At 30.6% G+C, this 72,089-nt stretch overlaps 5 protein-coding genes and 6 non-coding genes across 11 annotated transcripts; 6 read left to right on the top strand and 5 right to left on the bottom strand.

Moving 5' to 3' along the window:
* Nucleotides 1-19,758: 19,758 nt before the first annotated feature.
* On the top strand, nt 19,759-20,710 carry LOC101887430 (uncharacterized). The gene is made up of 3 exons (XM_005191744.3): nt 19,759-20,025; nt 20,091-20,405; nt 20,477-20,710. Exons 1-3 carry the CDS (start codon nt 19,954-19,956, stop codon nt 20,630-20,632), a joined length of 543 nt encoding a protein of 180 aa, XP_005191801.2. The 5' UTR covers nt 19,759-19,953; the 3' UTR covers nt 20,633-20,710.
* Nucleotides 20,711-25,743: 5,033 nt separating this feature from the next.
* LOC101888745 (uncharacterized) lies at nt 25,744-26,359 on the bottom strand. Its single transcript, XM_005175936.2, has 3 exons — nt 26,333-26,359; nt 25,966-26,274; nt 25,744-25,899 (listed from the first exon to the last, which is right to left on the bottom strand). The coding sequence occupies exons 1-3, from the start codon at nt 26,357-26,359 to the stop codon at nt 25,744-25,746; spliced, it is 492 nt and encodes a 163-aa protein (XP_005175993.2).
* Nucleotides 26,360-30,215: 3,856 nt separating this feature from the next.
* On the top strand, nt 30,216-30,679 carry LOC101888921 (uncharacterized). Its single transcript, XM_005175937.1, has 2 exons — nt 30,216-30,458; nt 30,524-30,679. Exons 1-2 carry the CDS (start codon nt 30,216-30,218, stop codon nt 30,677-30,679), a joined length of 399 nt encoding a protein of 132 aa, XP_005175994.1.
* A 4,383-nt stretch (nt 30,680-35,062) lies between these two features.
* LOC131805829 (U2 spliceosomal RNA) lies at nt 35,063-35,261 on the top strand. Its single transcript, XR_009343848.1, has one exon. It is a non-coding gene; the product is annotated as a U2 spliceosomal RNA (small nuclear RNA).
* A 2,630-nt stretch (nt 35,262-37,891) lies between these two features.
* On the top strand, nt 37,892-38,430 carry LOC101889103 (uncharacterized). The gene is made up of 2 exons (XM_005175938.2): nt 37,892-38,212; nt 38,275-38,430. Exons 1-2 carry the CDS (start codon nt 37,892-37,894, stop codon nt 38,428-38,430), a joined length of 477 nt encoding a protein of 158 aa, XP_005175995.2.
* A 136-nt stretch (nt 38,431-38,566) lies between these two features.
* LOC131805825 (U2 spliceosomal RNA) lies at nt 38,567-38,765 on the bottom strand. Its single transcript, XR_009343844.1, has one exon. It is a non-coding gene; the product is annotated as a U2 spliceosomal RNA (small nuclear RNA).
* Nucleotides 38,766-42,228: 3,463 nt separating this feature from the next.
* Nucleotides 42,229-42,897, bottom strand: LOC109613619 (uncharacterized). Its single transcript, XM_020038673.2, has 3 exons — nt 42,835-42,897; nt 42,449-42,772; nt 42,229-42,387 (listed from the first exon to the last, which is right to left on the bottom strand). The coding sequence occupies exons 1-3, from the start codon at nt 42,895-42,897 to the stop codon at nt 42,229-42,231; spliced, it is 546 nt and encodes a 181-aa protein (XP_019894232.1).
* A 10,061-nt stretch (nt 42,898-52,958) lies between these two features.
* On the bottom strand, nt 52,959-53,155 carry LOC131805826 (U2 spliceosomal RNA). The gene has a single exon (XR_009343845.1). It is a non-coding gene; the product is annotated as a U2 spliceosomal RNA (small nuclear RNA).
* Nucleotides 53,156-62,076: 8,921 nt separating this feature from the next.
* LOC131805823 (U2 spliceosomal RNA) lies at nt 62,077-62,273 on the top strand. Its single transcript, XR_009343843.1, has one exon. It is a non-coding gene; the product is annotated as a U2 spliceosomal RNA (small nuclear RNA).
* A 1,467-nt stretch (nt 62,274-63,740) lies between these two features.
* Nucleotides 63,741-63,937, top strand: LOC131805831 (U2 spliceosomal RNA). The gene has a single exon (XR_009343850.1). It is a non-coding gene; the product is annotated as a U2 spliceosomal RNA (small nuclear RNA).
* Nucleotides 63,938-71,016: 7,079 nt separating this feature from the next.
* Nucleotides 71,017-71,139, bottom strand: LOC131805827 (U5 spliceosomal RNA). Its single transcript, XR_009343846.1, has one exon. It is a non-coding gene; the product is annotated as a U5 spliceosomal RNA (small nuclear RNA).
* Nucleotides 71,140-72,089: the final 950 nt, after the last annotated feature.

Genomic DNA, 72,089 nt, shown 5'->3' with positions numbered 1-72,089 from the left:
CCATATAACGGTACCTCCCGATATTCGGTATTTTGATGATTTATGCCACGTTTTTTCACGGATTTGTCTTAAAATTGGTATTTGTAGGTCATAGCAGGTCCCTGAGCGTGTGGCAAAACATTGCATGTATGGGTCCAAAATTTGGTATAGCCCCCATATAACGGTACCTCCAGATATTCGGTAATTTGATGATTTTTGCAACATTTTTTCACGGATTTGTCTGAAAATCGGTATTTGTTGGTCATAATGGGTTCCAGCTCCGGTGGCGAAACATTGCATGTATGGGTCCATGATTTGGTATAGCCCTCATATAACGGTACCTCCCGACATTCGGTATTTTGATGGTTTTTGCCACATGTTTTCACTGATTTGCCTAAAAATTGGTATTTGTGGGTCATAATGGGTCCTAGTTCGTGTGGCGAAACATTGTAATTATAGGTCTACGTTTTGGTATAGCCCCCATATAACGGGACCTCCCCATAATCGGCATTGTAATGGTTTTTGCCACATTTCTTCTAATGTTTATTTTACCCTAAGGTGGAGGGTATTAAAAGTTTGGCCCGGCCGAACTTAATGTTTTTTTACTTGTTCCTCTTTAAGAAACAGCAATTTAAAACACGCTAACAAGCCCGAAATGTCAATATTTAAGGAGTTATGGCCATTTTGAAATACCCTATTTTCCTCTTTAAGAAACTGCAATTTAAAACACACTAAAAAGCCCGAAATGTCAATATTTAAGGAGTTATGGCCATTTTAAAATACCCTATTTTTCCTCTTTAAGAAACTGCAATTTAAAACACGCTTGAAATCCCGAAATGTCAATATTTAAGGAGTTATGGCCATTTTAAAATACCCTATTTTTCCTCTTTAAGAAACTGCAATTTAAAACACGCTAAAAAGCCCGAAGTGTCAATATTTAAGGAGTTATGGCCATTTTAAAATACCCTATTTTTCCTCCTATAGAAACTGCAATTTAAAACACGCTAAAAGCCCGAAATGTCAATATTTAAGGAGTTATGGCCATTTTAAAATACCCTATTTTTCCTCCTGAAGAAACTGCAATTTAAAACACGCTAAAAAGCCCGAAATGTCAATATTTAAGGAGCTATGGCCATTTTAAAATACCCTATTTTTCCTCCTGAGGAAACTGCAATTTAAAACACGCTAAAAAGCCCGAAATGTCAATATTTAAGGAGTTATGGCCATTTTAAAATACCCTATTTTTCCTCTTTAAGAAACCGCAATTTAAAACACGCTAAAAAGCCCGAAATGTCAATATTTAAGGAGTTATGGCCATTTTAAAATACCCTATTTTTTCTCCTTCAGAAACTGCAAACACGCTAAAAAGCCCGAAATGTCAATATTTAAGGAGTTATGGCCATTTTAAAATACCCTATTTTAAAACACGTTAAAAAGCCCGAAATGTCAATATTTAAGGAGTTATGGCCATTTTAAAATACCCTATTTTTCCTCCTGAAGAAACTGCAATTTAAAACACGCTAAAAAGCCCGAAATGTCAATATTTAAGGAGTTATGGCCATTTTAAAATACCCTATTTTTCCTCCTAAAGAAACTGCAATTTAAAACACGCTAAAAAGCCCGAAATGTCAATATTTAAGGAGTTATGGCCATTTTAAAATACCCTATTTTTCCTCCTGAGGAAACTGCAATTTAAAACACGCTAAAAAGCCCGAAATGTCAATATTTAAGGAGTTATGGCCATTTTAAAATACCCTATTTTTCCTCTTTAAGAAACTGCAATTTAAAACACGCTAAAAAGCCCGAAATGTCAATATTTAAGGAGTTATGGCCATTTTAAAATACCCTATTTTTTTTCTCCTGAGGAAACTGCAATTTAAAACACGCTGAAAAGCCCGAAATGTCAATATTTAAGGAGTTATGGCCATTTTAAAATACCCTATTTTTCCTCCTTCAGAAACTGCAATTTAAACAACGCTAAAAAGCCCGAAATGTCAATATTTAAGGAGCTATGGCCATTTTAAAATACCCTATTTTTCCTCCTGAGGAAACTGCAATTTAAAACACGCTAAAAAGCCCGAAATGTCAATATTTAAGGAGTTATGGCCATTTTAAAATACCCTATTTTTCCTCTTTAAGAAACCGCAATTTAAAACACGCTAAAAAGCCCGAAATGTCAATATTTAAGGAGTTATGGCCATTTTAAAATACCCTATTTTTTTTCTCCTGAGGAAACTGCAATTTAAAACACGCTGAAAAGCCCGAAATGTCAATATTTAAGGAGTTATGGCCATTTTAAAATACCCTATTTTTCCTCCTTCAGAAACTGCAATTTAAACAACGCTAAAAAGCCCGAAATGTCAATATTTAAGGAGTTATGGCCATTTTAAAATACCCTATTTTTCCTCTTTAAGAAACTGCAATTTAAAACACGCTAAAAAGCCCGAAATGTCAATATTTAAGGAGTTATGGCCATTTTAAAATACCCTATTTTTTTTCTCCTGAGGAAACTGCAATTTAAAACACGCTGAAAAGCCCGAAATGTCAATATTTAAGGAGTTATGGCCATTTTAAAATACCCTATTTTTCCTCCTGAAGAAACTGCAATTTAAAACACGCTGAAAAAGCCCGAAATGTCAATATTTTAGGAGTTATGGCCATTCTAAAATACCCTATTTTTCCTCCTGAAGAAACTGCAATTTAAAACACGCTAAAAAGCCCGAAATGTCAATATTTAAGGAGTTATGGCCATTTTAAAATACCCTATTTTTCCTCCTGAAGAAACTGCAATTTAAAACACGCTGGAAAGCCCGAAATGTCAATATTTAAGGAGTTATGGCCATTTTAAAATACCCTATTTTTCCTCCTTCAGAAACTGCAATTTAAACAACGCTAAAAAGCCCGAAATGTCAATATTTAAGGAGCTATGGCCATTTTAAAATACCCTATTTTTCCTCCTGAGGAAACTGCAATTTAAAACACGCTAAAAAGCCCGAAATGTCAATATTTAAGGAGTTATGGCCATTTTAAAATACCCTATTTTTCCTCTTTAAGAAACCGCAATTTAAAACACGCTAAAAAGCCCGAAATGTCAATATTTAAGGAGTTATGGCCATTTTAAAATACCCTATTTTAAAACACGTTAAAAAGCCCGAAATGTCAATATTTAAGGAGTTATGGCCATTTTAAAATACCCTATTTTTCCTCCTGAAGAAACTGCAATTTAAAACACGCTGAAAAGCCCGAAATGTCAATATTTTAGGAGTTATGGCCATTTTAAAATACCCTATTTTTCCTCCTGAAGAAACTGCAATTTAAAACACGCTAAAAAGCCCGAAATGTCAATATTTAAGGAGTTATGGCCATTTTAAAATACCATATTTTTCCTCTTTAAGAAACTGCAATTTAAAACACACTAAAAAGCCCGAAATGTCAATATTTAAGGAGTTATGGCCATTTTAAAATAACCTATTTTAAAACACGCTAAAAAGCCCGAAATTAAAATACCCTACTTTTCCTCCTGAAGAAACTGCAATTTAAAACACGCTAAAAAGCCCGAAATGTCAATATTTAAGGAGTTATGGCCATTTTAAAATACCCTATTTTTTATCCTTCAGAAACTGCAATTTAAAACACGCTAAAAAGCCCGAAATGTCAATATTTAAGGAGTTATGGCCATTTTAAAATACCCTATTTTAAAACACGTTAAAAAGCCCGAAATGTCAATATTTAAGGAGTTATGGCCATTTTAAAATACCCTATATTTCCTTCTGAAGAAACTGCAATTTAAAACACGCTAAAAAGCCCGAAATGTCAATATTTAGGAGTTATGGCCATTTTAAAATACCCTATTTTTCCTCCTGAAGAAACTGCAATTTAAAACACGCTGAAAAGCCCGAAATGTCAATATTTTAGGAGTTATGGCCATTTTAAAATACCCTATTTTTCCTCCTGAAGAAACTGCAATTTAAAACACGCTAAAAAGCCCGAAATGTCAATATTTAAGGAGTTATGGCCATTTTAAAATACCCTATTTTTCATCCTGAAGAAACTGCAATTTAAAACACACTAAAAAGCCCGAAATGTCAATATTTAAGGAGTTATGGCCATTTTAAAATAACCTATTTTAAAACACGCTAAAAAGCCCGAAATTAAAATACCCTACTTTTCCTCCTGAAGAAACTGCAATTTAAAACACGCTAAAAAGCCCGAAATGTCAATATTTAAGGAGTTATGGCCATTTTAAAATACCCTATTTTTCCTCCTGAAGAAACTGCAATTTAAAACACGCTAAAAAGCCCGAAATGTCAATATTTAAGGAGTTATGGCCATTTTAAAATACCCTATTTTTCCTCCTGAAGAAACTGCAATTTAAAACACACTAAAAAGCCCGAAATGTCAATATTTAAGGAGTTATGGCCATTTTAAAATACCCTATTTTTCCTCTTTAAGAAACTGCAATTTAAAATACGCTAAAAAGCCCGAAATGTCAATATTTAAGGAGTTATGGCCATTTTAAAATACCCTATTTTTCCTCCTGAAGAAACTGCAATTTAAAACACGCTAAAAAGCCCGAAATGTCAATATTTAAGGAGTTATGGCCATTTTAAAATACCCTATTTTTCCTCTTTAAGAAACTGCAATTTAAAACACACTAAAAAGCCCGAAATGTCAATATTTAAGGAGTTATGGCCATTTTAAAATACCCTATTTTTCCTCCTGAAGAAACTGCAATTTAAAACACGCTAAAAAGCCCGAAATGTCAATATTTAAGGAGTTATGGCCATTTTAAAATACCCTATTTTTCCTCCTGAAGAAACTGCAATTTAAACACGCTAAAAAGCCTGAAATGTCAATATTTAAGGAGTTATGGCCATTTTAAAATACCCTATTTTTCCTCCTGAAGAAACTGCAATTTAAAACACGCTAAAAAGCCCGAAATGTCAATATTTAAGGAGTTATGGCCATTTTAAAATACCCTATTTTTCCTCCTGAAGAAACTGCAATTTAAAACACGCTAAAAAGCCCGAAATGTCAATATTTAAGGAGTTATGGCCATTTTAAAATACCCTATTTTTCCTCTTTAAGAAACTGCAATTTAAAACACACTAAAAATCCCGAAATGTCAATATTTAAGGAGTTATGGCCATTTTAAAATACCCTATTTTTCCTCCTGAAGAAACTGCAATTTAAAACACGATAAAAAGCCCGAAATGTCAATATTTAAGGAGTTATGGCCATTTCAAAATACCCTATTTTTCCTCTTTAAGAAACTGCAATTTAAAACATACTAAAAATCCCGAAATGTCAATATTTAAGGAGTTATGGCCATTTTAAAATACCCTATTTTAAAACACGCTAAAAGCCCGAAATGTCAATATTTAAGGAGTTATGGCCATTTTAAAATACCCTATTTTTCCTCTTTAAGAAACTGCAATTTAAAACACACTAAAAATCCCGAAATGTCAATATTTAAGGAGTTATGGCCATTTTAAAATACCCTATTTTTCCTCCTGAAGAAACTGCAATTTAAAACACGCTAAAAAGCCCGAAATGTCAATATTTAAGGAGTTATGGCCATTTTAAAATACCCTATTTTTCCTCTTTAAGAAACTGCAATTTAAAACATACTAAAAATCCCGAAATGTCAATATTTAAGGAGTTATGGCCATTTTAAAATACCCTATTTTAATACACGCTAAAAGCCCGAAATGTCAATATTTAAGGAGTTATGGCCATTTTAAAATACCCTATTTTTCCTCCTGAAGAAACTGCAATTTAAAACACACTAAAAAGCCCGAAATGTCAATATTTAAGGAGTTATGGCCATTTTAAAATACCCTATTTTTCCTCCTGAAGAAACTGCAATTTAAAACACACTAAAAAGCCCGAAATGTCAATATTTAAGGAGTTATGGCCATTTTAAAATACCCTATTTTTCCTCTTTAAGAAACTGCAATTTAAAATACGCTAAAAAGCCCGAAATGTCAATATTTAAGGAGTTATGGCCATTTTAAAATACCCTATTTTTCCTCCTGAAGAAACTGCAATTTAAAACACGCTAAAAAGCCCGAAATGTCAATATTTAAGGAGTTATGGCCATTTTAAAATACCCTATTTTTCCTCCTGAAGAAACTGCAATTAAAACACGCTAAAAAGCCCGAAATGTCAATATTTAAGGAGTTATGGCCATTTTAAAATACCCTATTTTTCCTCCTGAAGAAACTGCAATTTAAACACGCTAAAAAGCCCGAAATGTCAATATTTAAGGAGTTATGGCCATTTTAAAATACCCTATTTTTCCTCCTGAAGAAACTGCAATTTAAGACACGCTAAAAAGCCCGAAATGTCAATATTTAAGGAGTTATGGCCATTTTAAAATACCCTATTTTTCCTCCTGAAGAAACTGCAATTTAAAACACGCTAAAAAGCCCGAAATGTCAATATTTAAGGAGTTATGGCCATTTTAAAATACCCTATTTTTCCTCCTGAAGAAACTGCAATTTAAAACACACTAAAAAGCCCGAAATGTCAATATTTAAGGAGTTATGGCCATTTTAAAATACCCTATTTTTCCTCCTGAAGAAACTGCAATTTAAAACACGCTAAAAAGCCCGAAATGTCAATATTTAAGGAGTTATGGCCATTTTAAAATACCCTATTTTTCCTCTTTAAGAAACTGCAATTTAAAACACACTAAAAATCCCGAAATGTCAATATTTAAGGAGTTATGGCCATTTTAAAATACCCTATTTTTCCTCCTGAAGAAACTGCAATTTAAAACACGCTAAAAAGCCCGAAATGTCAATATTTAAGGAGTTATGGCCATTTTAAAATACCCTATTTTTCCTCTTTAAGAAACTGCAATTTAAAACATACTAAAAATCCCGAAATGTCAATATTTAAGGAGTTATGGCCATTTTAAAATACCCTATTTTTCCTCTTTAAGAAACTGCAATTTAAAACACACTAAAAAGCCCGAAATGTCAATATTTAAGGAGTTATGGCCATTTTAAAATACCCTATTTTAATACACGCTAAAAAGCCCGAAATGTCAATATTTAAGGAGTTATGGCCATTTTAAAATACCCTATTTTTCCTCCTGAAGAAACTGCAATTTAAAACACACTAAAAAGCCCGAAATGTCAATATTTAAGGAGTTATGGCCATTTTAAAATACCCTATTTTTCCTCCTGAAGAAACTGCAATTTAAAACACACTAAAAAGCCCGAAATGTCAATATTTAAGGAGTTATGGCCATTTTAAAATACCATATTTTTCCTCTTTAAGAAACTGCAATTTAAAATACGCTAAAAAGCCCGAAATGTCAATATTTAAGGAGTTATGACCACTTTATAAATACCCTATTTTTCCTCCTTCAGAAACTGCTATTTAAAACACGCTAAAAAGACCGAAATGTCAATATTTAAGGACCTATGGCCATTTTAAAATACCCTATTTTTCCTCCTTCAGAAACTGAAATTTAAAACACGCTAAAAGCCCGAAATGTCAATATTTAAGGAGTTATGGCCATTTTAAAATACCCTATTTTTCCTCTTTAAGAAACTGCAATTTAAAACACGCTAAAAAGCCCGAAATGTCAATATTTAAGGAGTTATGGCCATTTTAAAATACCCTATTTTTCCTCCTGAAGAAACTGCAATTTAAAACACGCTAAAAAGCCCGAAATGTCAATATTTAAGGAGTTATAGCCATTTTAAAATACCCTATTTTTCCTCCTGAAGAAACTGCAATTTAAACACGCTAAAAAGCCCGAAATGTCAATATTTAAGGAGTTATGGCCATTTTAAAATACCCTATTTTTCCTCCTGAAGAAACTGCAATTTAAAACACGCTAAAAAGCCCGAAATGTCAATATTTAAGGAGTTATGGCCATTTTAAAATACCCTATTTTTCCTCCTGAAGAAACTGCAATTTAAAACACGCTAAAAAGCCCGAAATGTCAATATTTAAGGAGTTATGGCCATTTTAAAATACCCTATTTTTCCTCTTTAAGAAACTGCAATTTAAAACACACTAAAAATCCCGAAATGTCAATATTTAAGGAGTTATGGCCATTTTAAAATACCCTATTTTTCCTCTTTAAGAAACTGCAATTTAAAACATACTAAAAATCCCGAAATGTCAATATTTAAGGAGTTATGGCCATTTTAAAATACCCTATTTTAAAACACGCTAAAAAGCCCGAAATGTCAATATTTAAGGAGTTATGGCCATTTTAAAATACCCTATTTTAAAACACGCTAAAAAGCCCGAAATGTCAATATTTAAGGAGTTATGGCCATTTTAAAATACCCTATTTTTCTTCTTTAAGAAACTGCAATTTAAAACACGCTAAAAAGCCCGAAATATCAATATTTAAGGAGTTATGGCCATTTTAAAATACCCTATTTTTCCTCCTGAAGAAACTGCAATTTAAAACACACTAAAAAGCCCGAAATGTCAATATTTAAGGAGTTATGGCCATTTTAAAATACCCTATTTTTCCTCTTTAAGAAACTGCAATTTAAAACACGCTAAAAGGCCCGAAATGTCAATATTTAAGGAGTTATGGCCATTTTAAAATACCCTATTTCCCCTCCTGAAGAAACTGCAATTTAAAACACACCAAAAAGCCCGAAATGTTAATATTTAAGGAGTTATGGCCATTTTAAAATACCCTATTTTTCCTCCTTCAGAAACTGCAATTTAAAACACGCTAAAAAGCCCGAAATGTCAATATTTAAGGAGCTATGGCCATTTTAAAATACCCTATTTTTCCTCTTTAAGAAACTGCAATTTAAAACACGCTAAAAAGCTCGAAATGTCAATATTTAAGGAGTTATGGCCATTTTAAAATACCCTATTTTTCCTCTCTAAAAAAGTGCAATTTAAAACACGCTAAAAAGCCCGAAATGTCAATATTTAAGGAGTTATGGCCATTTTAAAATACCCTATTTTTCCTCCTTCAGAAACTGCTATTTAAAACACGCTAAAAAGCCCGAAATGTCAATATTTAAGGAGCTATGGCCATTTTAAAATACCCTATTTTTCCTCCTTCAGAAACTGAAATTTAAAACACGCTAAAAGCCCGAAATGTCAATATTTAAGGAGTTATGGCCATTTTAAAATACCCTATTTTTCCTCTTTAAGAAACTGCAATTTAAAACACGCTAAAAAGCCCGAAATGTCAATATTTAAGGACCTATGGCCATTTTAAAATACCCTATTTTTCCTCCTTCAGAAACTGAAATTTAAAACACGCTAAAAGCCCGAAATGTCAATATTTAAGGAGTTATGGCCATTTTAAAATACCCTATTTTTCCTCTTTAAGAAACTGCAATTTAAAACACGCTAAAAAGCCCGAAATGTCAATATTTAAGGAGTTATGGCCATTTTAAAATACCCTATTTTTCCTCTCTAAGAAAGTGCAATTTAAAACACGCTAAAAAGCCCGAAATGTCAATATTTAAGGAGTTATGGCCATTTTAAAATACCCCATTTTTCCTCTTTAAGAAACTGCAATTTAAAACACGCTAAAAAGCCCGAAATGTCAATATTTAAGGAGTTATGGCCATTTTAAAATACCCTATTTTTCCTCCTTCAGAAATTGCAATTTAAAACGCGCTGAAAAGCCCAAAATGTCAATATTTAAGGAGTTATGGTCCTTTTAAAATACCCTATTTTTCCTCCTTCAGAAACTGCAATTTAAAACACGCTAAAAAGCCCGAAATGTCAATATTTAAGGAGTTATGGCCATTTTAAAATACCCTATTTTTCCTCCTGAAGATACTGCAATTTAAAACACGCTAAAAAGCCCGAAATGTCAATATATAAGGAGTTATGGCCATTTTAAAATACCCTATTTTTCCTCCTTCAGAAACTGCAAGTTAAAACACGCGAAAAAGCCCGAAATGTCAATATATAAGGAGTTATGGCCATTTTAAAATACCCTTTTTTTCCTCCTTCAGAAACTGCAACTTAAAACACGCTAAAAAGCCCGAAATGTCAATATTTAAGGAGTTATGACCATTTTAAAATACCCTATTTTTCCTCCTGAAGAAACTGCAACTTAAAACACGCTAAAAAGCCCGAAATGTCAATATTTAAGGAGTTATGGCCATTTTAAAATACCCTATTTTTCCTCCTTCAGAAACTGCAACTTAAAACACGCTAAAAAGCCCGAAATGTCAATATATAAGGAGTTATGGCCATTTTAAAATACCCTATTTTTCCTCTTTAAGAAACTGCAATTTAAAACACGCTAAGAAACCCGAAATGTCAATATTTAAGGAGTTATGGCCATTTTAAAATACCCTATTTTTCCTCCTGAAGATACTGCAATTTAAAACACGCTAAAAAGCCCGAAATGTCAATATTTAAGGAGTTATGGCCATTTTAAAATACCCTATTTTTCCTCCTGAAGAAACTGCAATTTAAAACACGCTAAAAAGCCCGAAATGTCAATATTTAAGGAGTTGTGGCCATTTTAAAATACCCTATTTCTCCTCCTGAAGAAACTGCAATTTAAAACACGCTAAAAAGCCCGAAATGTCAGTATTTAAGGAGTTGTGGCCATTTTAAAATACCCTATTTTTCCTCCTGAAGAAACTGCAATTTTAAACACGCTAAAAAGCCCGAAATGTCAATATTTAAGGAGTTATGGCCATTTTATAATACCCTATTTTTCCTCCTGAAGAAACTGCAATTTAAAACACGCTAAAAAGCCCGAAATGTCAATATTTAAGGAGTTATGGCCATTTTAAAATACCCTTTTTTTCCTCTTTAAGAAATATATAAGAAACCCGAAATGTCAATATTTAAGGAGTTATGGCCATTTTAAAATACCCTATTTTTCCTCTTTAAGAAACTGCAATTTAAAACGCGCTAAAAAGCCCGAAATGTCAATATTTAAGGAGTTATGGCCATTTTAAAATACCCTATTTTTCCTCTTTAAGAAACTGCAATTTAAAACACGCTAAAAAGCCCGAAATGTCAATATTTAAGGAGTTATGGCCATTTTAAAATACCCTATTTTTCCTCCTTCAGAAACTGCAATTTAAAACACGCTAAAAAGCCCGAAATGTCAATATTTAAGGAGTTATGGCCATTTTAATATACCCTATTTTTCCTCTTTAAGAAACTGCAATTTAAAACACGCTAAAAAGCCCGAAATGTCAATATTTAAGGAGTTATGGCCATTTTAAAATACCCTATTTTTCCTCCTTCAGAAACTGCAATTTAAAACACGCTAAAAAGCCCGAAATGTCAATATTTAAGGAGTTATGGCCATTTTAAAATACCCTATTTTTCCTCTTTAAGAAACTGCAATTTAAAACACGCTAAAAAGCCCGAAATGTCAATATTTAAGGAGTTATGGCCATTTTAAAATACCCTATTTTTCCTCGTGAAGAAACTGCAATTTAAAACACGCTAAAAAACCCGAAATGTCAATATTTAAGGAGTTATGGCCATTTAAAAAAAATAAAATAAAGAAATGTCAATATTTAAGGAGTTATGGCCATTTTAAAATACCCTATTTTTCCTCCTTCAGAAACTGCAATTTAAAACACGCTAAAAAACCCGAAATGTCAATATTTAAGGAGTTATGGCCATTTTAAAATACCCTATTTTTCCTCCTGAAGAAACTGCAATTTAAAACACGCTAAAAAGCCCGAAATGTCAATATTTAAGGAGTTATGGCCATTTTAAAATACCCTATTTTTCCTCCTGAAGAAACTGCAATTTAAAACACGCTAAAAAGCCCGAAATGTCATTATTTAAGGAGTTGTGGCCATTTTAAAATACCCTATTTTTCCTCCTGAAGAAACTGCAATTTAAAACACGCTAAAAAGCCCGAAATGTCAATATTTAAGGAGTTATGGCCATTTTAAAATACCCTATTTCTCCTCCTGAAGAAACTGCAATTTAAAACACACTAAACAGGGCGAAATGTCAATATTTAAGGAGTTATGGCCATTTTAAAATACCCTATTTTTCCTCCTGAAGAAACTGCAATTTAAAACACGGTAAAAAGCCCGAAATGTCAGTATTTAAGGAGTTATGGCCATTTTATAATACCCTATTTTTCCTCCTGAAGAAACTGCAATTTAAAACACGCTAAAAAGCCCGAAATGTCAATATTTAAGGAGTTATGGCCATTTTAAAATACCCTTTTTTTCCTCTTTAAGAAATATATAAGAAACCCGAAATGTCAATATTTAAGGAGTTATGGCCATTTTAAAATACCCTATTTTTCCTCTTTAAGAAACTGCAATTTAAAACGCGCTAAAAAGCCCGAAATGTCAATATTTAAGGAGTTATGGCCATTTTAAAATACCCTATTTTTCCTCTTTAAGAAACTGCAATTTAAAACACGCTAAAAAGCCCGAAATGTCAATATTTAAGGAGTTATGGCCATTTTAATATACCCTATTTTTCCTCTTTAAGAAACTGCAATTTAAAACACGCTAAAAAGCCCGAAATGTCAATATTTAAGGAGTTATGGCCATTTTAAAATACCCTATTTTTCCTTCTTCAGAAACTGCAATTTAAAACACGCTAAAAAGCCCGAAATGTCAATATTTAAGGAGTTATGGCCATTTAAAAAAAAAATAAAATAAAGAAATGTCAATATTTAAGGAGTTATGGCCATTTTAAAATACCCTATTTTTCCTCCTTCAGAAACTGCAATTTAAAACACGCTAAGAAACCCGAAATGTCAATATTTAAGGAGTTATGGCCATTTTAATATACCCTATTTTTCCTCCTTCAGAAACTGCAATTTAAAACACGCTAAAAAGCCCGAAATGTCAATATTTAAGGAGTTATGGCCATTTTAATATACCCTATTTTTCCTCTTTAAGAAACTGCAATTTAAAACACGCGAAAAAGCCCGAAATGTCAATATTTAAGGAGTTATGGCCATTTTAAAATACCCTATTTTTCCTCCTTCAGAAACTGCAATTTAAAACACGCTAAAAAGCCCGAAATGTCAATATTTAAGGAGTTATGGCCATTTTAATATACCCTATTTTTCCTCCTTCAGAAACTGCAATTTAAAACACGCTAAGAAACCCGAAATGTCAATATTTAAGGAGTTATGGCCATTTTAAAATACCATATTTTTCCTCCTTCAGAAACTGCAATTTAAAAGACGCTAAAAAGCCCGAAATGTCAATATTTAAGGAGTTATGGCCATTTAAAAAAAATAAAATAAAGAAATGTCAATATTTAAGGAGTTATGGCCATTTTAAAATACCCTATTTTTCCTCCTTCAGAAACTGCAATTTAAAACACGTGAAGAAACTGCAATTTAAAACACGCTAAAAAACCCGAAATGTCAATATTTAAGGAGTTATGGCCATTTAAAAAAAATAAAATAAAGAAATGTCAATATTTAAGGAGTTATGGCCATTTTAAAATACCCTATTTTTCCTCCTTCAGAAACTGCAATTTAAAACACGCTAAAAAACCCGAAATGTCAATATTTAATGAGTTATGGCCATTTTAAAATACCCTATTTTTCCTCCTGAAGAAACTGCAATTTAAAACACGCTAAAAAGCCCGAAATGTCAATATTTAAGGAGTTATGGCCATTTTAAAATACCCTATTTTTCCTCCTGAAGAAACTGCAATTTAAAACACGCTAAAAAGCCCGAAATGTCATTATTTAAGGAGTTGTGGCCATTTTAAAATACCCTATTTTTCCTCCTGAAGAAACTGCAATTTAAAACACGCTAAAAAGCCCGAAATGTCAATATTTAAGGAGTTATGGCCATTTTAAAATACCCTATTTCTCCTCCTGAAGAAACTGCAATTTAAAACACACTAAACAGGGCGAAATGTCAATATTTAAGGAGTTATGGCCATTTTAAAATACCCTATTTTTCCTCCTGAAGAAACTGCAATTTAAAACACGCTAAAAAGCCCGAAATGTCAGTATTTAAGGAGTTATGGCCATTTTATAATACCCTATTTTTCCTCCTGAAGAAACTGCAATTTAAAACACGCTAAAAAGCCCGAAATGTCAATATTTAAGGAGTTATGGCCATTTTAAAATACCCTTTTTTTCCTCTTTAAGAAATATATAAGAAACCCGAAATGTCAATATTTAAGGAGTTATGGCCATTTTAAAATACCCTATTTTTCCTCTTTAAGAAACTGCAATTTAAAACGCGCTAAAAAGCCCGAAATGTCAATATTTAAGGAGTTATGGCCATTTAAAAAAAAAATAAAATAAAGAAATGTCAATATTTAAGGAGTTATGGCCATTTTAAAATACCCTATTTTTCCTCCTTCAGAAACTGCAATTTAAAACACGCTAAGAAACCCGAAATGTCAATATTTAAGGAGTTATGGCCATTTTAATATACCCTATTTTTCCTCCTTCAGAAACTGCAATTTAAAACACGCTAAAAAGCCCGAAATGTCAATATTTAAGGAGTTATGGCCATTTTAATATACCCTATTTTTCCTCCTTCAGAAACTGCAATTTAAAACACGCGAAAAAGCCCGAAATGTCAATATTTAAGGAGTTATGGCCATTTTAAAATACCCTATTTTTCCTCCTTCAGAAACTGCAATTTAAAACACGCTAAAAAGCCCGAAATGTCAATATTTAAGGAGTTATGGCCATTTAAAAAAAATAAAATAAAGAAATGTCAATATTTAAGGAGTTATGGCCATTTTAAAATACCCTATTTTTCCTCTTTAAGAAACTGCAATTTAAAACACGCTAAAAAGCCCGAAATGTCAATATTTAAGGAGTTATGGCCATTTTAATATACCCTATTTTTCCTCCTTCAGAAACTGCAATTTAAAACACGCTAAGAAACCCGAAATGTCAATATTTAAGGAGTTATGGCCATTTTAAAATACCATATTTTTCCTCTTTAAGAAACTGCAATTTAAAACACGCTAAAAAGCCCGAAATGTCAATATTTAAGGAGTTATGGCCATTTTAATATACCCTATTTTTCCTCTTTAAGAAACTGCAATTTAAAACACGCTAAAAAGCCCGAAATGTCAATATTTAAGGAGTTATGGCCATTTTAAAATACCCTATTTTTCCTCCTTCAGAAACTGCAATTTAAAACACGCTAAAAAGCCCGAAATGTCAATATTTAAGGAGTTATGGCCATTTTAAAATACCCTATTTTTCCTCCTTCAGAAACTGCAATTTAAAACACGCTAAGAAACCCGAAATGTCAATATTTAAGGAGTTATGGCCATTTTAAAATACCATATTTTTCCTCCTTCAGAAACTGCAATTTAAAAGACGCTAAAAAGCCCGAAATGTCAATATTTAAGGAGTTATGGCCATTTTAAAATATCCTATTTTTCCTCTTTAAGAAACTGCAATTTAAAACACGCTAAAAAGCCCGAAATGTCAATATTTAAGGATTTATGGCCATTTTAAAATACCCTATTTTTCCTCCTTCAGAAACTGCAATTTAAAATACGCTAAAAAACCCGAAATGTCAATATTTAAGGAGTTATGGCCATTTTAAAATACCCTATTTTTCCTCCTTCAGAAACTGCAATTTAAAACACGCTAAGAAACCCGAAATGTCAATATTTAAGGAGTTATGGCCATTTTAAAATACCATATTTTTCCTCCTTCAGAAACTGCAATTTAAAAGACGCTAAAAAGCCCGAAATGTCAATATTTAAGGAGTTATGGCCATTTAAAAAAAATAAAATAAAGAAATGTCAATATTTAAGGAGTTATGGCCATTTTAAAATACCCTATTTTTCCTCTTTAAGAAACTGCAATTTAAAACACGCTAAAAAGCCCGAAATGTCAATATTTAAGGAGTTATGGCCATTTTAAAATACCCCATTTTTCCTCTTTAAGAAACTGCAATTTAAAACACGCGAAAAAGCCCGAAATGTCAATATTTAAGGAGTTGTGGCCATTTTAAAATACCCTATTTTTCCTCTTTAAGAAACCGCAATTTAAAACACGCTAAAAAGCCCGAAATGTCAATATTTAAGGAGTTATTGCCATTTTAAAATACCCTATTTTTCCTCTTTAAGAAACTGCAATTTAAAACACGCTAAAAAGCCCGAAATGTCAATATTTAAGGAGTTATGGCCATTTTAAAATACCCTATTTTTCCTCCTGAAGAAACTGCAATTTAAAACACGCCAAAAAGCTCGAAATGTCAATATTTAAGGAGTTCTGGCCATTTTAAAATACCCTATTTTTCCTCCTTCAGAAACTGCAATTTAAAACACGCTAAAAAACCCGAAATGTCAATATTTAAGGAGTTATGGCCATTTTAAAATACCCTATTTTTCCTCTTTAAGAAACTGCAATTTAAAACACGCTAAAAAGCCCGAAATGTCAATATTTAAGGAGTTATGGCCATTTTAAAATACCCTATTTTTCCTCCTTCAGAAACTGCAATTTAAAAGACGCTAAAAAGCCCGAAATGTCAATATTTAAGGAGTTATGGCCATTTTAAAATACCCTGTTTTTCCTCTTTAAGAAACTGCAATTTAAAACACGCTAAAAAGCCCGAAATGTCAATATTTAAGGAGTTATGGCCATTTTAAAATACCCTATTTTTCCTCCTTCAGAAACTGCAATTTAAAACACGCTAAAAAACCCGAAATGTCAATATTTAAGGAGTTATGGCCATTTTAAAATACCCTATTTTTCCTCTTTAAGAAACTGCAATTTAAAACACGCTAAAAAGCCCGAAATGTCAATATTTAAGGAGTTATGGCCATTTTACAATACCCTATTTTTCCTCCTGAAGAAACTGCAATTTAAAACAAGCTAAAAAACCCGAAATGTCAATATTTAAGGAGTTATGGCCATTTTAAAATACCCTATTTTTCCTCTTTAAGAAACTGCAATTTAAAACACGCTAAAAAACCCGAAATGTCAATATTTAGGGAGTTATGGCCATTTTAAAATACCCTATTTTTCCTCTTTAAGAAACTGCAATTTAAAACACGCTAAAAAACCCGAAATGTCAATATTTTGGGAGTTATGGCCATTTTAAAATACCCTATTTTTCCTCTTTAAGAAACTGCAATTTAAAACACGCTAAAAAACCCGAAATGTCAATATTTAGGGAGTTATGGCCATTTTAAAATACCCTATTTTTCCTCTTTAAGAAACTGCAATTTAAAACACGCTAAAAAACCCGAAATGTCAATATTTAAGGAGTTATTGCCATTTTAAAATACCCTATTTTTCCTCTTGAAGAAACTGTAATTCAAAACACGCTAAAAAGCCCGAAATGTCGATATTTAAGGAGTTATGGCCATTTTAAAATACCCTATTTTTCCTCCTTCAGAAACTGCAATTTAAAACACGCTAAAAAGCCCGAAATGTCAATGTTTAAGGAGTTATGGCCATTTTAAAATACCCTATTTTTCCTCCCTCAGAAACTGCAATTTAAAACACGCTAAAAAGCCCGAAATGTCAATATTTAAGGAGTTATGGCCATTTTAAAATACTCTATTTTTCCTCCTGAAGAAACTGCAATTTAAAACACGCTAAAAAGCCCGAAATGTCAATATTTAAGGAGTTATGGCCATTTTAAAATACCCTATTTTTCCTCCTTAAGAAACTGCAATTTAAAACACGCTAAAAAACCCGAAATGTCAATATTTAAGGAGTTATGGCCATTTTAAAATACCCTATTTTTCCTCTTTAAGAAACTGCAATTTAAAACACGCTAAAAAACCCGAAATGTCAATATTTAGGGAGTTATGGCCATTTTAAAATACCCTATTTTTCCTCTTTAAGAAACTGCAATTTAAAACACGCTAAAAAACCCGAAATGTCAATATTTAAGGAGTTATTGCCATTTTAAAATACCCTATTTTTCCTCTTGAAGAAACTGTAATTCAAAACACGCTAAAAAGCCCGAAATGTCGATATTTAAGGAGTTATGGCCATTTTAAAATACCCTATTTTTCCTCCTTCAGAAACTGCAATTTAAAACACGCTAAAAAGCCCGAAATGTCAATGTTTAAGGAGTTATGGCCATTTTAAAATACCCTATTTTTCCTCCCTCAGAAACTGCAATTTAAAACACGCTAAAAAGCCCGAAATGTCAATATTTAAGGAGTTATGGCCATTTTAAAATACTCTATTTTTCCTCCTGAAGAAACTGCAATTTAAAACACGCTAAAAAGCCCGAAATGTCAATATTTAAGGAGTTATGGCCATTTTAAAATACCCTATTTTTCCTCCTGAGGAATCTGCAATTTAAAACACGCTAAAAAGCCCGAAATGTCAATATTTAAGGAGTTATGGCCATTTTAAAATACCCTATTTTTCCTCTTTAAGAAACTGCAATTTAAAACACGCTAAGAAACCCGAAATGTCAATATTTAAGGAGTTATGGCCATTTTAAAATACCCTATTTTTCCTCTTTAAGAAACTGCAATTTAAAACACGCTAAAAAACCCGAAATGTCGATATTTAAGGAGTTATGGCCATTTTAAAATACCCTATTTTTCCTCTTTAAGAAACTGCAATTTAAAACACGCTAAAAAGCCCGAAATGTCAATATTTAAGGAGTTATGGCCATTTTAAAATACCCTATTTTTCCTCTTTAAGAAACTGCAATTTAAAACACGCTAAAAAGCCCGAAATGTCAATATTTAAGGAGTTATGGCCATTTTAAAATACCCTATTTTTCTCCTGAAGAAACTGCAATTTAAAACACGCTAAAAAGCCCGAAATGACAATATTTAAGGAGTTATGGCCATTTTAAAATACCCTATTTTTCCTCTTTAAGAAACTGCAATTTAAAACACGCTAAAAAGCCCGAAATGTCAATATTTAAGGAGTTATGGCCATTTTAAAATACTCTATTTTTCCTCCTGAAGAAACTGCAATTTAAAAAACCCTAAAAAGCCCGAAATGTCAATATTTAAGGAGTTATGGCCATTTTAAAATACCCTATTTTTCCTCTTTAAGAAACTGCAATTTAAAACACGCTAAAAAGCCCGAAATGTCAATATTTAAGGAGTTATGACCATTTTAAAATACCCTATTTTTCCTCCTGAAGAAACTGCAATTTAAAACACGCTAAAAAGCCCGAAATGTCAATATTTAAGGAGTTATGGCCATTTTAAAATACCCTATTTTTTCTATTTAAGAAACTGCAATTTAAAACACGCTAAAAAGCCCGAAATGTCAATATTTAAGGAGTTATGGCCATTTTAAAATACCCTATTTTTCCTTTTTAAGAAACTGCAATTTAAAACACGCTAAAAAGCCCGAAATGTCAATATTTAAGGAGTTCTGGCCATTTTAAAATACTCTATTTTTCCTCCTGAAGAAACTGCAATTTAAAAAACCCTAAAAAGCCCGAAATGTCAATATTTAAGGAGTTATGGCCATTTTAAAATACCCTATTTTTCCTCCTTCAGAAACTGCAATTTTAAACAAGCTAAAAGGCCCGAAATGTCAATATTTAAGGAGTTATGGCCATTTTAAAATACCCTATTTTTCCTCCTGAAGAAACTGCAATTTAAAACACGCTAAAAAGCCCGAAATGTCAATATTTAAGGAATTATGGCCATTTTAAAATACCCTATTTTTCCTCCTGAAGAAACTGCAATTTGTGTCCTGTTAATATCCTTTTAATTTTTTTTATGGACCTTTTATGGACCTTTTAAAATTAATTTAAGAAATCCACGTCATTTAAAAAAATCACATTTATTGTCCTATGTCCACTGTGCCTATTTGAATAAAATATTGGATTTTGCGTCATTTCAAAAACAAAATCGATTTTTAATGAGATCCCATCCGATCGAAATCGAATTGGGTTCATAACAAGTTGTTCGTGACCAATAATCAATTTAAAGCAAAAATATTGAAATTATGCTTCATGTCACACTTCAATTTTGAAAATGCAGAAAATTATAATTATTGTTTGAAAGACAATTTCATACTGGCATCAACTGGAAGGAGAGCTGTACCGAAATAATAATAATATGGTTTGGAAAATGAATTTATTAACTTATCTCGCACTAATCTCCATCACATTAAAGGGGTTTGATTCTAAGGTAATATAAATTAATTTTTAAATAACATATTGTTTTAATTTTAAAATTAAAATGTTCTCCCTTAGAGGGCTGGCAAAACGTTGTATTTCTCTTCGTACACGGTGGAGTTCGACAAGACCTATATACAGGATCATCGTCTGAAATTGCAAAACACTTCGGTGGATGTTATTCTGAATATTGCCCGTGACTTTACCCAGGATCCTTGGATTGTGACGGAGATCTTTGTTAGGGAGAGAAGAAAGCCCGCGTTTCGTAAACTTATCAATTATGATGTGAATGTTTGCCACCTCCTGGGCAAGGGGGATATGAATCTGATAACGGTGTGGGTACAAAATTTCTTGAAAATGGGAAATTTACCAAGAAGTTGTCCCATTCGGAAGGTAAAAAAATTTTAATTCTTTTTTTTTTGCAATTTGTGGTTGGTGATTCATTTTTCTTTCCTTTCCTACAGGGCAACTATTCGTGGTATAAAATACGACCAGAAAAAGTGAATATACCCGATGTTTTACCTTCGGCCGAGTATAAAGTTTTAATTGGTACCTATTTTCGAAATGGCAAGCTGAGGCACTCGATAGATAATTTAACCTTTATGGGGTTACTGAAATGATATGTGCTTATACATCGAAGAATTGAAAATATTTATAGAATAAAATGGTTAAAGGATACGAACAATTTGTAAAAATAAGTGATTATTGTCCTGCTAAGATCCTCAAAAAATTTGTATAAAAGTCTACATTTATAGTCAGGATTATCAGGACCCTAATACCCCCTTTAATTATTTAAAAAGGCCACACTTACGCCCTCTAAACGTCCTTCTAAAATTACTTAAAAGTCCAGGATTATTTGGGTTTTAATATTTCTAAAGTTATTTAAAAAATCCGCATATATCCCTCTAATATCCTCTAAAAATCCACGATTATCGTCCTTCTAATTTCGTTTAAAAATTGTTTTAAAAATCCTCAAAAAATCCACGTTTAATGCCCTTCTAATATCCTTTAAAAATTATTAATAAAATCCAATTTTCCTGTCCTTTAAAAATTGTTTAAAAATCCACGTTTAATGCCCTTCTAATAACCTTCAAAAATTATTAATAAAATCCAATTTTCCTGTCCTTTAAAAATTGTTTAAAAATCCACGTTTAATGCCCTTCTAATAACCTTTAAAAATTATTAATAAAATCCAATTTTCCTGTCCTTTAAAAATTGCTTAAAAAATCCACGTTTAATGCCCTTCTAATATCCTTTAAAAATTATTAATAAAATCCAATTTTCCTGTCCTTTAAAAATTGTTTAAAAAATCCACGTTTGTCGCTTTTTTAATACCCTTTAAAAATTGTTTAAAAAATACATGTTTGTCGCTCTTTTAATACCCTTTAAAAATTGTTTAAAAAATCCACGTTTGTCGCCTTTTTAATACTCTTTAAAAATTGTTTAAAAAATACACGTTTGTCGCTCTTTTAATACCCTTTAAAAATTGTTTAAAAAATCCACGTTTGTCGCCTTTTTAATACTCTTTAAAAATTGTATAAAACATCCACGTTTATTGTCCTTCTAATATCCTTTAAAAGTTGTTTAAAAAATCCATGGTTATTGTCCTCCAAATATCCTTTAAAAATTGTTTAAAAAATCCACGTTTATTGTCTTTTTAATATCCTTTAAAAATTGTTTAAAAAATCCACGTTTATTGTCTTTTTAATATCCTTTAAAAATTGTTTAAAAAATCCACGTTTATTGCCCTCCAAATATCCTTTAAAAATTGTTTAAAAAATCCACTTTTATTCCTTTTAATATCCTTTAAAAATTGTTTAAAAAATCCAAGTTTATTGTCCTTCAAATATCTTTTAAAAATTGCTAAACTAAATTAACGCTAATTGTCCTTCTAATATCCTTTAAAATCAACGTTTTTTGTCCTCCAAATATCCTTTATAAATTGTTTAAAAAACCAATGTTTATTGCCCTCCAAATATCCTTTAAAAATTGTTTAAAAAATCCACGTTTATTGCCCTTCTAATATCCTTTGAAAATTGTTAAAAAAATCCACGTTTATTGTCCTTCTAATTTCCTTCAAAAATTGTTTAAAAATCTATGTTTATTGTCCTTCTAATTTAGTTCAAAAATTGTTTAAAAAATCCACGTTTATTGTCCTTCTAATTTCCTTCAAAAACTGTTTAAAAAATCCACGTTTATTGTCCTTCTAACATCCTTTAAAAATTGTTTAAAAAATCCAAGTTTATTGTCCTTCTAACATCCTTTAGAAATTGTTTAAAAATTCCACGTTTATTGTCCTTCTAACATCCTTTAAAAATTGTTTAAAAAATCCACGTTTATTGTCCTTCTAACATCCTTTAAAAATTGTTTAAAAAATCCACGTTTATTGTCCTTCTAACATCCTTTAAAAATTGTTTAAAAAATCCATGGTTATTGTCCTCCAAATATCCTTTAAAAATTGTTTTAAAAATCCACGTTTATTGTCTTTTTAATATCCTTTAAAAATTGTTTAAAAAATCCACGTTTATTGTCTTTTTAATATCCTTTAAAAATTGTTTAAAAAATCCACGTTTATTGTCTTTTTAATATCCTTTAAAAATTGTTTAAAAAATCCACTTTTATTCCTTTTAATATCCTTTAAAAATTGTTTAAAAAATCCAAGTTTATTGTTCTTCAAATATCTTTTAAAAATTGCTAAACTAAATTAACGCTAATTGTCCTTCTAATATCCTTTAAAATCAACGTTTTTTGTCCTCCAAATATCCTTTATAAATTGTTTAAAAAACCAATGTTTATTGCCCTCCAAATATCCTTTAAAAATTGTTTAAAAAATCCACGTTTATTGTCCTTCTAACATCCTTTAAAAATTGTTTAAAAAATCCAAGTTTATTGTCCTTCTAACATCCTTTAAAAATTGTTTAAAAAATCCACGTTTATTGTCCTTCTAACATCCTTTAAAAATTGTTTAAAAAATCCATGGTTATTGTCCTCCAAATATCCTTTAAAAATTGTTTAAAAAATCCACGTTTATTGTCTTTTTAATATCCTTTAAAAATTTTTTAAAAAATCCACGTTTATTGTCTTTTTAATATCCTTTAAAAATTGTTTAAAAAATCCACGTTTATTGCCATCCAAATATCCTTTAAAAATTGTTTAAAAAATCCACTTTTATTCCTTTTAATATCCTTTAAAAATTGTTTAAAAAATCCAAGTTTATTGTCCTTCAAATATCTTTTAAAAATTGCTAAACTAAATTAACGCTAATTGTCCTTCTAATATCCTTTAAAATCAACGTTTTTTGTCCTCCAAATATCCTTTATAAATTGTTTAAAAAACCAATGTTTATTGCCCTCCAAATATCCTTTAAAAATTGTTTAAAAAATCCACGTTTATTGCCCTTCTAATATCCTTTGAAAATTGTTAAAAAAATCCACGTTTATTGTCCTTCTAATTTCCTTCAAAAATTGTTTAAAAATCTATGTTTATTGTCCTTCTAATTTAGTTCAAAAATTGTTTAAAAAATCCACGTTTATTGTCCTTCTAATTTCCTTCAAAAACTGTTTAAAAAATCCACGTTTATTGTCCTTCTAACATCCTTTAAAAATTGTTTAAAAAATCCAAGTTTATTGTCCTTCTAACATCCTTTAAAAATTGTTTAAAAAATCCACGTTTATTGTCCTTCTAACATCCTTTAAAAATTGTTTAAAAAATCCACGTTTATTGTCCTTCTAACATCCTTTAAAAATTGTTTAAAAAATCCACGTTTATTGTCCTTCTAACATCCTTTAAAAATTGTTTAAAAAATCCACGTTTATTGTCCTTCTAACATCCTTTAAAAATTGTTTAAAAAATCCATGGTTATTGTCCTCCAAATATCCTTTAAAAATTGTTTAAAAAATCCACGTTTATTGTCTTTTTAATATCCTTTAAAAATTGTTTAAAAAATCCACGTTTATTGTCTTTTTAATATCCTTTAAAAATTGTTTAAAAAATCCATGGTTATTGTCCTCCAAATATCCTTTAAAAATTGTTTAAAAAATCCACGTTTATTGTCTTTTTAATATCCTTTAAAAATTGTTTAAAAAATCCACGTTTATTGTCTTTTTAATATCCTTTAAAAATTGTTTAAAAAATCCACGTTTATTGTCTTTTTAATATCCTTTAAAAATTGTTTAAAAAATCCACGTTTATTGCCATCCAAATATCCTTTAAAAATTGTTTAAAAAATCCACTTTTATTCCTTTTAATATCCTTTAAAAATTGTTTAAAAAATCCAAGTTTATTGTTCTTCAAATATCTTTTAAAAATTGCTAAACTAAATTAACGCTAATTGTCCTTCTAATATCCTTTAAAATCAACGTTTTTTGTCCTCCAAATATCCTTTATAAATTGTTTAAAAAACCAATGTTTATTGCCCTCCAAATATCCTTTAAAAATTGTTTAAAAAATCCACGTTTATTGTCCTTCTAACATCCTTTAAAATTTGTTTAAAAAATCCAAGTTTATTGTCCTTCTAACATCCTTTAAAAATTGTTTAAAAAATCCACGTTTATTGTCCTTCTAACATCTTTTAAAAATTGTTTAAAAAATCCACGTTTATTGTCCTTCTAACATCCTTTAAAAATTGTTTCAAAAATTCGCGGTCATTGTCCTTCTAATATCCTTTAGAAATTGTTTAAAAAATCTACATTTATTGTCCTTCTAACATCCTTTAAAAATTGTTTAAGAAATCCACGTTTATTGTCCTTCTAACATCCTTTAAAAATTGTTTAAAAAATCCACGTTTATTGTCCTTCTAGCATCCTTTAAAAATTGTTTAAAAATCCACGTTTATTGTCCTTCTAACATCCTTTAAAAACTGTTTAAAAAAAACCATGTTTATTGTCCTTCTAACATCCTTTAAAAATTGTTTAAAAAATCCACGTTTATTGTCCTTCTAACATCCATTAAAAATTGTTTAAAAAATTCTCGTTTATTGTCCTTCTAATATCATTTAAAAAATCCACGTTTATTGTCCTTCCACTATCCCTTAAAAATTGTTTAAAAATTCCACGTTTATTGTCTTTCGAATATCCTTTAAACATTGTTTAAAAAATGCACGTTTATTGTCCTCCAAATATCCTTTAAAAATTGTTTAATTAAACCACGTTTATTGTCCTCCAAAAATATGCTTTAAAAATTGCTTAAAAAATCCACGTTTATTGTCCTTCTAATATCCTTTAAAAATTGTTTAAAAAATCCACGTTTATTGTCCATCAAATATCCTTTAACATTTTTTAAAAAATCCACGTTTATTGTCCTCCAAATATATTTTAAATTTTTTTTAAAAAATCCACGCTTATTGTCATTTTAATATCCTCTAAAATTGTTTAAAATTCCACGCTTATTGTCCTTCTAATATCCTTTAAAAATTGTTTAAAAAACCCATGTTTATTGTCCTTTAAAAATTGCTTAAACAATCCACGTTTATTGTCCTCCTAATATCCTTAAAAAAATTTTTTTAAAAAATCCACGTTTATTGTCCTTCTAATATCCTCCTTGGCTTTCTTAAACAGGTCCTTTAAAATTGTTAAAATTGTTTTTAAATTCTCATATTTTATTTTACAAAACCTCTCAATTATTTCCCACTTAAAATCGTTCTCATTTTACGCTCAGTGCAAATGTCCTTGCTCCTCTTTTACTCTGTTTATTTCATTGAGAAAATTGAATAATTTCCAAAACAAATGTCACGTTATTTTAGCTCACAAATAATGGTTAAATTATCTATAGATTGTCGCCGCTTGCCATTTCGAAAATATGTATCAACCTGAATTTTATACTCGGCTGAGGGGAAAACATCGGGTATGTTAACTTTTTCCGGTCGTAATTTATACCATGAATAATTGCCCTGTAATCATGAGAGGGAAAATATTATTAAAAAATAATAAAAAATTTTAAAAATTCAATCATCAACCTTTCTAATGGGACAACTTTTGGGTAAGCTGCCAAATTTCAAGAAATTCTGGACCCACACAGTTATTAAATTTGCATCCTCCTTGCCCAAAATATTGCAAACATTCACATCATAATTGATGAGTTTACGAAAATTGGCGCTTTTACGCTCCTTGACAAAGAGTGCTGTCACAATCCATGGATCAAATGGATAATCTTGGGCAACATTCAAAATAACATCCACAGAGGTGTTGCGCAGATTGAGGCGATGCTCCTCGATATAGGTGCTATCGAATTCCACTTTGTACGAGTAAAAATACAAGGTTTTTCTCTGGAAGAAAAGATAAATTAGGAGATTACAGAATATTCGAAAAACAAAAATTATTTACCTTAGCCGCAAGACCCTCAAAAACCATTGAGGTCACCATTACATAAAATAATAAATTTATTTTCCAAATCATTTTTCCCAGTTTTTAGTTTTTCGTCCTAAAGTTCGTACTGATAGTAATTTTGAAAAAAAATATTTTATTATTTCAAATCCAAATCAGTCAGACAATGAGCTAGGGGCTTGTCCAATTTCAATAATTTGGAATTTTTAATTTGTTTATTCGCTACGAACTATTAAATATGAAGCTATTTATAACTCACTTAGATGGCACCAGATATGGATTTTATAGTTGAGTGAATTCAAATTAAAAAACATTTAATTACATCACGACCAGTGATGTCAATCTGCCAAAAAAAATAGAAGGAATAATATTTACAATTTTTTAAATAAATTTTTGGGCGGCAAATTATCCCACAAGATCTAGATTTTTTTTACCAATTATAGGAGAATACAAGAAGGACGATAAACATAGAGTTATTTAGAAAATGTTTGGAGGATATTAGAAGAACAAGAAATGTGGATTTTTTTAAACAATTTTGAGGGCATTATAAGGACATTAAACGTGGATTTTTTAAACAATTTGTAAAGGATATTAGAAGGACAATAAACGTGGATTTTTTAAACAATTTTTCAAGGATATTCGGAGGATTATGAGCGTGGATTTTTAAACAATTTTTCAAGGATATTCGGAGGATTATAAGCGTGGATTTTTTAAACAATTTTTCAAGGATATTCGGAGGATTATAAGCGTGGATTTTTTAAACAATTTTTCAAGGATATTCGGAGGATTATAAGCGTGGATTTTTTAAACAATTTTTCAAGGATATTCGGAGGATTATAAGCGTGGATTTTTTAAACAATTTTTCAAGGATATTCGGAGGACAATAATTTTTTTTAAACAATCTTTCAAGGATATTCGGAGGACAAAAATTTTTTTTAAACAATCTTTCAAGGATATTCGGAGGAAAATAATTTGTTTAAACAATTTTTCAAGGATATTCGAAGGACAATAAGCGTGGATTTTTTAAACAATTTTAAGGACATTAAACGTGGGTTTTTTAAACAATTTTTAAAAAATTTTTTTAAACAATTTTTCAAGGATATTCGGAGGACAATAAGCGTGGATTTTTTAAACAATTTTTCAAGGATATTCGGAGAACAATAGGCGTGGATTTTTTAAACAATTTTTCAAGGATATTCGGAGGACAATAGGCGTGGATTTTTTAAACAATTTTTCAAGGATGTTAGAAGGACAATAAACGTGGATTTTTAAATATTTTTTTAAGGATGTTAGAAGGACAATAAGCATAGATTTTTTAAATATTTTTTAAAGGATGTTAGAAGGACAATAAACGTGGATTTTTTAAACAATTTTTCAAGGATATTCGGAGGATTATGAGTGTGGATTTTTTAAACAATTTTTAAAAGATATTCGGAGGATAATAAGCGTGGAATTTTTAAACAATTTTTAAAGGATGTTAGAAAGACAGTAAGCGTGGATTTTTTAAACAATTTTTAAAGGATATTCGGAGGATAATAAGCGTGGATTTTTTAAACAATTTTTAAAGGATATTCGGAGGATAATAAGCGTGGATTTTTTAAAAAAATTTTAAAGAATATTCGGCGAATAATAAGCGTGGATTTTTTTTAACAATTTTTAAAGGATATTCGGAGAATAATAAGCGTGGATTTTTTAAACAATTTTTAAAGGATATTCGGAGGATAATAAGCGTGGATTTTTTAAACAATTTTTAAAGGATATTCGGAGGATAATAAGCGTGAGTTTTTTAAACAATTTTTAAAGGATATTCGGAGGACAATAATTTTTTTAAACAATTTTTCAAGGATATTCGGAGGGCAATAAGCGTGGATTTTTTAAACAATTTTTCAAGGATATTCGGAGGGCAATAAGCGTGGATTTTTTAAACAATTTTTAAAGACTATTCAAAGGACAATAAACGTGGAAGGACGGACAATAAACATGGATTTTTTAAACAATTTTTAAAGGATATTCGAAGGACTATAAACGTGGATATTTTTTAACAATTTTTAAAGGATATTCGAAGAACAATTTAACAATGGACCCACATCCAATTTTTCTTTCCGAAAACTATTTCAACGACTCCATATGTAAACCCTAGAAACAAACAATGACTTCAACATCAAATTTCAAGTTTTCAACTCTATCCCATCACCCAATAAGAAATTTGGTAACATTTAACCCATATAGCCAAACCAATCTCTCCATTATAGACACCTAAAATGATCCAAAAATAGTATGATTTAGCAATTTTTGGACAATTATAGAACTTATTTGAAAAACCAACACCAGATCGAAACAGCAGATACCAGCAGAGGCATCCATATCAAATTTGAGAATTCCAGCTCTATCCCTTCACTCAAGAACATATTTAGTACTTTTCGTACAATTATGGTACATATTTTCAAAACCATCTGAATATCTTAACACCATATAAAAATAGAGACCTCAATATCAAATATGAGGATTCCAGATCTATCCCTTCATCGCAATGTCCAATTTAGTACCACTTAGTACTTTTCGTAAAATTATAGTACAATTCCAAGACCACCTCTATATCTTAATCCCAGATACCAACAAAGACCTCAATATCAAATTTCGAGATTCTAGCTGTATCTCTTCACTTAATACCCAATTTAGTACTTTCGTAATAATAGAAAATTTTCTAGACCATTTCCACATCTTTCGAACAATTAGATAACAAATTTTCAAAACCTCCTCCTTCTCAACACCTGATACCAATAGAGACCTCAATATAAAATTGCACGGTTTCAGCTCCATTCCTTAACCCAATAACAAATTTGGTACTATTTACCAAACCACCTTCATATTTCAATCCTCGATACCAACAGGGACCTCAATATGAAATCGCACGGTTTCATCTCAATCCCTTCTCCCAATATCCAATTTAGTACCACTTGTCGAACAAGTAAGTACATATTTCCTAGATGGTCTAGGATTTTAATCCCAGAGACCTCAATATCAAATTTGCAGTACACATTTCCGAAACCACCTTCATATGTCCAGGTACCAAATTTTGATTTCAAGTACTACTTTTCACCCAATACCAAATTGTACCAAATATAGTACTATTTAGAACATTTGGTGCACTTATAGTGCACATTTCCAAAACCACCCTCTGATTACAAAACCAACACCAAAACGGACCCCAATGCAAAATTCCAGCATTCTCGTTCACCCTAAACCAAACTGTACTACATTTAGTACCATTTAGTAGAGTTCGCATACTTAGGACTAATTTTCAAAAGCCAACTTCATATATCAAACTTTCTTTCCAACCTTGATTCTCATACCCAATTTCAAGTTTTTAGCTTTATCCGATCACATAATACCAAATTTAGTACCATTTTACAATTTTTCATAACTTTAAAGTTCAAATTTCCAAAAAAAAACTTTGTTACATATATTCTACACTCCCTCGGTGACATTCCTACTAAATTTCAGATTTGAACCTCGTTCCGTTTGTCCCATACAAAGTATTTAATTTTTAGTACATTTGAATACCTATCGTACTTTTTAGTACGAATTTTTAATTGGTTTTTTAGAATGCAATCGTTGCAATTAGCAATTTTTTTAATGAACTTTTTCCATTAACCAAAAATTTTTTTTCGATCACTGAACTGTTTATACGATTAAATATAGATTCTAATATTTAATTTTTTAAATCACTGGCAAAATGTCGTCGGTCAACACAGGAACATGGTTTCGAAATTTTGTGCTTATATTTTTAATTCCATTGCATTTTGTATTAGCCTCTGAAAAACTGTATAGCTATGTCTCAGCTACAGCCGAATATAAAAGTGAGTTCTTTTCCGATTTAGATATGTCTATAAAGAATGGTTCCATGGATGTAATTGTGAATACAATCAAGGACTTTACTACTGATCCTTGGGTAAGATTACTGGTACTCATGAGACGTTCACAGTCGGCCAAGAATCGAACGCTACTCCACTACGACATCAATGTTTGTAAAATTTTGGGTAGACAGCAGACCAATTTCCTGTCCACATGGCTGCAGAATTATTTTCGTTTGGGCAATATGCCTTCGGAATGTCCTATTAGGAAGGTAAAGAGGGGAGTAATAAAAGTTGGAATTTTTTTGATAAACGTTATTCTTTTCCTTTTTTGTAGGGCAACTACTCCTGGTGCAATCTCAGGCCGGAGATGTTAAGCATGCCAATGTTCTTTTCCAAGGGACAATATATAGGTGGAGCCAATATTTATTTTCGCAAGAGAGGGATAAAGAATTCCATAGCTAATCTTACGACAATAATGGAAATAAAGTGAATATATATGGATATGGACAAAAAAACGGAAATTTTTAAAACAATTTTAGAAGGATATTATAAAGGAACATAAGAGTGGACTTTTTTAAAAAAATTTAGGAGGATATTAAAAGGACTTTAAACGTGGATTTTTTAAGCAACTTTCAAAGGATATTAGAAGGACAATAAACGTGGATTTTTTAAACAATTTTTTAAGGATATTAGAAGGACAATAAAGAGGGATTTTTTAAATAATTTTTTAAGGATATTAGAAGGACAATGAACTTGATTTTTTTAACACAATTTTAGGAGGATCCATAAAGGACAGCAAATGTGGATTTTTTAAACAATTTTTAAAGGATATTAGAAGGACAATAAACGTGGATTTTTTAAACCATTTTTTAAGGATATTGTAAGGATAAATAAAGTGGATTTTTAGACATTTTTTTTGGATATTGGAAGGACAATAAATGTGGATTTTTTTAAATAATTTTTAAAGGTTATTAGAAGGACAATAAACGTGGATTTTTTAAACCAATTTTTAAAGGACAATAAACGTGGATTTTTTAAACAATTTTTAAAGGTTACTAGAAGGACAATAAATGGGATTTTTTAAAATAATTTTTAAAGGTTACTAGAAGGACAATAAATGTGGATTTTTTAAACCAATTTTTAAAGGACAATAAACGTGAATTTTTTACACAATTTTAGGAGGATCCATGAAGGACAGCAAACGTGGATTTTTTAAACAATTTTTAAAGGATATTAGAAGGACAATAAACGTGGATTTTTTAAAATAATTTTTAAAGGTTATTAGAAGGACAATAAACGTAAGTTTTTTAAACAATTTTAAAGGATATTAGAAGGACAATAAACGTGGATTTTTTAAATAATTTTTGAAGGTCACTAGAAGGACAATAAATGTGGATTGTTTAAACCAATTTTTAAAGGACAATAAACGTTAATTTTTAAACAATTTTTAAAGGTTACTAGAAGGACAATAAATGTGTATTTTTTTTAAATAATTTTTAAAGGACAATAAACGTTAATTTTTAAACAATTTTTAAAGGTTACTAGAAGGACAATAAATGTGGATTTTTTTTAAATAATTTTTAAAGGTTACTAGAAGGACAATAAATGTGGATTTTTTAAACCAATTTTTAAAGGACAATAATCGTGGATTTTTTAAACAATTTTTAAAGGTTACTAGAAGGACAATAAATGTGGATTTTTTTTAAATAATTTTTAAAGGTTACTAGAAGGACAATAAATGTGGATTTTTTAAACCAATTTTTAAGGGACAATAAACGTGGATTTTTTAAACAATTTTTAAAGGATATTAGAAGGACAATAAACGTGGATTTTTTATATAATTTTTGAAGGTTACTAGAAGGACAATAAATGTGGATTTTTTAAACCAATTTTTAAAGGACAATAAACGTGGATTTTTAAACAATTTTTAAAGGTTACTAGAAGGACAATAAATGTGGATTTTTTTAAAATAATTTTTAAAGGTTACTAGAAGGACAATAAATGTGGATTTTTTAAACCAATTTTTAAAGGACAATAAACGTGGATTTTTAAACAATTTTTAAAGGTTACTAGAAGGACACTAAATGTGGATTTTTTTTAAATAATTTTTAAAGGTTACTAGAAGGACAATAAATGTGGATTTTTTAAACCAATTTTTAAAGGACAATAAACGTGGATTTTTTAAACAATTTTTGAAGGAAATTAGAAGGACAATAAACAGGTATTTTTTAAATAATTTTTTAAGGATATTAGAAGGACAATGAACTTGATTTTTTTAAAACAATTTTAGGAGGATCCACAAAGGACAGCAAACGTGGATTTTTTAAACAATATTTAAAGGATATTAGAAGGACAATAAACATGGGCTTTTTAAACAATTTTTAAGGATATTAGAAGGACAATGAACTTGATTTTTTTAAACAATTTTAGGAGGATCCATGAAGGACAGCAAACGTGGGTTTTTTAAACAATTTTTAAAGGATATTAGAAGGACAATAAACGTGGGTTTTTTAAACCATTTTTTAAGGATATTGTAAGGATAATTAAAGTGGATTTTTAGACATTTTTTTTGGATATTGGAAGGACAATAAATGTGGATTTTTTTAAATAATTTTTAAAGGTTATTAGAAGGACAATAAACGTGGATTTTTTAAACCAATTTTTAAAGGACAATAAACGTGGATTTTTTAAACCAATTTTTAAAGGACAATAAACGTGGATTTTTTAAACAATTTTTAAAGGTTACTAGAAGGACAATAAATGGGATTTTTTTAAATAATTTTTAAAGGTTACTAGAAGGACAATAAATGTGGATTTTTTAAACCAATTTTTAAAGGACAATAAACGTGAATTTTTTACACAATTTTAGGAGGATCCATGAAGGACAGCAAACGTGGATTTTTTAAACAAATTTTAAAGGATATTAGAAGGACAATAAACGTGAATTTTTTACACAATTTTAGGAGGATCCATGAAGGACAGCAAACGTGGATTTTTTAAACAATTTTTAAAGGATATTAGAAGGACAATAAACGTGGATTTTTTAAAATATTTTTTAAAGGTTATTGGAAGGACAATAAACGTAAGTTTTTTAAACAATTTTAAAGGATATTAGAAGGACAATAAACGTGGATTTTTTAAATAATTTTTGAAGGTCACTAGAAGGACAATAAATGTGGATTGTTTAAACCAATTTTTAAAGGACAATAAACGTTAATTTTTAAACAATTTTTAAAGGTTACTAGAAGGACAATAAATGTGGATTTTTTTAAAATAATTTTTAAAGGTTACTAGAAGGTTGGTTTTTTAAACCAATTTTTAAAGGACAATAAACGTGGATTTTTTAAACAATTGTTGAAGGAAATTAGAAGGACAATAAACGTGGATTTTTTAAACAATTTTTGAAGGAAATTAGAAGGACAATAAACGTGGATTTTTTAAACAATTTTTAAAGGATATTAAAAGGACGATCAACGTTGATTTTTTAAACAATTTTTAAAGGATATTAAAAGGACGATAAACGTGGATTTTTTAAACATTTTTTAAAGGATATTAAAAGGAATCCAAACGTGGATTTTTTAAACATTTTTTAAAGGATATTAAAAGGAATCCAAACGTGGATTTTTTAAACATTTTTTAAAGGATATTAAAAGGACGATAAACGTGGATTTTTAAACATTTTTTAAAGGATATTAAAAGGAATCCAAACGTAGATTTTTTAAACATTTTTAAAGGATATTAAAAGGAATCCAAACGTAGATTTTTTAAACATTTTTAAAGGATATTAAAAGGAATCCAAACGTAGATTTTTTAAACATTTTTAAAGGATATTAAAAGGAATCCAAATGTGGATTTTTTAAACAATTTTTAAAGGATAATAAAAAAAATTTGGAAGATCAATGAAGGACACTCTTTTTTAACAGTTTTAAGAGATTAATAGACTCGGCTTTTTTAAACAGTTTTGGGAAAATCCATAAAGGACACTAAGCGGGAACTTTCTAGGTTATTCTGGAGGATGCATATAGAGAATAACCGTGGATTTTATAAAACATTTTAGGACGATCGACGAGGACACCGAACTTGGATTTTTAAACAATTTAGAAAGTTTATACAACTTTAGGATGATTTATGAATGATAATAAGGTTGAATATTTATACAGTCTTAAGAGGATCTTAAAGGGCACTAATCTTGGATTTTTTAACAATTTTAGGAGGATCTGTAAAGAATACTAAGCGTTGATTTTTGTACAATTTTAGGATAATTTATAAAGGTCACTTGTCGTAGATTTTATACAATTTTAGGAGGATTTAGGGAGGACTCAGAAAAGACGATGATAGTGAATTTTTCAAACAATTTTAAAAGGGATCCCCCCTCGGACTTAAAGCATGGATGTTTATTCAATATTTGGAGGCTCCAGAAATAAAACAAAGAGTGAATATTCTAAACGATTTTGCAACGGTCTCCAAAGGACTCTAGAAGTGAATTTTTAAAATAATTTTAAAACATCCATAAAGGACTATAATCGTAAATTTTCCAAGCAACTGTAAGAGGATTCATAAATAACTACAAACTTGTACTACTTTCCTGGCTTTTAGAAAATAAAACCAAAAACTTAAGCCACCCTGTGTCCTTTTCATAATTCAACTGTGAAAGGATACGAAATTTGTGTCTGATTGGCTCTCTCTCTCTCTTTCTCTTCATTTCAGGTAGAAGGATTATTGAATATTTTGAGAGATCATCCCTTATAGAACTGTAAAACCATTTGATGACATTTCTGTTTTAATCATGTGCTGCTTCATTTCACCGCAAATAATTCTCATTCACTTAGGAAAATTGTTCACTTAAAGTGTTATCCTTGTTCAGTGTTTGGTTATCGCTTCTCGGCCTTATGGCTAAGATCAAAGTGTAGTATCTGTTCTTATCAGCTTAACATCTGATAGATCCTCCATCGGAGGACAACAAATGTTAAACTGATTTTTGGAAATTGACGGAAGTTTTCAAGGGGCTTGCTCCACTTCTGTCACGGGTTGGCCCGGTATTGCAGTACCGCCGGGATTTCGACCCACTTTACTTAAATACATTGAAGTGGTTATTTAATTAATTTCTTCGTGGATTTTAATAACATAATTCGAAAGATAATAAGAATCTATCTTAAGAGAGCATTTCTTAAGGATTTTCTTCGAAGATTATTTTAGAATATTTTCGAAAAAATTCTGATTCAATAGTTGTATTTTTAAATAGTATTTTTTGGTAGACTATCTGATACACATTTGCGGGCTTTTAAATAAAATTTTTTAAGCGCTTCAGGGTACCAACTGTGGACTTCTGAAGAATAATTTTTGAAGGACGGACAACTCGTGGATTTTTAAAGAATTATTTTGAAGGACAATACGTGGATTTCTAAAGAATAGTTTTTGAGGGATCATTCGTGGATTTCTAAAGAATAGTTTTTGAAGGATCATTCGTGGATTTCTAAAGAATAGTTTTTGAAGGTTCATTCGTGGATTTTCAATTTCTTGAAGAAATAACAGAGCTGTGTTTAATGGGGGATTAGATCTCCATTAGTGGATTTTTGAAAGATATTTTTGGAGGGCTCTCTTATCATTATTCGTAGAATTTTAAGTAATATTTTTTGAAGCATTAATCCCGGGCTAGGCAAAAAGTATCCCATGGGATGTCTGTGTGTTTACCAACACAATTTTAAAAAATAAATTGTTTTGCATTTTCTGCAAATTGGTTTTGGGGGAATATTTAGTCTTGTTCGAGCAGTCGTTGTCAACGTCTCAAAAGCTCTTCAAAAATATTATTTAAAAAGTCCATGTCTCGAAGGCTCTTCAAAAATATTCTTTAAAAGTCTTCATCAAAAATATTCTTTAAAAAGTCCATGTCTCGAAGGTTCTTCAAAAAATATCCTTCAAAACTCCATGCTCTTAAAAAAATCAACGTCCCGAAACCTCTTCAAAGATATCCTTTAAAAAAGTATCCAAAAAATATTCTTTAAAAAGTCCACGTCTCGAAGGCTCTTCAAAAAATATTCTATAAAAAGTCCACGTCTCGAAGGCTCTTCAAAAAATATTATTTAAAAAGTTCACGTCTCGAAGGCTCTTAAAAAAAAAATTCTTTAAAAATTCCACGTCTCAAAGGCTCTTCAAAAAATATTCTTTAAAAAGTCCACGTCTCGAAGGCTCTTCAAAAATTATTCTTTAAAAAGTCCACGTCTCGAAGGTTCTTCAAAAAAAAAAATTCTTTAAAAAGTCCACGTCTCGAAGGCTTTTCAAAAAAAATTCTTTAAAAAGTCCACGTCTCGAAGGCTCTTCAAAAAAAAGTTATTTAAAAAGTCCACGTCCCAAAGGCTCTTCAAAAAATATTCTTTAAAAAGTTCGCGTCTCGAAGGCTCTTAAAAAAATATTCTTTAAAAAGTCCACGTCTCGAAGGCTCTTCAAAAAAAATTCTTTAAAAAGTCCACGTCTCGAAGGCTCTTCAAAAAAAATATTTTTTAAAAAGTCCGCGTCTCGAAGGCTCTTTAAAAAATATTCTTTAAAAAGTCCACGTCCCAAAGGCTCTTCAAAAAATATTCTTTAAAAAGTTCACGTCTCGAAGGCTCTTCAAAAAATATTCTTTAAAAAGTCCACGTCTAGAAGGCTCTTCAAAAATTATTCTTTAAAAAGTCCACGTCTCGAAGACTCTTAAAAAAATATTCTTTAAAAAGTTCACGTCTCGAAGGCTCTTAAAAAAATATTATTTAAAAAGTCCACGTCTCGAAGACTCTTCAAAAAATATTCTTTAAAAAGTCCATATCTCGAAGGCTCTTCAAAAAAAATTCTTTAAAAAGTCCACGTCTCGTAGGCTCTTCAAAAAAAATTCTTTAAAAGGTCCACGTCTCGAAGGCTCTTCAAAAAATATTTTTTAAAAAGTCCACATCTCGAAGGCTCTTCAAAAAATATTCTTTAAAAAGTCCACGTTTCGAAGGTCCTTCAAAAAATATTCTTTAAAAAGCCCACGTCTCGAAGGCTCTTCAAAAAAAATTCTTTAAAAAGTCCCCGTCTCGAAGGCTTTTCAAAAAAAAATTCTTTAAAAAGTCCCCGTCTCGAAGGCTTTTCAAAAAATATTCTTTAAAAAGTCCACATCTCTAAGGCTCTTCAAAAAATATTCCTTAAAAAGTCCACGTCTCGAAGGCTCTTCAAAAAATATTCTTTAAAAAGTCCACGTCTCGAAGTCTCTTCAAAAAATATTCTTTAAAAAGTCCACGTCTCGAACGCTCTTCAACGAATTTGAAAACAAATATAAAAAAAAATTAAAAAAAAATTTATTATTAAAAAAGTCCTAATTATTCATGGATTTTTTTGAAAAATTATGAGAGCTTAATTCACAGATTTTTGAATAATATTTTTTTCAAAGAACTCTTAATTTTTAAAATCTAACCTTCATTCCTTGAAATCTGTATTTATGTTTTCAAATCAAGTTTTTTAATAGTTCCTCGTGCCGAAAACATAACAAGCTCATTATGTTATATCATATCTTGAATAATTACAACATTTAATAACCGCAAATTAAAATTGAAACTACTTCCTCTTTTCCACGCGCATTTCCGATCATTTCAATCAACCATACCCAAGCAACTACAACCCAATGCGGAGTGAATCCACAATTTTCTCTCTCCCAATATTTATTACATTGGCCTTGATTCTTGGCCATCTGACGATGACAATCCTTGGCCAACAAATCCTATTCACCTCTGCCGATGTGAAATCCAATTCAACCTTTTTCCAAGAATTTGCAATGGTGGCCCAAAACGGTTCATTGGATATTTTCATGAATATTACACAAGACTTTCCACAGGATCCGTGGATTAGCATGGCGATATTAATGAAGATCCCTAATAAGACCGAGCATCGTAAATTGCTGCAATACAATGTGAATATGTGTAAAATACTGAGTAAAAATGAACGCAGCTTGATCTCGATATGGCTGCAGAATATCTTCAAACTGGGTGATATACCGAAAAAATGTCCCATCATAGAGGTAATGTGGAAGTATCAGATATTAAAATATATTTTATATCATAAATTTCCCCCCTTTTTTAGGGTTACTACACTTGGTGTGGCTTGCGACCGGAGATGTTAAACATACCGCCATTCTTTGCTCGCGGTGAATATTGTGTCAAAATGGAATTATATTTTCGCCAAAGGAAACCAAAACTATCTCTAGCCAATATGACAATTATTGTTGAGAAAAAATGATGCGGCAATAAAATAAATTATTATTTGTTCAACAAATAAGTTTTATAATTTATTTACAAAATTATGTCGAGATCCCTATTATCCTTCCATCTGTACCACTTGCCATCCTTAAAACTAAAAGTGACATTTATTATTGTAAAGGTGGGCCGAAATCCCGGCGGTACTGCAATACCGGGCCAACCCGCGACAGAAGTGGAGCAAGCCCTTTGAAAACTTCCGTCAATTTTCAAAAATCAGTTTAACATTTGTTGTCCTCCGATGGAGGATCTATCAGATGTTAAGCTGATAAGAACAGATACTACACTTTGATCTTAGCCATAAGGCCGAGAAGCGATAACCAAACACCGAACAAGGATAACACTATGAGTGAAAAAATTTCCCAAGTGAATGAGAATTATTTGCGGGCGAAATGAAACAGCATATGATATTAAGATCACTTTTATGAGGGAGAATCTTTCAAAGGATTAGTCCCTTTACCTGAAATAAAATGAGTGTGCGAGAGAGAGCCAAGCAGCAATAAATGTGCATAATTAAATTGTGAGAGAGTGTATGAGCGTGGTCGAGCATTCACCCTCAAAAATAGCTGACGTAGAGAGAAAAAAATAATACGCGAATACGCATATAACCAGTGCCGCTAAAGTACGTTTTTTTTGGCAGTTTTGTACATCTGTTTTATTTTCAGATCTCTTAAAAGACTACATGAGAGAGAGTGAGAGGGAGAAAGAGCAACAAATGTCTCTTTCCTTAACAACGTTGAGTAAAGAAGGATATAGTGGCAAATATTTTTGGATTTTTTTTTCTAAACCCAAGGAAGTTATTTGGCTATTTGAAAATTCGCGATTATGGTCTATAAAGGATCCTCTGAAATTGTTTGAATATTCACATATATTGTCCTTAATAAAACTTACTAATGGATATTTTTTAAAATTTCCAAAAAAAAACACCTTCATGGATCCTACTAAAATTGTTTACCAATCATCGTTACTCGACCATTATGGAACACACTTAAATAGTTTAAAAAATCCACTTTCGGTTTAATTAAAAATCCTTTAAAAATAAAAAACACGATTGGTAAATTTCATGAATTCACAGAAAATTGATCAAAAAATCCACATTTGACATTCATTTTAAATTCGCCCAATTTTTTTTAAAAAATTCCGAATTTATGACGTTTTTTTAAAATTATTCGAAAATCACTATTTATCGTCCTTTATGGATCTTATGGATAAAAAGTCTTTAAATATTCAAGTTGAGTGACCTTTTGGATCCTTCCGAAAAAATTCCCCCATTTATGGTCCTGAAATGGTTTGGAAAATTATCTTTTAATATCCTTTATGGATCTTCATAAAATTGTTAGATAAAATCCAATTCTGTTGTAGATTTTTGGATGCTCTTAAAATAGTTTATGTTTATTGTCCTTCGTGGATCCTCTTATAATTGTTTAAAATAATCCACATTTGAATCTTCAACATTTTGTTTAAAAAATCTACGCTTATTATCGTTTACGGATGCTCCTTCGTGGATCCTACAATAATTATTTCGAAAATCGCAGTTTTTTGCCCTTATGTATCCTTCTGAAATCATTTGAAAATATCCACATATGGTGTCCTTTATCCATGCTTCTCAAATCACTTATAGAGTCCTTGCTCAGTGTCCTTTCCGGAGGCTGTTAAAATTGTTTAGAATTCTTTGTTTAGTACAATTTATAGATCTTTCTAAAATTGTTAAAAAAATGTTCTTTTAATGTGATTCATGGAGCACATAAAATTTTTCAAAAATCAAATTTCACTGTCCTGGGGAACCAAAACCCATATAGGTTTAAAATGAGATAATCTTTATTTATAAAAGAAAAGTTAAATAACTTACTGGATGACTATATGACAATAAATAAATAAATAAAAAAAACAAATAAAAAACAGTATTTTCAGCTGGACCGTACTTTGAATACCCTCCACCATTTGAAATGAATTTGGAAATTAAAAAAAAATTCATTCCGTTAATTTTTTTTAATCCGAATTTAGCCCTTATTTTGGGGTCTGTAGGAAGACATGGACCTGTATAGGCAACTTTTGAAATACAAAACTTGAAATAAAAAAACGGTAAATAGTGTAGCAAATCATCAAAATACCGAATTTAGGAAGGTACTGATATATAGGGCCTATACGAAGACCTGGACCTCCATAGACCATTTTCTGTCACAGACTTTAGTTCCCATTACGAACTCTAAACACGTAATTTTAAACTACTCCGGTCAGTAATGTAGCTAAAATCATCAAAATGCCAAATATAGGAGGTATTGTTATATGGGGCCTATACGAAAACCTGGATCTGCATAGACAATTTTCTGTCACAGGCTGGGGTATCCAATACGAATTTCATATACCAAATTTCAAACAATTCCATTGAATAATGTGGCTAAAATCATCAAAATACTCAATATAGGGAGGTACTGATATATGGTGCCTATACGAAGACCTGGATCTGGAAGATTGCTAGGCTGTAGTACCCATTACGAATTCTAAATTTGAAACAACTCCGATGAATAATGTCGCTAAAATAATCAAAATACCGAATATAAGGAGGGAGGCGCCTATACGAAGACGTGGGCTTTCGTTCGCAATTTTATGTTAAAATAAGATACCTGTAGCACCCATTAGGAATTCTAAATATGAAATTTGAAAAATCTCTGTTGAATAATCTTGCTAAAATCGTCAAAATATCGGATATTGGGGTGGGGGTTCAATTGTATGTGCGCTATACTATATCTTGGGCCCATATAGACAATTCTCTGCCAGGGAATAAAGTGCTTAGAAAGAACTTCTAGTATGGATTCTAAGACAATTCTATTCAAAAATGAAGCTAAAATCATCAAAATACCGAATATAGGGAGGTACTGCGATATTGGAGATATCAGATATCGAGGATATCTTTCCAGGGGATAAAGTACTCAGAAGGAATTATTTTTATTGTAAAATCATCAAAACACTGAAAATCGGGGGGTACCGTTATATGGGGGCTATACAATATGGTGGACCGATATAGCCCATCTTCAAACTTGACCTGCCTGTAGACAAAAGACTGATATGTGCAAGTATTTAGCTTCCTATCTTTAGTCGCTTTGACTCTAGCGTAATTACAACAGACGGACGGACGGACAGGGCTAAATCGTCTCAGAATTGTATGGTCTAAAATTATTATATTAAATTTTCAATAGAATTGTCCAAAAATCCACACAAAGAGTTCCTTTTGAGTACTTTACTCTCTGAAATTGGTACTACAGCCTATGACAAAAAATTACTTATGTAGGTCCACATCTCCGTATAAAGTTTTTCTTTAAGTGGTATTTTTTGACGCATTTTTTGAAATTTTTCAAGATCCTTAAAAATGGTTGAGGGTATTACTTGTTATGTGTAAAATTATCATTTCCATGAGTTACAAACGGAATGACGAACTTATTATACCCTCCATACTATGTATGATGGAGGGTATAAAAATTGAATACTTCGCATTGCACAAAAAGCATGAGACAGAATTCTTAAATTTCGAATAAGAGTCACTGATGGAGTGCAGGTGAAAATTTTTGTAGAAAGCATTTTTATGAACTTTCCGGCAAGAAAACATTTGAATGACTTGTTGGTCTAAAATAATGAGTCTGATTGTATTTAAAAACTTATCTGCCAAAAAAATGGCGCAAATATTTTTTTTAGGACATCCAGGCAAAATTCCTACATTTCTGCCCAGAAGTAATTAAATACTTTATAGGCATAGACTTATATATTTTTTTATTTTTAAAATCATTCACTTCAATTCATATGTTAAATACGAGGATACAACAATATCTTTAGAACCATCCATTTTCTTTCGATACCCACAAAGATGGGTTTGATATTTTCCCGCAGGTATATAAGTCGGTATGCTATCCTTGTCGAATTTGAAATTTCGAAATAAATAGACACTCTAAAGAAAACAAATCCAAATTAATCAACCAATAAATTTCTTAAAAATAAAATTACCTTACCTTGTAAAAGGGACAATCTGTGGAGAGATTGCCGTACTTAAATAAATTGCTAAGCCACACCTTTAACACTTCGATCTTGGAAGATTTTATGCGTTTTAGGGTGTCACACAAATCAATGTCATAGGAAAATATGCTGCGGAAATTTTTATTCGATCTCTGCCACAGACCCACACCCACAGTCAGCCACATATCACGGACATCCTGGCCGAATTCCACCAGGATATTCATGGAATCACGAGCCTTGCTGATGTTCACCTGAAATTGTCGCAGATATTTTGGATTTGCCTCATCCTTGGTGCCCAAGTAGTATATGTTGCGGGATTTCTGGAAATGGTGTTTGGAGGAGATATTAGTACTTGATTTATAATGACTTCCGTAGAACCAACCTTTTTGGCTGCCTGTGTTGGCAGGATTAAAAGCACCACAATGAAAAACAATTTCATGTGCATCTTTTTTTTATTCCAAAAACAAAAGGCCAAATATTTGTTTTGTTTTGATGACGAATCGGGAAACTATTTGACCCCGAAAGTAAAACGTCAATAAATATTTTTGTTGTTTTGTAAAAATAACAATATTGCTTTTTAATGATGGGGGGACAATATGAAATAATTATTTCAATTTATCGTCGATTAAAAAAACCGAAACAGATGTCTGCCTTATTGAAACACTATTGTACAGCATCAAGATTGGAAGAAATCAATGGAACTTTTTTTTTTGGGTACACAAGTACTACAGTGTTTTGCTAAAATGCAGCAGCATGTACCTCCACATAACCATCAAAATATGCTCTCAGTGGAGAGTACAGAGAGCAAAAAAAATATGACAACAAAATACAAACACACATTGAATGGGAGCATTGTGTTTGTTATGCATCACTTCAAAAAGTTTAAGAACCATGCAATGTTCATCCTACATATTTGTGCTTTCATGGATAAAATTCTCATTGACTTGGAAAAACTTCTGCCCTATAATGTAAGACTTCAAATTTGTTGAAAGTCATAATCAGGCAAAAGAAAGTTCTACGGAAAAGATTACATCGTACAGGAAACACTGAAAGGTATTCAACTCTTAAGGCAGTAATTCGCAACATCGATAAAATTGTCCAAGACGCAATTGCGGAATACGAGTCAGTTCAATGGGTACAATACCAGGTGCACGAACGTGCATATGTACAGTAGGGTTAAGACAAGACAAGAGTCCACATGACCATCAAAATATGCTCTCAGTGGAGAGTACAGAGAGTAAAAAAAAATGACAACCAAATACCAACACACATCGAATGGGAGCATTGTGTTTGTTATGTATCACATCAAACACGTTTAGAGCCATGCAATGTTTCTCCTAAACATTTGTGCTTTCATGGATAAAATTCTCATTGACTTGGAAAAACTTCTGCCTTATAATGTTTGATTTTTAATTTGTTGGCACAAGAAAGTTCTACGGAAAAGATTATATCGTACAGGAAACTCTGAAAGGTATTCAACTATCAGGGCGGAAATTCTCAACACCGATAGAATTATCCAAGGCGCAATTGCGGAATACGAGTCAGTTCAATAAGTACAAAACCAAGGGCACGAGCCTATTTGCAATTGGGTGTAAGCAGCCCTGCTCAAAACCGTGTTGTAGAACATGAGACGAAAAAAGAGATAATTTAAGAGAAAATTCAAATTCTGTTTTTCTTTATATTTTACTATTCCATTTAATTGTTTTTAAACATGAATGTTTGCCAAAAATAATCTATAAAGCAAATGGATAAAAAAATATTTGTATAAATAATGACTTAACGCCGTTTTGTTCTTGATTTAAAAAAGCAAGGAAAGATACATTTTTTTCTTGAGCATCGCTGGTTTAGGACAGCTGCTTGTATTCAATACTAGGTCAAAATCCAAGATGTCATCGGCTACGAAGTGGTCACGGCAGTCGTGTTTAGCTGAAGAGGCTGACATGTTAGCGAACGTCGTTCAAGGACACTTCAATGGTGGCGATTCTACTTTTTCGGTAATATTCTTAGAAATTATGTATAATGATACGTCTCCTTTAGTGACATTTGCAGATCGCCTAACTGCAGATGGATTCATAAAGGACAAGAGATAGCGACTTAATAAATTCCTCAAACCACCAAATATCAGGGTAAACAAGTGAAAAAGCTATAAGTTCGCTCGGGCCAAACTTTTAATACCCTCCACCATTTGGAAAGAAATTGGCACTTTTCAATAAAAAAAAATAAGAAAATAATAAAATCCGTTAGAAGAAATAAATAAAATCCGTTAAAATTCTGTAAAAATCTTAAAAATACCGAATGTAGCCTTTATATTACGGTCCATATGACAACTTTTTTCATAAGCCATTACAATATTCAAATCCGAAACTTGAAAAAAAATCGGTGAATAATGTAGCTATAATTATAAAAATATCGGATATAGGGAGATACAATTATATGTTGGCTATACCAAAACGACCTGCACAGTAATTTTCTGATATAGGTTTATTCATTACGAAATACCGAATATCGGGATGTACCGCTACATGGGGGCTACACGAAGACATGCACCGACAATTTTCTGTCATAGGCTGTCGTATCCATTACGAACTTCAAATACCAAATTTGAAATAATTCCTGTAAATAATGTCGCCAACATCATCAAAATACCGAATATCGGGAGGTACGGCTTTATGTGGGCTACACGAAGACAAGGACCTGCACTAACAATTTTCTGTCATAGGCTGTAGTATCCATTACGAACTTCAAACACCAAATTTGAAAGGATTCCGGTCACTAATATCATCAATATACCGAAAATCGGAAGGTACCGTTATGTGGGAGCTATACGAAGACGTGGACCTGTACAGACAATTTCCTGTCTCAGGTTGTAGTATTCATTACGAACTTCAAATACCAAACTTGAAACAATTCCGCTGCATAAAGTCGCTAAAATTGTCAAAATACTGAATATCGGGAGGTACCGTTATATAGGGGCTACACGAAGACGAGGACCTGCACGGACAATTTTCTGTCATAGGCTGTAAAGTCCATTACGAACTTCAAATACCAAATTTGAAACGATTCCGCTCCCTAAAATCATCAAAATACCAAATTTCGGAAGGTGCCGCTATATGGGGGCTATACGAAGACGTGGTCCTGCACAGACAATTTCCTGTCTTAGGCTGTAGTATCTATTACGAACTTCAAATACCTAACTTGAAACAATTCCAGTGCATAATGTCGCTAAAATTGTCAAAATACCGACTATCGGGAGGTACCGTTATATGGGGGCAATAGTTATCACATATCTCATCTATAGTGAGGGAAGTAACCAATGTAGTCCAAATCTGACACGTCGCAATATTTATATCATATTTATTTAGGTCCGATACGAAATGAACAATATTGGCTCATTCCTTCGGAAACAACTCCATAGAGGATCAAACATTTGAATAATCATAACAGAAGTGAATATATATTTAAATAATCGAACATTGACTGAGGGTATACATCTGTCGGCAAATCCGACTAATAGTTTTTAACTTGTTTTATCTCAATTCAATTATCATATAGGCGTCGGTGATTACATCCTTGGAACCATCCTCCTTCTTTTCGTACGGATTGAGATACACTTAAAATTTTCCATTTGGGGCAAAGCCTGGTATACTGTCCCTATCCACTTTTAGATTACTAAAATAATATGTACCCTAGAAATGAAAACCATTTTCATTAAATTTATAAAACCAACTGCTTCCTTTAGCAGTTCCATCTTACCCGATTAAAAGGACATTGCTTGCTGCCACTTATTCAGCAATTGAATTTTTGACGTCTTCAGTCGCAGCAGCATGTCACACAAATCAAGGTCATAGGTAAACATTGATTGGAATTGCTTCGTGGACTTCTGCCACAGAGCAACGCCTGCCGATGCCCAGACATTTGTTATATCATGGGCAATTTCCAACAGGACATTCATGGAATCCCGACGGCTACTAATATTGACTTGTATGGATTTAAAGTATTTGTTGCTATAATCGTTTTTGATTTCAAGAAAATGCACTGAACGGGATTTCTGGAAAAAAGGAAAACATTGGAATTTTTATTCGAAAGCTTAATATTGGATATGAAGAAGTTACCTTTTTGTTGGCCCCCTGAACTGGCAGAATCAGTAGAATTACATAGATCACAATATAATTCATTTTCATTGTTCGGTGCAATTGTTTAACATGAAAACAAATTTATGTATTTTGGAGTACTAACTCTCATGCTTGTTGTGTACCTAAATCCAATTAAAAAGTAATCAAAATTGAAATAAATGTAGAATACCATGAAAACATAACAACAATTTTTTTTTTAATATTACCCCTGGACTTTCACCCTTATAAGCAACTTAGTCTTACCTTCAAATGACTAATAGATTTTTTTTACAGTGGGCCAAAATGATGTTGGAAAAATATTTTGAATTTAATAATACAGTTTTTAGTGGGATGTTGAAAAATATTTTTTTTTTCATAAAAATTCAAGCGTATAATTTTTATTGAAAATATTTTTTTTCAATGAAAATTCAATCAGGTATCTTATAAGAAATATAAATCCAATAAATTTTTTGATAATGGAGTGGAAATCTGACGTGAAAGTTTGAAATTTGATAAAAAAAAATATTTTTTTAATAAAATTCAATAGTGCTATTTAAAAAATATCTTTGGCAAAAATTCCAATGGAATTTTTAATAAAATATGCTTACTTTAAATGAATAATAGATTTTTTCACAGTGGGCCAAAAACTGTTTATTTCATTTTTCATCCGACGTTTCGTTAGGATTTCAAAAATTTTAACGTAAAAACAATATGAAATAAATATTAAAAAAAATCTTAAAAAACTTTTTTTTTCAATAAAAATCCAAGCGTGGATTTTTTATAAAATATTTTTTTTTTAAATAAAAACTCGAATATTTTTTCAATAAAAATCCAAACGTGGACTTTTTATAAAATATTTGTTTTCAAAATAGAAACTCGAATATTTTTTTCAATAAAAATCCAAACTTGTATATTTTAAAAAATATTTATTCGATAAAAATTTAAATATTTTTTCAATAAAAATCTAAACTTGAATTTTTTAAAAAAAATATTGTATCAATGAAAATTCAATTAGTCACTAAAAATTCAATAGTGCACTTTAAAATAAAATATTTTTTGATAAAAATGTCAACGTGGATTTTTTATAAGAATATTTTTTTAATAACACTTTGAAAGTGGATAATTTTTTTTTCCAATAAAACTCCAAACATAGGTTAACAAAATATTTTTTTAATAAATACCCAAAGGTGAATTTCTTTATATTTATTTCATTTCGTTGATTTTTTTTTCAAAAATATTTATTCAATAAAAATCCAACCGTGGATTTTGCACAAAAATATTTTTACAATACAAATCCAGCAGTGGATTTTTTTATAAATATTTCTTCAATGAAAATCCAAACGTGGATTGTTTAAAAAATGTTTTTTTTTTTAAATAGAAATTTGAATGTGGATGTTTAAACAAATATTTTTTATAAATATTTTAAAGTTGGATATGTTTTAAAAAATATATTTTCATTATAAATTTAAACGTGTATTTAAAAAAAAACTAATTTCAATAAAAACTGAAAAGTGGATTTGCTAAAAAGTATTTTTTCAATAAAAATTTAATAGTGGATTTTTTAAAATATACTTTTTCAGTTATAATTCAAAAGTAGATTTTTAAAAAATATTTTTTAGTAAAAATTTAAATGTAAATTTTTAAAAAAAATATGTTTTCAATAAGAACTTAGATGTACGTTTTTAAAAAATATTTTTTCAATGAAAATCAGTGATATTTTAAAAAATATTTTTTCAGTAAAATTTTAGACGCAAATTGTTAAAAAATATTTTTTTATAAAAAATTCAAAAGTGGAAGTATTTTTTCAATAAAAAATGAACGTTGATTTTTAAACATATTTTTTCAATAGAAGTTAAAACTCAGACTTTTTAAAAAAATATTTTTTTAATACAAATTTGAACACGGATTTTTTATAAAGTATTTTTTCAATAAAATTTTAAACATGGATTTTCTTAAATAAAAATTTGAACATGGACTTTTAAAAAAAAATAATTTTTCAATAAAAATTTAAACGTGAATATTTTAAAAATATATTTTTATTATAGGTATGCAAATGTTGTTTTCTAATATTTTTTCATTAAAATTAAAACGAAAATTTAATAAAATATATATTTTTCCAATAAAAATTTAATAAAATATTTTTGTTGTTTCAAAATGGTCAGGCTTATCCCTTTTATTGTTGTTTTTATAAAAAAACAACGTTTGTTTATTAGTGGAGAACGATGGTAATGTTTACCAGGGGGTAAGGCAGGGAATACCTAGGTTTCGGAAAGAGCCACCAATCCTCATCAGTTCCCTTGTTTTTTGTCTGGGATATTCTCCCCAGAAGTTATTTTAAAAATAACTTCTATGACAAAAAACATTTTTACCCAAGTGACGAGATCGTAAGCTCAATAGAAGAGGAACCAAAGAATTAAATAAAACTAAAATTCTTTTGGAAAGTCTTCTAAATCTTACAACCGCACTTATAAACATTCACATCTTTCTCCACTTGTTATGCTTTCGTTCAACCTGAACGAAGTAGAATAACCATGTAAGTTGGTTTTGTCTGTTACAACAAAAACCCCTTCGTCGACCGTGCCTTGTCTATAAATAGAACAGTGTGGCTTGTTTGTTCGGGATACCGTAGTATTTTGTTGTTGCAAAATGGTCAGGCTTATCCCTTTTATTGTTGTTTTTATAAAATATAAATAAATAAATAAATATATTTTTATAAATATTTTTTTTCCAATAAAAATTCCATCCAACGTAGATTTTTTAAAAAAATTTATTTTCAATACAAATTAAAACGAAGATTTTTTTCAATAAATATTCTATGATCTGCTTTAAAAAAATATTTTTTGGAACAATTTTGGCTTTTTTTGTTCGGGATACCATAGTATTTTGTTGTTGCAAAATGGTCAGGCTTAATCCCATTATTGTTGTTTTTACAAAAACAACGTTTGTTTATTAGTGGAAAACGATGGTAATGTTTACTATGGGGTAAGGCAGGGAACATCTAGATTTCGGAAAGTTCCCTTGTTTTTTGTCTGGAATATTCTCTCCGGGAGAGAAGAGAAAGCAAAGAATTAAATAAATTGGTGGCTCCTTTCCAAACCTAGATATTCCATACCTTACCCCCTGGGAAACATCACCATCTTCCTCTACTAATAAATAAGCGTTGTTTTTATAAAAACAGCAATAATGGGATTAAGCCTAACTATTTTGCATCAACAAAATACTACGGTATTCCGAAGAAACATGCCAACACCGTTCCAAAACATATTATCAAAACAAATTAAAGTGACTTTTTTGAATAATATTTTTTCATTAAAAATTTGAAAAGGGATTTAAAAACAGCGATTAAAATACGATGGTGGATTTTTTAAAAAATATTTTCAATATAAAGTCAAAAACAAATAGTTTTTTTAAATATTTCAATGAATGGTCTTTTATATCCCATCTACCCCGAAAACCATGTTATATCAATTAATTTTTTTTATTTCAATTCAAAGGTTAGATAAGAGACTGTGATAAAATCCTTGGAACCATCTGGTTGCTTTACATAGGGATTGATGTACACTTGAAATTTACCATTTGGGGCGAATCCTGGAATACTCTCCTTATCCACTTTCAAATTATTAAAATAATAAACGTTCTAAAAATGAAAATAGATTATAGATTTTCAAAATTAATCGAAATAAATTTCCCCATCCTTATTTTCGTCTTACCTTGCAAAACGGACATCGCCTGGATAGATTGCCATATTTAAAGAAATTCCCCACCCATTTATTTAGCATTTGAATTTTGGAACTTCTCAGCCGTGACATCATATCACACAAATCCGCCTCATAGGTGAACATTGATTGAAATTGTTTCGAAGATTTTTGCCACAGTGAAACGCTGGCATTGGTCCAAACATTTGTCAGATCTTGGGCGATCTCGAACATGACATTCATGGTGTCACGTCTCCGACTTATGTTTACTTCTAATCTTTTAAGATAATTTTTATTATAATCGCTTTGCGGTTCAAGGAAGTACACCGAACGGAATTTCTGAAAAAAAGAAAGTTTTGGAATTTATTTTGGGGTCGGACTATTCGGTATGAAGAACTCACCTTTTTGGCCCCATGAACTGGCAGAATCAAGAGTATTATGCAAATCACAATGTACCTCATGTTTCTCTGGTGCAACTGTTCAACATGAATTCATAAGTTTGTTAGAGTACTATAACTCATGTACTTGTTGTGTACCTAAATCCAATTATAAAGAAATTATCAATTAAATATACTTATAATCCAATAAAAATATAATAAAAAAAATTATTTAAATATTAGACCCGTGCCAGCACTCATCTAATCAACTATTGCTTAAGTTCAAATGAGTAATAGATTTTTACAGTGGGCCAAAAAGAAAAAATATTGCAATAAAAAAATAAATACAAAAAAAAATAAAAAATATATAAAAACAATATAAAAAATATATAAAAAACATATAAAAATATATTAAAAAATTTAAAAAAACAAATTTTTTTTAAAATAAAAAATCGATTTGTTAAATCTTTTTCTTTTCAATTAAAAAATGTTTTTTTTTACAAAATATTTTCTTCATAAAAAGAAACATGGGAATCAAAACAAGTAAAAAAGCAGCTAAGTTCGGCCGAGCCGAACTTTTAATAACCTCCACTATTTGGAAAGAATATCAAAATTTTCAAAAACCTTCCGGAAACTACCACTTTAATGAAAACTGGTTACGAAATTTTTTGCCATGGGCTGTAGCACCCATTACGACCTTCAAATACTAAATTTGAAACAATTCCGGTAAATAATGTCGCTAAAATCATCAAAATACCGAATATCGGGAGATACCGTTATATGGGGGCTATAGGAAGACCTGGACCTGAATACCAAAATTTTGGTCATTTGGCCCCCATTACGAACTTCAAATAAGAAAATTGAAATAATTCCGGTAAATAATGTCGCTAAAATCATCAAAATACGGAATATCGGGAGATACCGTTATATGGGGACTATTCGAAGACGTGGAGCGGCACAGACAATTTTCTGTCTTAGGCTGTAGTATTCATTACGAACATCAAACACAAAATTGAAACAATTCCGGTAAATAATGTCACTGAAATCATGAAAATATCGAATATCTGGAGATACGGTTATATGGGGGTTATACGAAGAATAATGTCGGTAAAATCCTAAAAATACACAATATCGGGAGGTACCGTTATATGGGGGCTATACGAAGACGTAGATCTGCACAGACGATTTCCTCTCATAGGCTGCAGTATCCATAACAATGTGGCTAAAATCATCAAAAAACCGAACATCAGGAGGTACCGTCATATGGGGGCTATACGAAGACGTGGACCTGCACGGAGAATTTTCTGTTTTAGGCTGCAGTATTCATTACGAACTTCAAATACGAAATTTGAAACAATTTTGGTGAATAATGTCGCTAAAATCATCAAAATACCGAATATCGGGAGGTACTGCTATATGGGAGCTATACGAAGACGTGGACCTGCAGAGACAATTTTCTTGCATAGGCTGTACTGTCCATTATGAACTTCGAATACCAAAATTAAAACAATTCCGGTGAATAATGTCGGTAAAATCCTAAAAATACACAATATCGGGAGGTACCGTTATATGGGGGCTATACGAAGACGTAGATCTGCACAGACGATTTCCTCTCATAGGCTGCAGTATCCATAACAATGTGGCTAAAATCATCAAAAAAACGAACATCAGGAGGTACCGTCATATGGGGGCTATACGAAGGCGTGGACCTGCACAGGCAATTTTCTGTCATAGGCTGTAGTATCTATTACGAACTTCAAATACCAAATTTTAACCAATTCTGGTGAATAATTTCGCAAATATTATCAAGATACAAAACATCGGAAGGTACCGTTAGGGGCTACACCAAAACGTTGACCTGCACAGACAAATTTCTGTCATAGGCTGTAGTACCCATTACGAACTTCAAATACGAGATTTGAAACAATTCCAGTGAATAATGTCGCTAAAATCGTCAAAATACCGAATATGGGGAGGTACCGTCATATGGGGTACCTCACATAATAGGCATAATACACATTCGAGTAAAATTTTATCAACCAACTTCATTTTGTTCGGAAGCTAGAGTGATTTCCACAGACGGCTGGATATCGACAAAGAATTATATGCTGATCAAGAATATATGTAATTTTTGGGGTCTAAAATGTATATTTCGGGTATTACAGACGGTGGAAGGTATAAAAACAGATTTTTTTTAATAAAATTTCAAATTAAAAACCCACATTTCCCACATCTTTATTTTTTTCCCACCCCGCCTAAAATATTATCCTTCCATATGTGGCGCCTTGTCATTCTTAAAACTAAATGTGACATTTATTATTGTAAAGATGGGCCGAAATCCCGGCTGTACTGCAATACCGGGCCAACCCGCAACAGAAGTGGAGCAAGCCCCTTGAACTTCCGTCAATTTCCAAAAATCAGTTTAACATTTGTTGTCCTCCGATGGAGGATCTATCAGATGTTAAGCTGATAAGAACAGATACTACACTTTGATCTTAGCCATAAGGCCGAGAAGCGATAACCAAACAACGAACAAGGATAACTTTATATGTTAGTGTTAATATGAAGTGAATGAGAATTATTGAAGGTAAAGATGATCAAATGGAATAAAATACACACGGTATGTTGTTTAAGAGGCATTAAGGGTTGTTTAGGCGTTCAACAGTAATATCCTTCCTACCTGGCGAGGAGAGTGTGTGCGTGTGTGTGTGTTTTTATGGCATATTTTGAGGAGAATTATGCTAGCAAGGATTGCGATTCTTTAAATAAGTTCCGGTGAGAGATTCACACAATTATTTTCTCTCTGATTACATTGTTTTTAATGGCTCTGATTATGAGAGTGGAGAAAATTACGCTCAGTGAAGACCCGTGTGCCTACTCTTCTTGTTGCTTATACACTGTATATATACAGTCCTTAATCAAAAACCAGTAAAGAAAGGTCAAAAGTCGGGCAGGGCCGACTATATGATACCCTACACCACTATGCATAATTAGTAAAGCAATAGAATTTATTTGAAGAAGATCATACCAACTACCTACCTTTGGCTTTAAAACAGTTATTATTTGGGAGACATATCCAATTCGGAATCGATTTTCACTAAATTTGACATTTTTGTCTTTTATAACAAATAAATCTGCTGTAGAGTGCATAATATTACTTCAAGAAGGATTATATTAAAAAATATGTATCGGAGCCGAGTTCCACCAAATGGCCCGAAATTCATTCCATTTGGGCTGATAATAGCCATTATATGCACAATAAACCTGAAATCGGCTTAAAGATATATATGGGATCTATAGCTGTATCAGAATCGATTTTCACCAAAATTGATGTACTTGCTTCAAGACTGAATTCGGTAGGTCGTGCCAAAATTCAGGACATTTGGACTGATATTGGTCGTTTGGTGCACAATTAACCCGAAATCGATTGAAGTTATATATGTGAGCTATTGGACCAAACAAATATTATTTAAAAAATTTCAGCCGAATCGGATAATAAATTTGACCTGCATTTTGTTCACAAAAATAAATGGACAGACAGACTGACATGCATAAATCGACTCCGAATGTAATTCTATGGAGATTCTCAAAAGTAAGTATGGGTCTTTTTTAAATAAACAAATGGAGCCTTATAAAATATTTTTTTTTTTTAAATTCACGACGGAACTCGAAGAGTTTTTCAATTGTATAATTCCAAAACTGGAATTTTGTTGGCAGAAGCAATATTTTTTTGGAGATATTTTTTCCCCATAAAAGCTCCCAGAGTCCTTAAAAAATATCCTTAGAATCACAATAGTGGCTTAGATAGATCCTTAAAATTATACATATTTATTTTTTTAGATCTACGTTTGCTTGGACTTTAAAAAAAATTATATTTTTATAAATCCACGTTTTAAAGTCCGGATATGTTCGGACTTTAAAAATATTCTTTTTATTCGCTTTTATTGAGACCATTGAAAATATTAGATTTTTTTAAATGCATGTTTTTTTATTTATTTTTTTATTTTTATTATTATTAAATATCCCATCACTTTAACCATAATGTTAAATACGATTCATTGATGATATCTTTGGACCCACCGCCACCTATCTTCTTGTACAACGAAACATAGGTCTGAATTCTACCCGAGGGCAAATACGATGGTATGCTCTCCTTGTCGAATTTGAAATTCCTGAAGAAATATACTGTCTGCAAAACAAATAGACTTTATAACAAAATTACCTTTGAAACACAAGAAGTGACCTACCGTGCCAAACGGACATGTCGTGGACATATTCCCATATTTCCAGAAATTTCCAATCCACACATTTACTATTTGAATTTTTGAGGTTTTTATACGCTTTAGAGTTTCACAGAAGTCAATGTCATAGGAAAATATCGGACGAAATTGACTGTTAAATTTTTGCCACAAAGCTACACCCACCGTTGCCCATACTTCTTTCATTTCTTGGGTAAATTCCAGCAGGATATTAAGAGAATCATGACGCCTGCTGATGTTCACTTGAAATTGTCGAATATATTTAGGATTAACGTCATCTTTGGTGGCCAGAAAATATATGCTGCGGGATTTCTGGAAACATTAAAAAAATATAATAATAGAGAATATAACTAATATGAATAAAAAAAACTAACCTTTCTTGCTCCCTGTATTGGCAAGATCAGAAGAATAAAAATAAAAAATAATTTAAAATACATTCCCGCTTTTGAAATAGCAAGTATTTTATTTATTTATTTTGAAAAACATTTGGATATTTTTGGACTATCAAATGCGGCAGAGCAAATTCGTTTCGGGTTTATAATTATGTTTGAATTTTAATGAAAGAAAAACAAATAATTATTTCAATTAAAAACAAACAACAACAACAACAACAACATACCTCTTATTAACCTTGTTAACGCACCGTTCCATAATTTAGTTATCAAGATGGTCATGGCCATTGATGTTAGTCTATGTACGTTGTCGTAGCAAGAAACTAATACTTTTGCACTACATTTAAAAAAAAATATGAAAATTATTTTGGGATAACTGGGATTTTCCTAATTTATGGAAATATATATATATTTTTAAGCCCAACCCAACCGAGTCCAAACAGACGTAGATTTAAAAAAAATGAGGTGTATTAATAAAACAATAGTTTTTTAAGACACTGAGTTATGAAATAAAAATTTTTTAAGACGTGAATTTATCAAAAAAAAAAATTTTTTTAAGGCGTGCATGTTAAAAAAATATATTTTAAGACGTGCGTTGTTAAAAAAAAATATTTTTTCAAGTACAAAAGACGTGAATTCATAAAAAAATATTTTTTAAGACGTGGATTTAAAAAAAAATATTTTTTAAGACTTGGATTTATAAAAAAAATATTTTTTTAAGCACAACCAGACGTGGTTTTATAAGAAATTTTTTTTAAGCCTAACCAGACGTGGCTTTATATAAAAATATTTTTTTTTTAAGTCCAACCAGACGTGGATTTATAAAAACAAATATTTTTTAAGTCCAATCAGACGTGGATTTATAAAAACAAATATTTTTTAAGTCCAATCAGACGTGGATTTATAAAAACAAATATTTTTTTAAGCACAACCAGACGTGGTTTTATAAGAAATTTTTTTTAAGCCCAACCAGACGTGGCTTTATATAAAAATATTTTTTTTAAGTCCAACCAGGCGTGGATTTATAAAAACAAATATTTTTTAAGTCCAATCAGACGTGGATTTATAAAAACAAATATTTTTTAAGTCCAATCAGACGTGGATTTATAAAAACAAATATTTTTTAAGTCCAATCAGACGTGGATTTATAAAAACAAATATTTTTTAAGTCCAATCAGACGTGGATTTATAAAAACAAATATTTTTTTAAGCACAACCAGACGTGGTTTTATAAGAAATTTTTTTTAAGCCTAACCAGACGTGGCTTTATATAAAAATATTTTTTTTTAAGTCCAACCAGACGTGGATTTATAAAAACAAATATTTTTTAAGTCCAATCAGACGTGGATTTATAAAAACAAATTAAGACGTGGATTTATAAGAAAATATTTTTTAAGACGTGCATTGTTAAAAAAAAAAAAATTTTCATGTCCAAAAGACGTGAATTCATAAAAAAATTAAGACGTGGATTTATAAGAAAATATTTTTTAAGACGTTCATTGTTAAAAAAAATATTTTTTCATGTCCAAAAGCCGTGGATTCATAAAAAATTAAGAAGTGGATTTATAAAAAAATATTTTAAAGTCAAACCAGACGTGCATTTATAAAAAAATAATATTTTTTTAGTCGATGCAGATGTGGATTTATAAAAAAATTATTTTTAAAGTCCAAACAGAAGTGGATTTATAAAAAAAATATATTTTTTTAAGTCCTACCAGACCTAGATTTATAAGAAACAATTATTTTTTGATGTCCAACCAGACCTGGATTTATAAGAAACAATAATTTTTTTATGTCCTACCAGATGTGGATTTATAAAAACAATATTTTTTTAAGTCCTATCAGACCTGGATTTATAAGAAACAATAATTTTTTTAAGTTCTACCAGACCTGGATTTATAAAAAAAAATATTTTTTTAAATCCATCTAAATGTGGGTTTATAAAAAAATAATATTTTTAAAGTCCAAACAGACCTAGATTTATAAAAAACAATAATTTTTTTATGTCCAACCAGATGTGGAATTATAAAAAAATATTTTTTAAAGTACAAACAGACCTGAATTTATAAAAAAAAAATTTCAAGTCCAACCAGATGTGGATATATAAAAAAAATATTTTTTTAGTCCTACCAGACGTGGATTTATAAAAAAATACTTTCTTAAGTCCAACCAGACGTAGATTTAAAAAAAAAAAAATTAAGTACAACCAGACGTGGATTTATAAAAAAAAATATTTTTTTAGTCCAACCAGACGTGGATTTATAAAAAAATATTTTTTTTAAGACCAACCAGATGTGGATTTATAAAAAATATTATTTTAGTCCAACCAGACGTGGATTTATTAAAATATATATTTGTTTAGTCCAACCAGACGTATATTTATAAAAAAATATTTTTATAGTCCAAACAGACGTGGATTTATAAAAAAATATTTTTAAAGTCCAAACAGACGTGGATTTATAAAAAAAAATATTTTTTAGTCCAAACAGACGTGGATTTATAAAAAAATATTTTTAAAGTCCAAACAGACGTGGATTTTTAAAAAAAAAATTTAAAGTCGAACCAGACGTGGATTTATAAAAAAAATGTTTTTTTAAGCACAACCAGACGTGGTTTTATAAGAAATTTTTTTTAAGCCCAACCAGACGTGGCTTTATATAAAAATATTTTTTTTTAAGTCCAACCAGACGTGGATTTATAAAAACAAATATTTTTTAAGTCCAATCAGACGTGGATTTATAAAACCAAATATTTTTTAAGTCCAATCAGACGTGGATTTATAAAAACAAATATTTTTTAAGTCCAATCAGACGTGGATTTATGAAAACAAATATTTTTTAAGTCCAATCAGACGTGGATTTATAAAAACAAATATTTTTTAAGTCCAACCAGACGTGGATTTATAAAAACAAATATTTTTTAAGTCCAACCAGACGTGGATTTATAAAAACAAATATTTTTTAAGTCCAACCAGACGTGGATTTATAAAAAAATATTTTTTTAAGTTCAAACAGACGTGGATTTTTTAAAAAATATTTTTTTAAGTTCAAACAGACGTGGATTTTTAAAAAAAAAATTTTAAAGTCGAACCAGACGTGGATTTATAAAAAAAATATTTTTTAAAGTCGAACCAGACGTGGATTTATAAAAAAAAATTTTAAAGTCGAACCAGACGTGGATTTATAAAAAAAATATTTTTTAAAGTCGAACCAGACGTGGATTTATAAAAAAAATATTTTTTTAAGCACAACCAGACGTGGTTTTATATAAAAATATTTTTTTTTAAGTCCAACCAGACGTGGATTTATAAAAAAAATATTTTTTAAGTCCAATCAGACGTGGATTTATAAAAACAAATATTTTTTAAGTCCAATCAGACGTGGATTTATAAAAACAAATATTTTTTAAGTCCAATCAGACGTGGATTTATAAAAACAAATATTTTTTAAGTCCAATCAGACGTGGATTTATAAAAACAAATATTTTTTAAGTCCAATCAGACGTGGATTTATAAAAACAAATATTTTTTAAGTCCAATCAGACGTGGATTTATAAAAACAAATATTTTTTAAGTCCAACCAGACGTGGATTTATAAAAAAAATATTTTTTAAGTCCAATCAGACGTGGATTTATAAAAACAAATATTTTTTAAGTCCAATCAGACGTGGATTTATAAAAACAAATATTTTTTATGTCCAATCAGACGTGGATTTATAAAAACAAATATTTTTTAAGTCCAATCAGACGTGGATTTATAAAAACAAATATTTTTTAAGTCCAATCAGACGTGGATTTATAAAAACAAATATTTTTAAGTCCAATCAGACGTGGATTTATAAAAACAAATATTTTTTAAGTCCAATCAGACCTGGTTTTATAAAAACAAATATTTTTTAAGTCCAATCAGACGTGGATTTATAAAAACAAATATTTTTTAAGTCCAATCAGACGTGGATTTATAAAAACAAATATTTTTTAAGTCCAATCAGATGTGGATTTATAAAAACAAATATTTTTTAAGTCCAATCAGACGTGGATTTATAAAAACAAATATTTTTTAAGTCCAATCAGACGTGGATTTATAAAAACAAATATTTTTTAAGTCCAATCAGACGTGGATTTATAAAAACAAATATTTTTTAAGTCCAATCAGACGTGGATTTATAAAAACAAATATTTTTTAAGTCCAATCAGACGTGGATTTATAAAAACAAATATTTTTTAAGTCCAATCAGACGTGGATTTATAAAAACAAATATTTTTTAAGTCCAATCAGACGTGGATTTATAAAACAAATATTTTTAAGTCCAATCAGACGTGGATTTATAAAACAAATATTTTTAAGTCCAATCAGACGTGGATTTATAAAAACAAATATTTTTTAAGTCCAATCAGACGTGGATTTATAAAAACAAATATTTTTTAAGTCCAATCAGACGTGGATTTATAAAAACAAATATTTTTTAAGTCCAATCAGACGTGGATTTATAAAAACAAATATTTTTTAAGTCCAATCAGACGTGGATTTATAAAAACAAATATTTTTTAAGTCCAATCAGACGTGGATTTATAAAAACAAATATTTTTAAGTCCAATCAGACGTGGATTTATAAAAACAAATATTTTTTAAGTCCAATCAGACGTGGATTTATAAAAACAAATATTTTTTAAGTCCAATCAGACGTGGATTTATAAAAACAAATATTTTTTAAGTCCAATCAGACGTGGATTTATAAAAACAAATATTTTTTAAGTCCAATCAGACGTGGATTTATAAAAACAAATATTTTTTAAGTCCAATCAGACGTGGATTTATAAAAACAAATATTTTTTAAGTCCAATCAGACGTGGATTTATAAAAACAAATATTTTTTAAGTCCAATCAGACGTGGATTTATAAAAACAAATATTTTTTAAGTCCAATCAGACGTGGATTTATAAAAACAAATATTTTTTAAGTCCAATCAGACGTGGATTTATAAAAACAAATATTTTTTAAGTCCAATCAGACGTGGATTTATAAAAACAAATATTTTTTAAGTCCAATCAGACGTGGATTTATAAAAACAAATATTTTTTAAGTCCAATCAGACGTGGATTTATAAAAACAAATATTTTTTAAGTCCAATCAGACGTGGATTTATAAAAACAAATATTTTTTAAGTCCAATCAGACGTGGATTTATAAAAACAAATATTTTTTAAGTCCAATCAGACGTGGATTTATAAAAACAAATATTTTTTAAGTCCAATCAGACGTGGATTTATAAAACAAATATTTTTTAAGTCCAATCAGACGTGGATTTATAAAAACAAATATTTTTTAAGTCCAATCAGACGTGGATTTATAAAAACAAATATTTTTTAAGTCCAATCAGACGTGGATTTATAAAAACAAATATTTTTTAAGTCCAATCAGACGTGGATTTATAAAAACAAATATTTTTTAAGTCCAATCAGACGTGGATTTATAAAAACAAATATTTTTTAAGTCCAATCAGACGTGGATTTATAAAAACAAATATTTTTTAAGTCCAATCAGACGTGGATTTATAAAAACAAATATTTTTTAAGTCCAATCAGACGTGGATTTATAAAAACAAATATTTTTTAAGTCCAATCAGACGTGGATTTATAAAAACAAATATTTTTTAAGTCCAATCAGACGTGGATTTATAAAAACAAATATTTTTTAAGTCCAATCAGACGTGGATTTATAAAAACAAATATTTTTTAAGTCCAATCAGACGTGGATTTATAAAAACAAATATTTTTTAAGTCCAATCAGACGTGGATTTATAAAAACAAATATTTTTAAGTCCAATCAGACTTGGTTTTATAAAAACAAATATTTTTTAAGTCCAATCAGACGTGGATTTATAAAAACAAATATTTTTTAAGTCCAATCAGACGTGGATTTATAAGAAAAATATTTTGTTAGTCCAACCAGACGTGGATTTATAAAAAAATATTTTTTTAAGCCCAACCAGATTTAGATTTATAAAAAAATATTTTTTAAAGTCCAAACAGACGTGGATTTATAAAAAAAAAAATATTTTGTTAGTCCAACCAGACGTGGATTTATAAAAAAAAAATATTTTGTTAGTGCAACCAGACGTGGATTTATAAGAAACAATAATTTTTTTAAGCCCTTCCTGACCTGGATTTATAAAAAAAAATATTTTTTAAGTCCTACCAGATGTGGATTTATAAAAAAAAAGTATTTTTTAAGATTTATAAAACAAATATTGTTTTTTAGTCCAACCAAATGTGGATTTAAAAAAAATGTTTTTTTTATCCAACCAAACGTGGATTTATAAAAAAAAATATATTTTTTAGTCCAACCAGACGTGAATTTATAAAAAAAATATTTTTTTTAGTCCATCCAGACGTGGATTTAAAAAAAAATTAAAAATATTGTTAAAAAATATTTTTTTTAGTCAAACCATACGTGGATTTATAAAAAAATAAAAATATTGTTAAAAAAATACTTTACGTGGATTCTTTATAGATTTTTTTTAAATAAAGGTCTGCAGACATTTAAAGAATCCATGATCCTTAAAATATACCACAAACAAGGTCTTCAATACAAAAACACACACGCACGGGTAGAAAGGACATTTGTGTTGATGGCCTAAACTACCCCTGCTGCCTCTAAAACTTCAAACCTTATGTGTTTCTCATTTTTGTTCGTCTCATGGTATTGTCGTTTAATGTTTACCTTGAATAATTCTCATTCACTTCATGACATCACTCACATATGATATTATCCTTGTTCGTTGTTTGGTTATCGCTTCTCGGCCTTATGGCTAAGATCAAAGTGTAGTATCTGTTCTTATCAGCTTAACATCTGATAGATCCTCCATCGGAGGACAACAAATGTTAAACTGATTTTTGGAAATTGACGGAAGTTCAAGGGGCTTGCTCCACTTCTGTTGCGGGTTGGCCCGGTATTGCAGTACCGCCGGGATTTCGGCCCAACTTTACAAGAATACATTGCAAAATAGTTTTTAGGAAGAGTGTCCTTCGGATGCCATTGAAGGAAAATAATTGCATTGTGGGTGATATAAAAAAGCACTTCTTTTTTATGAAGAAGTGGGATTAGTCTCACCCAGTTGGTGCGGCAGCCCAACAATGTCTGGAGTGTCCATTAACCAGACGTGGATTTATAAAAAAAATTAGTCCAAGCAGACGTGAATTTATAAAAAAAAGCCTTTTTTTAAGTTCAAACAGTCGTGGATTTTTAAAATATATTTTTCTAAGTCAAAACAGACGTGGATTTATAAAAAAATATTTTTTAAAGTCCAAACAGACGTGGATTTATAAAAAAATATTTTTTAGTCCAACCAGACGTGGATTTATAAAAAAAAAATATTTTTTAAAGTCCAAACAGAAGAGGATTTATAAAAGAAATATTTTTTTAAGTCCAACAAGATGTGGATTTATAAAAAATATTTTTTGAAGTCCAGCTAGGCGTGGATTTAAAAAAAAATCCTTTTTTAAGTCCAACCAGACGTGGATTTATAAAATTTTAATATTTTTTAAATATTTTTTAAATATTTTTTTAAGTCCAACCAGGCGAGTATTTATAAAAAAATATTTTTTTAAGTCCACCCAGACGTGGATTTATAAAAAAATGTTTTTTAAGTCCAACCAGACGTGGATTTATAAAAAAAAAATATTTTTTGATGTGCACCCATACGTGGATTTATAAAAACATATTTTTTTTAAATCCAACCAGACGTGGATTCATAAAAAAATATATTTTTTTAAATCCAACCAGATGTGGATTCATAAAAAAATATTTTTTTTTTAAATCCAACCAGACGTGGATTCATAAAAAAATATATTTTTTAAATCCAACCAGACGTGGATTCATAAAAAAATATTTTGTTTTAAATCCAACCAGACGTGGATTCATAAAAAAAAGTATTTTTTTTAAAGCCAACCAGACGTGGATTCATAAAAAAATATTTTTTTTTTAAATCCAACCAGATTCATAAAAAAATATTTTTTTTAAATCCAACCAGACGTGGATTCATAAAAATTTTAAAATTTAAAGACTATTCCAGTTCTATTTTTTAAATATTGTTAAAAAAATACTTTCTAAGGACTACGAGAATTCCATTCATGGATTGTTTATACATTCTTTTTTAATAAAGGCCGGTATACGGAACTTTATTGGTCATTTCAAGAATCCATTATTCTTAAAATATACCACAAACAAGTTCGTCAATACAAACACACATACGCACACACTTCGCTACTCAGGTAGAAAGGACATTTGTGTTGAAGGCCTAAACTACCCTTGCTGCCTCTAAAATTTCAAACCTTATGTGTTTCTCATTTTTGTTCGTCTTATGGTCTTGCCGTTTATGGATTTACCTTGAATAATTCTCATTCACTTCATAGCATCACTCACATATGATATTATCCTTGTTCGTTGTTTGGTTATCGCTTCTCGGCCTTATGGCTAAGATCAAAGTGTAGTATCTGTTCTTATCAGCTTAACATCTGATAGATCCTCCATCGGAGGACAACAAATGTTAAACTGATTTTTGGAAATTGACGGAAGTTCAAGGGGCTTGCTCCACTTCTGTTGCGGGTTGGCCCGGTATTGCAGTACCGCCGGGATTTCGGCCCAACTTTATAAGAATACATTGCATAATAGTTTTTGGAAATAGTGTCCATTGGATGCCATAAAAGGAAATAATTGCATTGTGGGTGTTATAAAAAAGGACTTTCTATCTTATGAAGCAGTGGGATCGAATCAGCATTCATAGGAAAATTTTTGTCACCCAGTCGGTGCGGCGCCCCAACAATGTCTGGAGTGCTCCATTAACTGGCATTGTCTCCTCTTTTTTCCTGCATTTAAATGCATTTATTGTGTCTATGTTTGAGTTACATTGCTTTGCAATGTATCTACACATACATACATATGTGCAACATCCTGGTACGTGTATGGTGTTATCCTGCTCTCTGCAAAGCATTCCTAGACAATAGCACGTAATTGTTTGCCTACGTGTCTATGTGACAACCAGGCAAATATTTGACCAATGAAAAAAAGGCTATTGCAGGCCCTCGGTGAGTATCCTTAAATTTTGATCCTTAAATTTTCAAATTTCCACAAAATTTAAGAAAAATTCCATTTCATTGCTCTCATTTAGTTACGAACTTTTCTTTCAACATCATTTAAGTCACAATAAAACACCCAACCACAATTCGAAATGAAAACACACACATCAACAAAGCGTAGCAAAAAAAAAATAAGGACAAACTTTATCCTGGAGCCATACGAAAACAAAATCTTCCATGCAAAAATGAAAATATTTTTCAACAAATTAAAGAAAAAAACGTAAAGGGAATGAAAATCATCTGTGGTCCCGGGCGAGAGGGATCTACGGAGGTGCATCTAACCAAAGGAACCCACCATATCCCTATTTAACAAATAAGGCACATAAACACTCGCCCGGCAAGGATGTACGATGGATGCCTGGTGATGTGCTCATTACCGTGTCATTCAAGTGTGGTTGTATGTGTGTGTGTGCGACAGTTCATGCTCCTTTAAAATAAAAATAAAATAAAGGAATTTTAGGATTCTTTTTTTGTCTTTAGTAGAAGTGATAATGACGATGATGTTCTACATTAAAAATAGGGAGTGAAAATAGAAATGTTTTTTTTTTTCTTAATGATGTCACAATTTATTTCACATAAATAGACATGCGTAATGTTTTTCATTCAGATTCAGGGAGAATTGAATTTTAAGGAATTTAAATCTTTAAATGGGGAGATGTATCACAATAAATTGTATGCGCCCTAAGATAGGCACGATAATATGGGGAGCCTAGAGAGCTATATTAGGCGATTTTTAAATAAATTGTAATAGAAGTATAGGACCATAAAAGATTATAAAAAAAATATTTTTTAAAGTCCAAACAGACCTAGATTTATAAAAAACAATAACTTTTTTAAGTCCAACCAGACGTGAATTTATAAAAAAAATATTTTTTGAGTAAAATCAGACGTGGATTTATAAAAAATATTTTTTAAGTCCAACTAGACGTGGATTTATAAAAAATACTTTTTTAAGTCCAACCAGACGTGGATTTATAAAAAAAAATATTTTTTTAAGTCCAACTAGACGTGGATTTATAAAAAAATATTTTTTTTTAAGTCCAACCCGACGTGGATTTATAAAAAAAATATTTTTTTAAGTCCAACTAGACGTGGATTCATAAAAAAATATTTTTTAAGTCCAACTAGACGTGGATTCATAAAAAAATATTTTTTTAAGTCCAACTAGACGTGGATTCATAAAAAAATATTTTTTTAAGTCCAACTAGACGTGGATTCATAAAAAAATATTTCTTTTAAGTCCAACCAGATGTGGCTTTATAAAAAAAAATATTTTTTTAGTCCAACCAGACGTGGATTTATAAAAAAAATATTTTTTTTTTAAGTCCAACCAGACGTGGATTTATAAAAAAAATATTTTTTGATGTGCACCCAGACGTGAATTTATAAAAAAAAATATTTTTTGATGCGCACCCAGACGTGGATTTATAAAAAAAATATTTTTTGATGTGCACCCAGACGTGGATTTCTAAAAAAAAATATTTTTTGATGCGCACCCAGACGTGGATTTATAAAAAAAATATTTTTTGATGTGCACCCAGACGTGGATTTATAAAAAAAATATTTTTTGATGCGCACCCAGACGTGGATTTATAAAAAAAAAAATATTTTTTGATGCGCACCCAGACGTGGATTTATAAAAAAAAAATATTTTTTGATGCGCACCCAGACGTGGATTTATAAAAAAAAATATTTTTTGATGCGCACCCAGACGTGGATTTATAAAAAAAAATATTTTTTGATGCGCACCCAGACGTGGATTTATAAAAAAAAATATTTTTTGATGCGCACCCAGACGTGGATTTATAAAAAAAAAATATTTTTTGATGCGCACCCAGACGTGGATTTATAAAAAAAAATATTTTTTGATGCGCACCCAGACGTGGATTTATAAAAAAAAATATTTTTTGATGCGCACCCAGACGTGGATTTTTTAAAAAATATATTTAAGTCCAACAAAATGCAGGTCGCATTTATTATCCGATTGAGAATTGGAGATAATCGGTAAAAATTTAGATATAGCTCCCATATATATCTTCGTCCGATTTGCTTTTATTGTGCACCAAACGTCTAATATTTGCCTAAATGGGATGGAATTTGGCACTTACGACCGAATTGAGTCTAGAAGCTAGTATGTCAAATTTGGTGAAGATCTGTTCAGATATAGGTATAGCTCCCATATATATTGTTCATCCGATTTGTTATATTTGTTACCCACAGCTGTATTATGCGCTGCGCAACAACGATATTCAGGGAAATATATCAAATACAACTCAGAAATATCTTTGCCAAATTTTATCGAGATCGGTTCAGATTTGGATATAGCTCCCATATATATATTTATCTGATTTCAAATTAATTTTGCACCAAATGGGCAATACAAATCCGAATTTAACAGATACAAATACTGCGGCATATTTAGTCCTTTGAACTTTAAATTATAATCAGAGAGTGTATGATTGATTTCTCCCATAAAAACTTTTAATTGTTATGTGGAACTCTACTAAATTAGCAAAGTGTTGTAAGGTATCATAAAATCGGCCCCGCCCGACTTTAGGACTTTCTTTACTGGTTATTATTTTTTTTAATGCAGATTAAATCGGATTTTTTTACAAAATTTTTCGGTGGTCATTGGGCTGTGATCAAATGTTTGTTCATGGACCTGAAGAGCAATATTTGAGATTTTTAAAGAAATTCCAAATGTATCTAGAAAATACAAGATTTATTTTCCTCCGTGGAGGGCTAAAATGGGCTATTTTGCAATGATTCTATTTCAGGAACCTAGAGAATTGTGAATTTTTTCAAAGCTAGTATAGTTTCTTCGTAGATGTAAAATACTATACTTGGGGATTTTTGTAGTTTTTTTTCATAGACTTGGATAGCTATTACCGAGTATTTATTAAATACATGTGTTTAAATTTTGTTTCAAAGAAAGCTATTATCGATTATTTTTAAGAGATTTTTTCATTATGGCTTTTTTTTCGTGGATGGCTATAATGGACAATTTTTCAAAGATTTAATGGGCATAGGTGCTGATCAAGAATATATACACTTTGTGGGGTCTAAAATATATCTCCAAAGATATGTTACAAACGGAAGACCAATTTAATATACCCTCAACACTATGGTGGTCCAGCTATTCTTGAGTTATACGCCTTGTATCTAACAACCTTCTTTGATATATGCGTTTTTATATATTTTGCTATATATTCGATATTTTGGATATCAGCATCAAAACAACGGTCAGAAATAACTATTTCGTGCATTTTATGCCATAAATTGTAGCCCCATGACAAATTCCAAGTCGATTGGTCTATCAAGAAATTTTTCTGTTTTTTGTTAATTTCAACCCCTAAATATTTTGAGATCATCTCCCCCAACAAGATGCTTCTATACTGACCTTAATACCACCTCCATGCTAAATTTTTCGAGCATCGGGCAATAATTGCGTGATTACAATTTAACATAGAGAGACGGACGGACGAACCTAGATCAACTCAGCTTGGCGAGATAGGAAGGTTCATACATAGTTTCCTGTGTCTTGGCCCAATCAAACTAATAATACCCAGGCACATAGTGTTGTGGAGTATTAAATTTCAACGAAATCAATCACGTTTTAAATAAAATCCTTAGAGAAATATTTCTAGAATCTGCCAAGATTATACCTCTGATAGCCATTAAAACTCGACTTTCAATGTTTCATTCGTTGACTTTTTGCTGCATATTTTTTGTAGGACTACACGAACTACCTTCTGGAATATTTTTTAACAAGTATCAGAGTTTCAATGTTGGAATTTAGATAAAATTTTCGAAGGACTGTCCTGAATTTAAAAAAAGAAAAACAGTTTTGTATGGCTTAGATCACGAATCATTATGAATCTTATTTTTGTGTATTTGTTTGTAACAAGAAGAAGGAAGCGTGATAGACCCACTGTTACTTTTGAGGATCCTCATAGAATCGCTTCCTAAGTCGATTTATGCATGTCAGTCCGTTCGTCCGTCCGTCTGTCCATGTATTTTAGTGAACAAAATGCAGGTCGCATTTATTATCCGATTTGAGGTTAATTATGCACCAAATCATCTATATCAGCCCAAATTACCTGAATTTTTTTCACATCCGACCAAATTCGATCTAGAAGCAAGTAAATCAAATTTGGCGTTTAAGTCCCTCACATTTGTAAAATGCACTCCTCCATACATCAGATGTTGCCCAGAAATACCTCTTTAGGTAACTTTATCCGATATCTGGCTTATTGTGCACCAAATAGCCCAAACGAACTGCATCTCGGCAATTCCGGCTAGAAACAAATACATCAATTTTGTGAAAATCGGTTCAGATATAAGTATAGCTCCCATATACAAGGTGACGCAAAAGTAATCTTCCGATGTTTTTTGACTGTAATTAAAATAAATAGAACAAGTAAAAAAGCAGTAAGTTCGGCCGGGCCGAACTTTGAATACCCTCCACCATTTGGAACGAATTAGAAAATATTCAAAAAAATAAAATCCATTGAAAATTCTGTTAAAATCTTTCTAATACCTAATATCGGAAGGTGCCTATATATGGGGGGATATACGCTATTGTGGACCTATATAGACAAATCTATGTCTGGGGGTAAAGTACTAACAAGGAACTCCTTGTGTGGATAATTCCATTGGGAAATGTGGCTAAAATCATCAAAACCCCGAATATCGGGGGTACCGTTATATGGGGTATATACGATATTGTGGACCTTTATAGACAAATACCTTTCAGGGGTTAAAGTGCTCACAAAAAATCCTTGTGTGGATTTTCAGAGAATACCATTGGAATATATAGCTAAAATCATCAAAATACCGAATAACGGGGGTACCGTTATATGGGGGCTATACGATATCGTTAACCTATATAGAGAACTCTATGTCAGGGGGTAAAGTGCTCACAAAGAACGCCTTGTGTGGAATTTCAGACAATTCCGTTGAAAAATGTGGCTGAAATAATCAAAATACCGAATATCAGAGGGTACCGTTATATGGGGGATATACGATATTGTGAACCTATATAGACAATTCCGTTTCAGGGGTAAAGTGCTCACAAAGAACTCCGTGTGTGGATTTTCAGACAATACGACTGGAAAATGTGGCTAAAATCATCAAAATACCGAATATCGCGGGGTACCGTTATATGGGGGCTATACGTAATCGTTGACCTATATAGAGAATTCTCTGTTGGGGGGTAAAGTGCTCACAAAGAACCCCTTGTGTACAAAGAATCCCTTGTAACCATTCCGTTGAAAAAGATGGCTAAAAACATCAAAATACCGAATATCGGGGGGTACAGTTATATGGGGGATATACGATATCGTGGACCTGCATAGATAATTCTCTGCCGAGGCATAAAGTACCCACAAGGAATTCCTTGTGTGGATTTTCAGACAATTCCGTTGAAAAGTGTGGCTAAAATCATCAAAATACCGAATATCGGGAGGTTCCGTTATATGGGGGCTATACGATATCGTGGACCGATATACCCCATCTTTGAACTTGACATGCCTGCGGACAAAAGAGAGATCTGTGCAAAATTTTAGCTTCCTATCTTAATTCGTTTAGACTGTAGCGTGATTACAACAGACGGGCAGACGGACGGACAGGGCTAAATCGTCTTAGAATTTTACGCTGATCAAGAATATATATACTTTGTTGGGTCTGACATGAGTATTTCGAGGAGTTACAAACGGAATGACAAAATTAATATACCCTCCATAGTATGGTGGGTGGAGGGTATAAAAATAAACGAATTTATTTTATGTTTTGTCAACATTTCGTTGGCTTGTTTCCAACTTTTTGAAGAGCTTTTGTTTTATTAAATTATCAATTATTTATTTCTTATTAATATTAATAAAACGTGACTCCACAACATTTAATTAATATAAAGTAAAAATAAGCAATCAATAAAATATGAATCACAGTTAAACTTAAGCTAAATCACAGAACCATTTCTAAATAATCGCAATAGAATAATCATTTAATTAACCTGACCATAAAAGCCCAATAAACCCATATTGAAAATTTAATTTATTTTCGTTTTAATACCGATATACTAAACGCAATCCGCCAGACTGGAAAGCAAGCCTACTTTACGAAAGTACCAGAGACCTTCAGAAGGGACTTTCTACTCATATAAAAATCATGTTTCAATTTTTTTCAAAATTATACCTTTATGTCATAAATCCATAGTATTTATAAAAAAAAAATAGGTTTATTTAAAGATATTTAACTGTTTCATGATACATACCTTAGCTAACCAGAAACGGGATTGTTGAAATAAAATATCGTTTTTTTTTAATAAAAAAATATACAATTATTTTCAATTATAAAAGTTTTCATATAAGTATAATTAAGTCCATGTCCAACATGTTGCCTTTTCTGTCACCGTTTTACTTTGTGACCCCATTCCGATAATTTTGATCATTCTTTGATATCACGCCTCATCAAAAATAGCCTACCTTTTCTAGAAACTTAATATTTTAATTCAAGATTTCTAAATTCTACCAATCTTCCCAAAATTCCATTACTTTTTCTTAATAATATTTCAAATGTATTCAATTATGGCCCCAACCCACAAGGAGTTTAGGCCTGACAAAAAATTATTTTAGACTCATTAGAGTGCTCCTCTCCACGGAAATCTTTAGTAAAAGGCGAAAGATTTATTCGACAACTGAAGAGAAGCCAGAGTAAAGATTGAGGTAACAAACCGAACACTATTAGTGGCGCACAAATGCAAGTGAATGAGAATTTTTGCCCGACTTCAATATATGCTTGAAATTGAAATGTTCATCGAAACCAAATTTCCCAAGCATGAGGGATGCGATAACACACCTTAACACATTCGTATCATAGAAACCTAAACGAAACGAACGATAAGCAAAAGAATAGCTAATGAAAGGCAATGCATGTGTTGTTGTTGCTGTAACTTAGTTGAACGCTAAGTGACAGGGTTGGAATGTTGTCATTGCTGTGAAGTGGTTGAATGGCTGGGTATGGTGTGTGTGTGTGCCTACCGCACAGTCAGTGGTGAGTCATGTGCCTATGGCAAAACAGGTATGGGCATCAACTGTAATGTGGTTGCCTGCTTAGCTGCTGCTGGCACAATTTAAATAACAGGGCTGGGGTGTTTGTATGGTTTAAAAATGATCGCAAGTGAAATTTTTTGAAAATATTAAAATAATACCTGTTCTAACTCTAAATAAAATGCACTTTGGAGGTTTGACTTACTTACTTACTATTGACTACTGATTTATTTATTATTTATAGAAAATGCGTAAAAAAATTTGAGGTCCATTTTTTTATAAAAATAAATAGAGAAAATATGAACTGATTTTAATTGAAATAAATGCACCCATGAAGATGTCGGACAAAATCTCACGAATAAAATTAGTTTTTGTGAACAATAGGCCGATAAATGAAATTTTAAAACTTAAAATTTAATATTGTATTTCAATAAAAATTCCATAAACTATATGATTCCATAATCTATAAAAAATTTCACAAATGTAGGATACTTTATATAATCTAAATTAATATAATAGTAAAGATACGAAAAGTAGTTTAAGGTACTAAATATGGTACCCTTTGTTGATGAGGAATCAATGGAGCTAGAACTTTTAAATTGGAAAAGAGAGGCCCTG

The sequence above is a fragment of the Musca domestica genome, unplaced genomic scaffold, assembly GCF_030504385.1.
Source record: "Musca domestica strain aabys unplaced genomic scaffold, Musca_domestica.polishedcontigs.V.1.1 61, whole genome shotgun sequence".
NCBI classification, from domain to species: Eukaryota; Metazoa; Arthropoda; class Insecta; order Diptera; family Muscidae; genus Musca; species Musca domestica.
The sequence above is the reverse complement of the archived record's forward strand: the minus strand, read 5'-3'. Positions and strand labels throughout refer to the sequence as shown.

Coding starts and splice junctions, on each gene's coding strand:
- LOC101888745 (XM_005175936.2), bottom strand. CDS start 26,359: ATGGTTTTTGAGGGTCTTGCGGCTAAG. Junction 26,275..26,332: donor TTGAGGGTCTTGCGGCTAAG/GTAAATAATTTT, acceptor CTTTTCTTCCAG/AGAAAAACCTTGTATTTTTA. Junction 25,900..25,965: donor AAAGTTGTCCCATTAGAAAG/GTTGATGATTGA, acceptor TCATGATTACAG/GGCAATTATTCATGGTATAA.
- LOC101887430 (XM_005191744.3), top strand. CDS start 19,954: ATGGTTTGGAAAATGAATTTATTAACTTATCTCGCACTAATCTCCATC. Junction 20,026..20,090: donor TAAAGGGGTTTGATTCTAAG/GTAATATAAATT, acceptor GTTCTCCCTTAG/AGGGCTGGCAAAACGTTGTA. Junction 20,406..20,476: donor GAAGTTGTCCCATTCGGAAG/GTAAAAAAATTT, acceptor CCTTTCCTACAG/GGCAACTATTCGTGGTATAA.
- LOC109613619 (XM_020038673.2), bottom strand. CDS start 42,897: ATGCACATGAAATTGTTTTTCATTGTGGTGCTTTTAATCCTGCCAACA. Junction 42,773..42,834: donor CAACACAGGCAGCCAAAAAG/GTTGGTTCTACG, acceptor CACCATTTCCAG/AAATCCCGCAACATATACTA. Junction 42,388..42,448: donor CAGATTGTCCCTTTTACAAG/GTAAGGTAATTT, acceptor TGTTTTCTTTAG/AGTGTCTATTTATTTCGAAA.
- LOC101888921 (XM_005175937.1), top strand. CDS start 30,216: ATGTCTATAAAGAATGGTTCCATGGATGTAATTGTGAATACAATCAAG. Junction 30,459..30,523: donor CGGAATGTCCTATTAGGAAG/GTAAAGAGGGGA, acceptor CCTTTTTTGTAG/GGCAACTACTCCTGGTGCAA.
- LOC101889103 (XM_005175938.2), top strand. CDS start 37,892: ATGACAATCCTTGGCCAACAAATCCTATTCACCTCTGCCGATGTGAAA. Junction 38,213..38,274: donor AAAAATGTCCCATCATAGAG/GTAATGTGGAAG, acceptor CCCCTTTTTTAG/GGTTACTACACTTGGTGTGG.